Raw genomic sequence first — 72089 nt, 5'->3', positions numbered from 1 at the left:
ATTAGGATAATGATGTGATGGACAAGACCCAAACTATGGATGTAGCATATGATCGTGTCAGTTTATTGCTACTGTTTTCTGCATGTCAATGTATCTGTTCCTATGACCATGAGATCATGCAACTCCCGGACACCGGAGGTATACCTTGTGTGTATCAAACGTCGCAACGTAACTGGGTGACTATAAAGGTGCTCTACACGTATCTTCGAAGGTATCTGTTGGGTTGGCATGGATCAAGACTAGGATTTGTCACTCCGTGTGACGGAGAGGTATCTCGGGGCCCACTCGGTAATACAACATCACAATAAGCCTTGCAAGCAATGTGACTAAGGTGTTAGTCACAAGATCTTGTATTACGAACGAGTAAAGAGACTTGCCTGTAACGAGATTGAACTAGGTATGGAGATACCGATGGTCGAATCTCACGCAAGTAACATACCGAAGGACAAATGGAACATCATACGGGATTAACTGAATCCTTGACATAGAGGTTCAACCGATAGAGATCTTCGTAGAATATGTAAGAGCCAATATGGGCATCTAGGCCCCGCTATTGGTTATTGAACGGAGAGTGTCTGAGGTCATGTCTATATTGTTCTCGAAACCGCAGGGTCTGCACACTTCAGGTTCGACGACGTTTCAGTATTATTGAGTTATGTGTGTTGGTAACCGAAAGTTATTAGGAGTCCCGAATGAGATCGCGGACGCCACAAGGAGCTCTGGAATGGTTCAGAAGTAAAGATTGATACATAGGAAGTCCGGTTTTGGTCACCGGAAAAGTCTCGGGGTACTTCGATAGTGTATCGGGAGTGCCGGGAGGGTACCGGGGACCATCGGGAGGGGTGTCATGTTGGAGAACGTTGCATGGGAAACAAAAAAATGCCTAGGCACACGAAGACCTATCATGGTTATGTTCATCTATGAGAGGATATTAGATCCACATACCCTTGTAGATCGCTCATCGGAAGCATTAAGAAACGTGGTTGATGTAGTGGTACAGCTTCGTGATTCATATCACCGTCGTCCCACGATTCGTTCTGATCTAGCACCGAACGGACTGCACCTCTGCGTTCAGCACACGTATAGCTCGATGACGATCTTGGCCTTCTTGATCCAACAAGAGAGACGAAGAAGTAGATGATTTCTCCGGCAGCGTGACGGCGCGCCGGTGTTGGTGATGATCTATTCCTGCAAGGCCCCGCCCGAGCTCCCCGGAAATCTAATCTAGAGGAAGAACTACGAGGTGTAGGTTTGAGTTGCACGTGGAAAAGTTGTGTCTCAAAAGCCCTAAACCTCTAGTATATATAGGAGGAGGGGAGAGGCAGCCTTGGGCAGCCTTGGCGCACCAAGGAAACCCTCCTTGGGTCGGCCGAAGTGGGAGGGAGGAGTCCTTCTCCAATCCCACTTGGATTAGGACTCCTTCCTTATTTTCCCACCTCTTTTGGTTTTTCCACTTTTTCCTCATGGGATTTCCTTGGATGGATTTTTCAGCCCATTATACCTTATTGTACATCCAATAAACCCACGCGGACCACTTGGGGGCGTGGTGGGCCCACCCAGTGGGCCCCCGAAACCCATTCGTTACTCCCGGTACACTGCCGGCAATGCCCGAAAACTATCTAGAATCCAAACACCAACTTCCTATATATCAATCTTCGTTTCCGGACCATTCCGGAAACCCTCATGACGTCCGTGATCTCTTTCGGGACTCCGAACAACCTTCGGTCACCAACACATATAACTCAACTATACTAAAACATCATCGAACCTTAAGTGTGCAGACCCTGCGGGTTTGAGAACTATGTAGACATGACCCAAGACACTTCTTGCTCAATATCAAATAGCGGGACCTGGATGCCCATATTGGATCCTACATATTCTACGAAGATCTTACCGGTTGAACCTCTGTGCCAAGGATTCATATAATCCCGTATAACATTCCCTTTGTCCTTCGGTATGTTACTTGCCCGAGATTTGATCGTCGGTATCCCTATACCTATTTCAATCTCGTTACCGGCAAGTCTCTTTACTCATTCTGTAATACAAGATCCCGCGACTCACACTTGAGTCACATTGCTTGCAAGGCTTATATGTGATGTTGTATTACAGAGTGGGCCCCGAGATACCTCTCCGTCACACGGAGTGACAAATCCCAGTCTTGATGCATGCTAACTCAACGAACACCTTTGGAGATACCTGTAGAGCACCTTTATAGTCACCCAGTAACATTGTGACGATAGATACACACAAGGTATTCCTCCAGTGTCAGTAAGTTACATGACCTCATGGTCATAGGAATGAATACTTGACACGCAGAAAACAATAGCAACAAAATGACACGATCACATGCTATGTTTATAATTTGGGTCTTGTCCATCACATGATTCTCCTAATGATGTGATCCCATTATCAAGTGACAACACTTTCCTATGGCCAGGAAACCTTGACCATCTTTGATCAACGAACTAGTCAACTAGAGGCTCAATAGGGAGAGTGTGTTGTTTATGTATCCACACATGTATTTCAGTTTCCAATCAATACAATTCTAGCATGGATAATAAACGATTATTATGAACAAGGAAATATAATAATAACTAATTTATTATTGCCTCTAGGTCATATTTCCAACAGTCTCCCACTTGTACTAGAGTCAATGATCTAGTTCACCTCACTTTGTGATTTTAACGAACCCAACACCCATACAGTTCTGGGGTTTGATCACGTCTTGCGTGTGAGAGAGGTTTTAGTCAACGATTCTGAACCTTTCAGATCTGTGTGCGGTTTACAAATCTTTATGTCATCTTATAGATGCTGCTACTACGTGCTATTCAGAAATATTGCAAATATCTACTCTACTATACGAATCTGTTTTATTACTTAGAGTTATTCGGATTAGTGTCAAAGCTTGCATCGACGTAACCCTTTACGACGAACTCTTTAACCACCTCCATAATCGAGAAAATTCCTTAGTTCATTAGTTACCAAGGATAACTTTGACCGCTGTTTAGTGATTCAATCCTGGATCACTCCTTGTACCCCTTGACAAACTCATGGCAAGGCACACATCAGGTGCGGTACACAGCATGGCATACTTTAGAGTCTACGGCTAAGGCATAGAAGACGACCTTCGTCCATTCTCTTTATTTTGCCGTGGTCAGGCCTTGAGTCTTACTCAAATTCACACCTTACAACACAGCCAAGAACTCCTTCTTTGTTGATCTATTTTGAACTCCTTCAAAAAACTTGTCAAGGCATGCATTTCATTGAAAGTTCTATTTAGCGTTTTGATCTATCTCTATAGATCTTGATGATCAATCTTTCAAGTAGCTCTATCCAGGTCTTCCTTTGAAAAATTCCTTCCAAACAACCTTTTATGCTTCACAGAAATTCTACATTACTTCTGATCAACAATATGTCAACCACATATAGTTATCAGAAATTCTATAGTGCTCCCACTCACTTCTTTGGAAATACAAGTTTGTCATAAACCTTGTACAAACCCAAAAGCTTTGATCATATCATCAAAGCATATATTCCAACTCTGAGATGCTTTCACCAGTCCATAGAAGGATCACTGGAGCTTGCATATTTGTTAGCATCCTTAGGATCGATAAAACCTTCTGGTTGTATCACATACAACCTTTCCTCAAGGAAACCGTCGAGGAAACTATGTTTTGTCATCCTATGTGCAATATTTCATAAATAATGCAGCAACTGCTAACTCAATTCGAACAGACTTTTAGCATCGCTATGACTAGGAAAGTCTCATCATAGTCAACTCTTTGAACTTGTCGGAAACATCTTTGCGATAAGTCGAGCTTTTCTTAATGGTGACTTTTCACCATCATCGTGTGTCTTCCCTTTTAAGATCCATATTTACTTAATAGTCCTACGACCATCAAGTAGTTCTTCCAAAGTCTACACTTTGTTTTCATACATGGATCCTCTCTCAGATTTTATGGCCTCCAACCATTTGTCGGAATTCGGGCCCACCATTGCTTCTCCATAGCTCGTAGGTTCATTGTTGTTCAACAACATAACCTCCAAGACAGGGTTACCGTACCACTCTGTAGTAGTACACGACCTTGTGGACCTACGAGGTTTGTAGTAACTTGATCCGAAGCTTAATGATCACCATCATCAGTTTCCACTTCAATTGGTGTACGCGCCACAGGAACATCTTCCTGCGCCCTGCTATACACTGGTTGAAGTGACAGTTCACTAACCTCATCAAGTTCCACCACCCTCCCAGTCAACTCTTTCTAGACAAACCTTCTCAAGAAAGGACCCGTTTTAGAAACAAACACTTCGCTTCCGGATCTGAGATAGCGATGTACCCAACTGTTTTGGATATCCTATGAAGATGCATTTATCCGCTTTGGGTTCGAGCTTATCAGACTGAAAACTTTTCACATAAGCCTAGCAGCCCCAAACTTTTAAGAAACTATAGCTTAGGTTTCTCCAAACTGTGCCATCTCAACGGAAATACGCGGTGCCCTATTCAAAGTGAATGCGGTTGTCTCTAATGCATAACCCATAAACGATAGTGGTAATTCTATAAGAGACATCATAGTATGCACCATATCAAATAGGGCGTGGCTATGATGTTTGGACACACCATCACACTATGGTGTTTTAGGTGGCATGAACTGCAAAACAATTTCCACATTGTCTTAACCGTGTACCAAAAGTCGCAACTCAGATATTCATCTCTATGATCATATCGTAGATAGTTTATCCTCTTGTCACGATGATCTTCACTCTGAAATAGCTTTGAACTTTTCAATATTTCAGACTTGTGATTCATCAAGTAAATACTCCTGTATCTACTCAAATCATCATTGAAGTAAGAACATAACAATATCCACTGCGTGCCTCAGCACTCATTCGACTGCACACAAAAAAATGTATTGCATCCAACAAGTTACTTTCTTGTTCCATATGGTATGATTTTGCATGTCTCAAGTGATTCAAAATCAAGTGAGTCCAAACGATCCATCTACATGGCGTTTCTTCATGTGTTTATACCAACAGGTATGGTTTGCATGTCTCAAACTTTTCAAAAATGAGTGAGTGCAAAGATTCATCAGCATGGAGCTTCTTCATGCATTTTACACCAACATGATTCAAGTGGCAGTGCCACAAGTAAGTGGTACTATCATTATTACTTTGTATGTTTTGGCACCAATATTATGAACATGTGTAACACTACGATCGAGATTCAATAAACCATTGAGGGTAATTATTCAAGCAAATATAATAACCATTATTCTCTTTAAATGAATAATCGTATTGCAATAAACACGATCCAATCATGTTCATGCTCAACGCAAACACCAAATAACAATTATTTAGGTTTAACACCAATCCCTATGGTAGAGGGAGCGTGTGATGTTTTTGATCATATCAACCTTGGAAACACTTCCAACACGTATCGTCACCTCGCCATTAGCTAGTCTTCGTTTATTCCGTAGCTTTCATTTCGAGTTACTAATCACTTAGTAACCGAACCGTATCCAATACCCTCGTGCTACTAGGAGTACTAGTAAATTACACATCAATATCATGTATATCAAATATACTTCTCTCGACTTTGCCAGCCTTCTTATCTATGAAGTATCTAGGGTAGCTCCGCCTCAGTGACCGTTCCCCTCATAACAGAAGCACTTCGTCTTGGGTTTGGGTTCAATCTTGGGTTTCTTCATTAGAGCAGCAAATGGTTTGTCGTTTCATGAATTATCCCTTCTAGCCTTTGCCTTTCTTGAAACTAGTGGTTTTACTAACCATCAACAATTGATGCTCCTTCTTGACTTCTACTTTCGCAGTGTCAAACATTGTGAATCGCTCAAGGATCATCATATCTATCCTTGATATGTTATAGTTCATCACGAAGCTCTAGCAGCTTGGTGGCAGTGACTTTGGAATACCATCACTATCTCATCTGGAAGATTAACTCCCACTTGATTCAAGCGATTGTTTTACTCACACAATCTGAGCACATGCTCAACGATTGAGCTTTTTTCCTTTACTTTGTAGACAAAGAATCTTGTTGGAGGTCTCATACCTCTCAACAAGGGCACGAGCATGAAATCTCAATTTCATTTCTTAGAACATCTGTTATGTTCTGTGAAGTTTCAAAAACGTCTTCGGCGCGTTGCTTCTAAGCCACTAAGTATTACACACTGAACTATCACGTAGTCATAAAAAACGTGTATGTCAGATGTTCGCAACATCCGCATATGACACTCGAGGAGCAGCACACCGAGTGGTGCATTAAGGACATAAGTCTTCTGCGCAGCAATGAGGACAATCCTCAGTTTTACAGACTCAATCCGCAAAGTAGCTACTATCATCTTTCTACTAAATTTTCTGTAGGAACATATAAAAACGGTAGAGCTATAGCGCAAGCTACATTATAATTCGCAAAGACCTTTTGACTATGTTGATGATAATTAGTTCAATTGATCATATTACTTAAGAACTCCCACTCAAAAAATACATCCCTCTAGTCATTTGAGTGGTGCATGATCAAAATCCACTAACTCAAGTGAGATCATCACGTGAGTTGAGTATAGTTTCAGTGGTAAACATCTCTATGCTAATCATATCAACTATACGATTCATGGTCGACCTTTCGGTCTCTTGTTTTCTGAGGCCATGTCTGCACATGCTAGGCTCCTTAAGTTTAAACTGAGTGTTCCGCGTGTGCAACTGTTTTGCACCCGTTGTATGTGATCGTTGAGTCTATCATACCCGATCATCACGTGGTGTCTCGAAATGACAAACTATCGCAACGGTGCATAGTCGGGGAGAACACAGTTTTATCTTGATATTTTAGTGAGGGATCACCTTATAATTCTACCGTCGTTCTAAGCAAGATAAGGTGCATAAAAGGATTAACATCATATGCAATTCATAAGTGACATGATATGGCCATGATCTAGTGCTTCTTGATCTCCATCACCAAAGCACCGGCATGATCTTCATCGTCACCGGCACCACACCATCATCATGATATCCATCATCGTGCCGCCATTGAGGTTGATGTGCTATCTATGCTATTACTACTAAAGCTACAACCTATCAATATAGTAAACACATTTGCAAACACAAACGTTAGTTTAAAGACAACCCTATGGCTTCTGCCGGTTGCCGTAGCATTGACGTGCAAGTCGATATTAACTATTACAACATGATCATCTCATACATCCAATATATCACATCATGTCTTTGGCCATATCACATCACAACCATACCCTGCAAAAACAAGTTAGACGTCCTCTAATTTGTTGTTGCATGTTTTACATGGCTGCTATGGGTATCTAGTATGATCGCATCTTACTTACGCAAACACCACAACGGTGATGTGCAAATTTCTATTTAACCTCTCTCCAAGGACCACCTCGGTCAAATCCAATTCAACTAAGGTTGAAGAAATAGACACCAGCTAGTCATCTTTATGCGACGAGTTGCATGTTAGTCGATGAAACCAGTATCTCGTAAGCGAACGAGTAATGTTGGTCCGGGCTGCTTCAATCCAACAATACCACCGAATCAAGAAAAGACTTAGGAGAGCAGCAAATTCGAACATCAACGCCCACAAAACCTTTTTTGTTCTACTCGAGATAACATCTACGCATGAACCTAGCTCATGATGCCACTGTTGGAGAACGTTGCATGGGAAACAAAATTTTTCCTACGCACACGAAGACCTATCATGGTGATGTTCATCTACGAGAGGAGATTAGATCCACATACCCTTGTAGATCGCTCAGCAGGAAGCGTTAAGAAACGCGGTTGATGTAGTGGTACAGCTTCGTGATTCAAATCACCATTCTCCAATGATCCGTCCCATGATCCGTTCCGATCTAGCGCCGAACGGACGACACCTCCGCGTTCAACACACGTACAGCTCGATGACGATCTTGGCCTTCTTGATCCAGCAAGAGAGACATAGAATTAGATGAGTTTTCGGCAGCATGATGGCACACCGGTGTTGGTGATGATCTATTCCTGCAGGGCTTCGCCCGAGCTCCGCAGAAATCTAATCTAGAGGAAGAACTACGAGGTGTAGGTTTGAGTTGCACGTGGCAAAGATGTGTCTCAAAAGCCCTAAACCTCTAGTATATATAGGAGGAGGGGAGAGGAAGCCTTGGGAAGCCTTGCCGCACCAAGGAAACCATCCTTGGGTCGGCCGAACTAGGAGGGAGGAGTCCTTCTCCAATCCCACTTGGACTAGGACTCCTTCCTTTTTTTCCCACCTCTTTTGTTTTTTCCACTTTTTCCTCATGGGCTTTCCTTGGCTGACTTTGTCAGACCACTATACCTTATTGTACATCGAATAAACCCATGTGGACCCCTTGGGGCGTGGTGGGCACACCCAGTGGGCCCTCGGAACCTATTCGTCACTCCCGGTACACTTCAGGCAATGCCCGAAAACTGTCCGGAATCCAAACACCAACTTCCTATATATCAATCTTCGTTTCAGGACCATTCCGGAAACCCTCATGACGTCCGTGATCTCTTTCGGGACTCCGAACAACCTTCGGTGACCAACACATATACCTCAACTCTACTAAAACATCATCGAACCTTAAGTGTGCAGAACCTGCGGGTTCGAGAACTATGTAGACATGACCTGAGACACTTCTCAGTCAATATCCAATAGCGGGACCTGGATGCCCATATTGGATCCTACATATTCTATGAAGATCTTATTGGTTGAACCTCTGTGCCAAGGATTCATATAATCCCGTATAACATTCCTTTGTCCTTCGGTATGTTACTTGCCCGAGATTTGATCGTTGGTATCCCTATACCTATTTCAATCTCGTTACCGGCAAGACTCTTTACTCGTTCCGTAATACAAGATCCCGCGACTCACACTTGAGTCACATTGCTTGCAAGGCTTATATGTGATGTTGTATTACGAGTGGGCCCCGAGATAACTCTCCGTCACACGGAGTGACAAATCCCAGTCTTGATCCATACTAACTCAACGGACACCTTTGGAGATACCCGTAGAGCACCTTTATAGTCACCCAGTAATGTTGTGAAGTTTGATACACACAAGGTATTCCTCCGGTGTTAGTAAGTTACATGATCTCACGGTCATAGGAATGAATACTTGACACGCAGAAAACAATAGCAACAAAATGGCACGATCACATGCTACATTTATAATTTGGGTCTTGTCCATCACATGATTCTCCTAATGATGTGATCCCGTTATCAAGTGACAACACTTGCCTATGGCTAGGAAACCTTGACCATCTTTGATCAACGAAGTAGTCAACTAGAGGCTCACTAGGGATAGTGTGTTGTCTATGTATCCACACATGTATTTCAGTTTGCAATCAATACAATTCTAGCATGGATAATAAACAATTATTATGAACAAGGAAATATAATAATAACTAATTTATTATTGCCTCTAGGGCATATTTCCAACATGTCATGCCTTGAGGGGCCTCATGGGCTGTGGGAGGAGACAAACCAGTCCCTAGTGGGCTGGCCTAAGCCCCCACTAAGGCCCATGAGGTTTGAGAAGGAAAAAACCCAAAGGTGGAAGAGGAGGAAAGGGTTTCCAAGTGGAGAGGAGGAATCCTACTCCTAGTAGGATTGGAGTAGGACTCGTCCACCTCCAATTTAGGCCAAACCTTGAGGGTTTGAGGCTTCCTCCTCCCCTCCCTCCCTCCTATATATACTAGAGAAATTAGAGGTAGCCCTAACCCTAATTGCCACGTGCTCCCTCTACTTCTATCTCGATCTGTTTCTCCTCTAGTCTAGTTCGGCGGTGCTTAGGCGAAGCCCTGCTGGATTGGTTCACCACCACCACCACCATGCCGCCGTGCTGGAGAACTCATCTACATCGGGATCTTCATCGATCTGTACGTGTGCTGAACGCGGAGGTGCCGTCCGTTCGACACTAGATCAGGATGGATCGTGATGGGATCGCGGGACGGATCGTGATGAGATCGTGAGACGGGCTGAGATTTGGATCGCAAAGATGTTCCACTTCATCAACCACATTATATACAATTCTGCTTAGTGATCTACAAGGGTGTGTAGATTCAATATCCTGTCTCGTAGATGATCATCACCATGGATAGGTATTGCGTGTGTGTAGGAAATTTTTGTTTCCCATGCAACGTTCCCCAACAGTGGCATCATGAGATAGGTTCATGCGTAGATGATATCTCGAGTGGAACACAAAAGAGTTTGTGGGAGTTGATGTTCAATTTGCTTCCCTCCTTAGTCTTTTTTTTGATTCGGCGGTATTGTCGGATTGAAGCGGCCCGGACCAACTTTACTTGTACGCTTACGAGTGACTGGTTTCATCGACTGACATGCAACTTGTTGCATAAAGATGACTGGCGGGTGTCTGTTTCTTCAACTTTAGTTGAATTGGATTTGACCGAGGCGGTCCTTGGAGCAGGTTAAGTAGCAAATTGCATATGACCGTTGTGGCTTTGCATAAGTAAGATGCAATCATACTAGATACCCATAGCAGCCACGTAAAACATGCAACAACAAATAAAAGGACGTCTAACTTGTTTTTGCAGGGTATGCATGTGATGTGATATGGCCAAAGACATGATATGATATATTGGATGTATGAGATGATCATGTTTTAATAGTTAAATATCGACTTGCACGTCGATGCTACGGCAACTGAAAAGAGCCATAGGGTTGTCCTTAAACTAACGTTTGTGCTTGCAGATGCTTTTACTTTATTGCTAGGTTGTAGCTTTAGTAGTAATAGCATAGATAGAGTGACAACCTCGATGGCGGCACAATGATGGAGACCATGATGATGGAGATCATGGTGCAGCGCCGGTGACGATGGAGATCATGCCGGTACTTTGGTTATGGAGATCAAGAAGCACAAGTTCATGGCCATATCATGTCACTTATGATTTGCATGTGATGTTAATACTTTTATTCACCTTATTTTGCTTAGAACGACGATAGAATTATAAGGTGACCCCTTGATGACCCACAATTATAGGGGATCAATCGTAGTCCTTTTGATAAGTAAGAGTGTCGAACCCAATGAGGAGCAGAAGGCTCTGATAAATAGTGTTCAACAAGGTAATAACTATAAGCACTGAAAGTAACGGTAACAAGTGATGGTGTAGCAAGGTGGAACGTAGCAAGTGAAAAGTAACAAGTAACAAGTAGTAACAACGGTGCAGCAAAGTGGCTCAATTGCTTTTGTAGCAAGGGACAAGCCTGAACAAAGTCTTATAGGAGGAAAAACGCTCCCGAGGACACACGGGAATTTCTGTCATGCTAGTTTCATCATGTTCATGTGATTCGGGTTCGTAACTTTGATAGTTTGATATGTGGGTGGACTAGCGCTTGGGTACTGTCCTTACTTGGACAAGCATCCCACTTATGATTAACCCCTCTCGCAAGCATACGCAACTACGAAAGAAGAATTAAGACAACATCTAACCATAGCATTAAACTAGTGGATCCAAATCAGCCCCTTACGAAGCAACGCATAGACTGGGGTTTAAGCTTGTGTCACTCTAGCAACCCATCATCTACTTACTACTCCCCAATGCCTTCCTCTAGGCCCAAACATTGTGAAGTGTTATGTAGTCGACGTTCACATAACACCACTAGAGGAAAAGATAACATACATCATATCAAAATACCGAACGAATACAAAATTCACATGACTATTATCAGCATGACTTATCCCGTGTCCTCAGGAACAAAAGTAACTACTCACAAAGCATAATCACAATCATGATCAGAGGTGTAATGAGTAGCATCAAGGATCTGAACATAAACTCTTCCACCAAGTAATCCAACTAGCATCAACTACAAAGAGTAATCCACACTACTAGCAACCTTACAAGTGCCAATCGGAGTCGCGAGACGGAGATTGGTTACAAGAGATGAACTAGGGTTTGGAGAGGATATGGTGGTGATCAAGATGTTGATGGAGATGACTCCCCTCCTATGAGAGGAGTGTTGGTGATGACGATGGTGACGATTTCCCCCTCCGGGAGGGAAGTTTCCCCGGCAGGATCGTCCTGCCGGAACTGTAGATTGGATCTACTCAAGTTCCGCCTCGTGGCGGCGGAGAATCCACGAAAAAGCTCCGCCTTGATTTTTTCTGGAACGAAACCCTTCACATAGCAAAAGAGGGGGCCAGTGGGCGTCAGCGTACCCACAAGCCCTGTAGCCGCCACCAGGGGGGCGGCGGCTACCAGGCTTGTGGGGCCCTGGTAGCTCCCCTCTGGTACTTCTTTCGCCCAGTATTTTTTATATATTCCCAAAAAATTCCATGTTGATTTTCTGGGCATTTGGAGTTGTGTAGAATAGAGGACTCAGACTTGCTCCTTTTCCAGTCCAGAATTCCAGCTGCCGGTATTCTCCCTCTTCAAATAAACCTTGCAAAATAAGAGAGAAAAGGCATAAGTATGATACCACAAGGTAATATAACAGCCCACAAAGTGATAAATATCAACATGAAAGCATGATGCAAAATGGACGTATCACCCCTCACTAAAAATTTCAAGATAAATTGTGTTCTCCGTGACTGTGCACCATTGTGACAGTTCGTCGTTTCGAGACACCACGTGATGATCGACTGTGATAGACTCAACGTTCACATATAGCGGGTGTAAAATAGTTGCACACGCAGAACACTCAGGTTCAACTTGACAAGCCTAGCATATACAGACATGGCCTCGGAACACAAGAGACCGAAAGGTTGAGCATGAATCATATAGTTGATATGATCAACATGGAGATGTTCAGCACTGAAACTATACTCTACTCACGTGATGATCGGACTTGAGTTAGGGAATTTGGATCATGCGACACTCGAATGACTAGAGGGATGTCTATTTGAGTGGGAGTTTATTAGTAATATGATTAGCTAAACTCAATTATCATGAACATAGTCAAAATGGCTTTGCAAATTATGTTGTAGCTTGCACTGTAGGTCTACTATTTTTGATATGTTCCTATCGAAAACCTAGTTGAAAGATGATAGTAGCAATTATGCGGAATGGGTTCGTAAACTGAGGATTGTCCTCATGGCTGCACAGAAGGCTAATGTCCTTAATGCACCGCTCGGTGTGCTGAACCCCGAACGTCGTCTGTGGATGTTGCGAACATCTGACACACAAGTTTTTGATGACTACGTGATAGTTCAGTGCGTAATACTTAACGGCTTGGAATTGAGACGCCGAAGATGTTTTGAGCGTCACAGAACATATGAGATGTTCCAAGGGATGAAATTGGGATTTCAGGCTCGTGCCCTTGTTGAGAGGTTTGAGACCTCTGTCAAGATTCTTTCTCTACAAAGTAAGGGAGAAAAGCTCAATCGTTGAGCATGTGCTGAGATTGTCTGAGTGCTACAATCTCTTGAATCGAGTGGGAGTTGATCTTCGAGATGAGATAGTGATGGTTCTCCAAAGTCACTGCCACCAAGCTACTAGAGCTTCGTGATGAACTATAACATATCACAGACATATATGATTATCCTTGAGCTATTCGTGATGTTTGACACCGCGAAAGTAGAAATCAAATCGGAGCATCAATTCTTGATGGTTAGTAAAACCACTAGTTTCAAGAAAGGCAAGGGCAAGAAGGGATACTTCATGAAATGACAAACCAGTTGCTGCTCTAGTGAAGAGACCCAAGGTTGAACCCAAACCCGAGACCAAGTGCTTCTGTAATGAGGAGAACAGTCACTGAATAGGAACTACCCTAGATATTTGGTAGATGAGAAGGCTGGCAAAGTCGACAAAAGTATATTGGATATACATGATATTGATGTGTACTTTACTAGTACTCCTAGTAGCACCTGGGTATTATATACCGGTTCGGTTGCTAAGTGTTAGTAACTTGAAATAAAAGCTACGGAATGAATGGAGACTAGCTAAAGGTGAGGTGAAGATATGTGTTGGAAGTGTTTCCAAGGTTGATGTGATCAAACATCGTGCGCTCCCTCTACCATCGTGATTAGTGTTAAATCTAAATAATTGTTATTTGGTGTTTGCATTGGGCGTAGACATGATAAGATTGTGTTTATCGCAATACTGATATTCATTTAAAGAGAATAATGGTTACTCTGTTTATTTGAATAATACCTTCAATGGTTTTGCACCTAAAATGAATGGTTTATTGAATCTCGATCGTAGTGATACACATGTTCATAATATTGATGCCAAAAGATACAAAGTAGTAATGATAGTACCACTTACTTGTGGCACTGCCACTTGAGTCATATTGGTATAAAACGCATGAAGAGGCTCCATGCTGATGGACCTTTGGGCTCACTTGTTTTGAAATGTTTGTGACATGCGAACCATGTCTGTTGGTGTAAATTCATGAAGAAACTCCATGCAGATGGATCGTTTGGACTCACTTGATTTTGAATCACTTGAGACATGCAAATCATGCCACATGGGCAAGATGACTAAAGGCCTCGTTTTCAGTGAGATGGAACAAGATAGTAATTTATTGGAAGTAATACATTTTGATGTATGCAGTCCAATGAGTGCTGAGGCACGCAGTGGATATCGTTATGTTCTCACTTCACAAATGATTTGAGTAGATACTGGTATATTTACTTGATGAAACACAAGTCTGAATTATTGAAAGGTTCAAGTAATTTCAGAGTGAAGTTGTAGATCGTCGTGACAAGAGGATAAAATATCTACGATATGATCATAGAGATTAATATCTGAGTTGCGAGTTTGGTACACATTTAAGACAATGTGGAAATTGTTTCACAACTCATGCCACCTGGAACACCATAGTGTGATGGTGTGTCCGAATGTCATAGGCGCACCCTATTGGATATGGTGCATACTATGATGTCTCTTACCACTATCGTTTTAGGTTAGGCATTAGAGACAACTGCATTCACTTTAAATAGGGCACCACGTAATTCCATTGAGATGACACCATATGCACTATGGTTTGGAGAAACCTAAGCTGTGTTCTTAAAAGTTTGAGGCTGTGATGCTTATGTGAAAAAGTTTCAGCATGATAAGCTCGAACCCAAAGCGGATAAATGCATGTTCACAGGACACCCAAAATAGTTGGGTATACCTCCTATCTCAGATCCAGAAGCAAAGTGTTTGTTTCTAGAAACGGGTCCTTTCTCAAGAAAAGGCTTCTCTCAAAAGAATTGAGTGGGAGGATGGTGGTACTTGATGAGGTTATTTAACCGTCACTTCAACCAGTGTGTAGCAGGGCACAGGAAGTTGTTCCTGTAGTACCTACACCAATTGAAGTGGAAGCTAATGATAGTGATCATGAAACTTTGGATGAAGTTACTACAAACCTCGTAGGTCGACAAGGTCACGTACTGCTGCAGAGTGGTACGGTTACCCTGTCTTGGAGGTCATATTGTTGGACAACAATGAACCTACGAACTATGGGGAAATGATAGTGGGCCCGGATTTCGATTAATGGATGGAGGCCATGAAATACGAGAGAGGATCTATGTATGGAAACAAAGTGTAGACTTTGGGAGAACTACTTGAAGGTCGTACGACTGTTAAGTACAGATGGATCTTTATAAGGAAGACACACGATGATGGTGAAATTCACCATTAAAAAATCTTGACTTGTCGCAAAGATGTTTCCGACAAGGAGTTGACTACGAAGAGAGTTTCTCACTCATAGCAATGTTAAGAGTCTGTTGGAATTATGTTAGCAGTTGCTGCATTATTTATGAAATCTTGCAGATAGGATGTCAAAACATTGTTTCCTCGATGGTTTCCTTGAGGGAAGGTTGTATGGGATAGAACCAGAAGGTTTTGTCGATTCTAAGGATGCTAAGAGGTATGCAACCTCTAGCGATCCTTCTATGGACTAGAGCAAGCATCTTGGAGTTGGAATACACGCTTTGATGAGATGATCAAAGTTTTTGGTTTTATACAAAGTTTATGAGAAACTTGTATTTCCAAAGAAGTGAGTGGGAGCACTATAGAATTTCTGATGAGTATATGTGGATGACAGATTGTTGATCGGAAATAATGTAGAATTTTTGCAAAGCATAAAGAGTTGTTTGAAAAAGAGTTTTTAATAGTAAAGCCTGGATTAAGCTACTTGAACATTGACCATGTAGATCTATAGAGATAGATTAAGACGCTTAATAAAACTTTCAATGAAATGCATGCCTTGACAAGGTTTTGAAGGAATTCAAAATAGATCGGCAAACAAGGAGTTCTTGGCTGTGTTGTAAGGTGTGAATTTGAGTAAGACTGAAAATCTCGACCACGACAGAAGAAAGAGAAAGGACGAAGTCGTCCCCTATGTCTTAGCCATAGGCTTTATAGTATGCTATGCGGTGTACCGCATCTGATGTGTGCCTTGCCATGAATCTTTCAAGGGGTACAAAAGTAATCGAGTAGTGGATTACTGGACAACAGTCAAAAGTTATCCTTAGTAACTGGTGGACTAAGGAATTTTTCTCGATTATGTAGGTGATAAAGAGTTCATCGTAAAGGGTTACGTTGATGGAAGCTTTGACACTAATCCAGATGACTCTGAGTAGTAAACCTGATTCCTATAGTGGAGCAATCATTTGGAATAGTTCCAAATGGCGCGTGGTATCAACATCTATAGGATGAAATATAGATTTGTAAAGCACACTTGAATCTGAAAGGTTCAGACCCGTTGACTAAAACCTCTCTCACAAGCAAGACATGATCAAGCCCTAGAACTGTATGGGTGTTAGATTCATTACAATCACATAGTGATGTGAACTAGATTATTGACTCTAGTGCAAGTGGGAGACTGTTGGAAATATGCCCTAGAGGCAATAATAAATTGGTTATTATTATATTTCCTTGTTCATGATAATCGTTTATTATCCATGCTAGAATTCTATTGAATCGAAACTCAGATACATGTGTGGATACATAGAAAACACACTGTCCCTAGTGAGCCTCTAGTTGACTAGCTCGTTGATCAAAGATGGTCAAGGTTTCCTGGCCATAGACAAGGGTTGTCACTTGATAACAGGATCACATCATTAGGAGAATGATGTGATGGACAAGACCCAAACTATGAATGGAGCATATGATCGTGTGAGTTTATTGCTACTCTTTTCTGCATGTCAATGTATCCGTTCCTATGACCATGAGATCATGCAACTCACAGACACCAGAGGAATACCTTGTGTGTATCAAACGTCGCAACGTAACTGGGTGACTATAAAGGTGCTCTACAGGTATCTCCGAAGGGGTCTGTTGGGTTGGCATGAATCAAGACTTGGATTTCTCACTCCGTGTGACACAGAGGTATCTCGGAGCCCACACGGTAATACAACATCACAATAAGCCTTGCAAGCAATGTGACTAAGGTGTTAGTCACAAGATCTTGTATTACGGAACGAGTAAAGAGACTTGCCGGTAACGATATTGAACTAGGTATGGAGATACCGACGATCGAATCTCGGGCAAGTAACACACCGAAGGACAAAGGGAAGAGCATACGAGATTAACTAAATCCTTGACATAGAGGTTCAAATGATAGAGATCTTCGTAGAATATGTAGGAGCCAATATGGGCATCCAGGCCCCACAGTTGGTTATTGACCGGAGAGTGTCTCAGGTCATGTCTACATAGTTCTCGAACTCGCAGGATCTGCACACTTAAGGTTCGACTATGTTTCGGTATTATTGAGTTATGTGTGTTGGTAACCGAAAGTTATTAGGAGTCCCGACTGAGAACCCGGACGTCATGAGGAGCTCTAGAATGGTCTAGAGGTAAAGATTGATATATAGGAAGTCCCGTTTTGGTCACTGGAAAAGTTTCAGGTACTTCATGCTGGGAGGGTACCGGGGACCATCAGGAGGGGTGTCACGCCCCGAGGGGCCTCATGGGCTGTGCGAGGAGACAAAACAGTCCCTAGTGGGATGGCCTAGGCCCCTACTAAGGCCCATGAGGTTAGAGAAGGAAAAAACCCAAAGGTGGAGGATGAGCAAAGGGTTTCCAAGTGGAGAGGAGGAATCCTACTCCTAGTAGGATTGGAGTAGGACTCCTCAACCTCCAATTTCGGCCAAACCTTGAGGGTTTGAGGATGCCTCCTCCCCTCCCTCCCTCCTATATATACTAGAGGAATTAGAGGCAACCCTCACCCTAATTGCCACGTGCTCCCTCTACTTGTCTCTAGATCTGTTTCTCCTCTAGTCTAGTTCGGCGGTGCTTAGGCGAAGCCCTGCTGGATTAATTCACCACCACCACCACCACGCCGCCGTGCTGGAGTACTCATCTACCTCTCCGCCCCTCTTGCTGGATCAAGAAGGTGGGTATCGTCATCAGGCTGTAGGTGTGCTGAAGGCAGAGGTGCCGTCCGTTTGGCACTAGATCGGGATGGATCATGATGGGATGGCCGGACGGATCGTGATGAGATCGCGGGACGGGCTGCGATTTGGATCACGAAGTATCCACTACATCAACCGCGTTATATACGCTTCCGGTTAGTGATCTACAAGGGTATGTAGATTCACTGTCCCCTCTCGTAGATGATCATCACTATGGATAGGTATTGCTCGTGCGTAGGAAAATATTTGTTTCCCATGCAACGTTCCCCAACAAGGAGCCCCTCCAGCTCAGTTCCGTCCGTTGTCAGAGGTGACTTGTCACAAGTGTGGTCACAAGGGTCACTACTCCAACAATTGTATCAACCAGTGGTGTCTTCCGCCCACTCCTCTAATCAGGCCCCTGACAATGCAATGGTGAAGCATAATCCCAAGCTAGCAAGAGTGAACATGGTGAATGTAGCTGAAGAAGAGGATTCCTTAGAAGCCATCATGGGTAATCTCCTCATTAATTCTATTCCTGCAAAAGTATTTTGATTCTGGTGCATCTCATTCATTCATGTCTAGACCTTTTGCATGGAAGCATGATTTTCTTTCGGAAACTTTGGAGAAATCTTTGCATGTGGTTCCCCCATGTATGTTGATGATTTCTCATATGGTGGTTCCAGATGTATCTATCAAGATGGGCAATTATTCCTTTCTAGCCTCTACAATTGTTCTCGACAATTCAGATATTGGTCTAATTCTTGGCATGGATTTTCTAGCAATGAACAATGCATACATTGATTATGCAGCCAAAGAAGTCAAATTGACTCATCCTTCAAAATATGTGATCATTTTCACTACTTGCTATGACACGATTCGTCTATTTTCTCTCAATGTGAAGGGTGAGATCTCACCCATTTCTCAAGTTCCTGTTGTATGTGGGTATGAACATGTCTTTCTAGAAGAACCACCAGGAATGCCTCCTCACCAGCCAGTAGAGTTTGTGGTCGAACTCGAGCCTAGACCTGAACTGATTTGCAAGCATCCTTATAAACTTGTTACCGAAAAGTTGAAAGAGTTGAGGAAGGAGCTTGATGAAGAAGAACTTCTGGGTTTGATCATACCAAATTCTTCTCCTTGGGGTTGTGGTGTTCTTTTTGTCAAGAAGAAGGATGGCACAAAATGACTTCGCATTGATTACCACCCATTTAATATGAAGACAGTCAAAAACAAGTATCCACTTCCCAACATCAATGAATTGTTTGAGCAATTGAAAGGGGCCAAGGTTTTCTACAATCTTGATCCTTGGATGGGCTATCATCAAATCCGCATTCGCGAAGAAGATATTCCCATGACTGCTTTTAGGGCAAGCTTTGGATCTTATGAGTACAGAGTGATGTCTTTTGGTCTCGCAAATGCTCCTCCAACTTTCTCTCGTGTGATGAATTATGTCTTCTCGCCCTTCAAGAATGAATTCGTCTTGGTGTATCTTAATGACATTCTAGTCTTCTGAGAGACTGAGGAAGAACATGCAGAACATCTCCGGCTTGTGCTTGATAATCTAAGGGAGCATAAGTTCTATGCTAAGTTCTCAAAATGTGAATTTTGGCTCAATGAAGTGGTGTACCTTGGGCATATCATCTTCGCCTAGGGCATCAAGGTGGATCCTAAAAAGTTTCAAGCCGTTGTAAAGTGGGAGCCTCGTGAGAATGTCAAGAAGCTGTGAAGCTTTCTCGGGCTTGCAGGCTATTGCAGAAGATTCGTTGAGAACTTCTCCAAGATTGAGAAGCCTCTGTCCAACCTTCTTCAGAAGAGCGTAAAATATGTCTAGACTGCCGAGTGTGATGGCTTTCAATACACTCAATGAGAAGCTCACCTCAGCTCCGGTTCTAAATCCTCCTGATGATTCCAAGCCATTCCAAGTTTTCTATGATGCATCTTTGCAACGTCTTGGTGGTGTTCTTATGCAAGGCAATAAAGTGGTAGCTTATACCTCTCGACAATTGAAGCCAAGTGAGAAAAACTACCCCACTGCTACTTCTCAAACAACAACGCCAGAAATTGACACGTTGACGGAGACTGGGCTTGCGTTGGTTTTTTCCCTTGAAGAGGAAAGGGTGATGCAGCACAGGAGCAGTAAGTATTTCCCTCAGTTTGAGAACCAAGGTATCAATCCAGAAGGAGGGTCTCGTCAAGTCCAGAGTACATGCGCAAACACAAACAAGCTTGCACCCAACGCTTCAAAGGGGTTGTCAATCCCTTCAAGATTGTTTGCAAAGTGAGATCTGAAGGCAGAAAATGCAACGAAGTAAAAAGTGTAAGGCTGAAAATATGGTGTGGAGTAGACCCTGGGGGCCATAGTGTTCATTAGAGGCTTCTCTCAAAATAGCAAGTATTACGGTGGGTGAACAAATTACTGTCGATCATTTGATAGAACCGCGCAAATTCATGACGATATCTAAGGCAATGATCATACATATAGGCATCACGTCCGAGACAAGTAGACCGACACTTTCTGCATCTACTACTATTACTCCAGACATCGACCACTATCCAGCATGCATCTAGTGTATTGAGTTCATGACGAACAGAGTAACGCCTTAAGCAAGATGACATGATGTAGAGGGATAATCTCAAACCAATGATGAAAATGCCATCTTTTTACCCTTGATGGAAACAACACGATGCGTGCCTAGCTACCCCTTCTGTCATTGGGTGAGGTCACCGCACGGTATGAACCCAAAACCAAGCACTTCTCCCATTGCAAGAATCATAGATCTAGTTGGCGAGAGAAAACCCACAACTCGAAGAGAATTACAAGGATATGAAATCCTGTATAAGAGAGATCAGAAGAAACTCAAATAAGATTCATAGATAATCTGATCATAAATCCACAATTCATCGGATCACGACAAACACACCGCAAAAGAAGATTACATCAGATAGATCTACATGAAGATCATGGAGAACTTTGTATTGAAGATCCAAGAGAGAGAAGAAGCCATCTAGTTATTAGCTATGGACCCGTAGGTCTATGGTGAACTACTCACGCATCATCGGAGAGGTCTTGGTGTTGATGAAGAAGCCCTCCGCATCCGAATCCCCCCCTCCGGCAGGGCACCAGAACGTGCCCCAGATGGGATCTTGCGGACACAGAAGCTTGCGGCGGCGGAAAAGTACTTTCGATGATCTCCTGATTTTTTTTGGGCTTTTTAGGGAATATATAGGCGCAACCCCTAGGGCAGAGGGCGTCTAGGGGGGCCACAAGCCATTGTGCCGCGGCCTCCCCTTGGCCGCGGGGTGAGGGCTTGTGGGGCCCCTAGGGCCCCCTGCCTTGGTTCTCACGTCTCCTGATCTTCTTCCGTTACGAAAAAATTCTTTTCGGGGGTTTTATTCCGTTTGGACTCCATTTCAAAATCTCCTCTAAAAGGGGTCAAAAACATGGAAAAAACAGGAACTGGCACTTGGTACTGAGTTAATAAGTTATTCCCAAAAAATATATAAAAGGCATGCAAAACATCCAAAGTTTGACAAGATAATAGCATGAAACCATCAAAAATTATAGATACGTTGGAGACATATCACCCACTCACGATCTTGAGTTGGTGGCAGTTGTCCGTGCTTTGGTTACTTGGAGACACCTCTTGTTGGGAAGACAGGTTGAAGTCTACACCGACCACAAGAGTCTGAAATATATCTTCACTCAACCGAATCTCAATCTTCACCACACGTTGGGTGGAGATGATCCAAGGTTACAATCCAAGCATTGACCATACTCCAGACAAACAAAATGTGATCGTAGATGCTTTCAACACAAAGGCTTTCTGCAATAATCTCATTCTCAAGCCATTCGAGCGTGATCTTTGTGAGTCTTTCAGGAAGCTCGACCTTCAAGTAGTTCCTCAAGGGTTTATTGCCAACCTTCAGATTTCTCCTACCTTGGAAGACCAAGTCTGCCACACTCAACTTCTTGATGCTATGGTGAAGAAAATGAAGATAGGCTTGGCAAAGAGCATTCCAAAGTATAATTGATTCCCTGTTGATGACAAAGCACTTTGTTCTTTGAGAATTGACTTGTGGTTCCAAAAGGAGACCTTAGAAAAGTTATCATGGATGAATCCCACAACTCTCTCCTCTCGATACATCGAGACAGTTCTAAGATGTATCAGGATCTTAAGAAAACCTTTTGGTGGACTCGTATGAAACATGAGATTGCTCAGTTTGTGAACGGGTGTGATGTGTGTCGCTGAGTGAAGGCAGGACATCAACATCCAACAGGTCTTGTTCATCCTTTGCTTATACCCGAATGGAAATTCGGTCACGTTGAGATGGATTTTGCCACTGGGTTTCCTAATTCCAAGACAGGAAACCATGCCATCTTTGTGGTCATCGACAAGCTGACTAAAGTTGCCCAGTTTCTTCCGGTCAAAGAATCTTTTTCGGCAGCTCATCTGGTAGAGCTGTACACTACAAGGATAGTTTCTTTGCACGGTGTTCCTATGATTATATCTTCAGACCGAGGAAGCATCTTTACTTCCAAGTTATGGGATTCCTTCCGAACTACAATGGGCGGTAAGGTCCATTTTAGTAGAGCCATCCATCCTCACACAAGTGGTCAAGTGGAGAGGGTCAATCAAATTCTTGAAGACATGCTCCGAGCGTGTGTTATGTTTTTCGGCATGAAGTGGGAAGACTTCCTCCCGTTTGCTAAATTCTCCTAGAACAATAGTTTTCAAGCAAGTTCAAGCAAAGTCCCCATTCAAGATTCTCTATGGCAGGAAGTGTCAAACCCCGCTCAATTTGTCTCAAACTGGTGAGCGTCAAATTCTTGGGAATGACATGATCACTGAAGCAAAAGAAATGTGTCGTGTCATTTGGGATAATCTCAAAGCTGCCCAGTCCAGTCAGAAGAGTTACTATGATAGCAGGCATCGTGACTTGGCATTCCAGATTGATGATTTTGTCTATCTTCGGGTATCTCCCATGAAGGGTACTCAACACTTTGGCATCAAAGGAAAGCTTGCTCCATGATCTGTGGGTCCTTTCAAGATTGTTGGAAAAAGAGGTGACCTTGCTTATCAATTAGAGCTTCCTTCAAATTTCTCCAATGTGCATGATGTCTTTCATGTATCTCAACTCCAGAAGTGTTTCAAGACTCCTGAGCGCACCGTTGACTTCCAAGACATTGATCTTCAAGCATACCTTTCTTATCACGAGCATCCATTTTCTATTCTCGAAGAGACGAGGCGCAAGATTCACAACAAGTCCAACAAATTCTTAAAAGTTAATTGGTCCCACCTTTATGATAAACAAGCCACTTGGGAACGTGAGGACCTTCTCCGTTTTGAATATCCTCAGTGTTGGAAATATGCCCTAGAGGCAATAATAAAATGGTTATTATCATATTTCCTTGTTCATGATAATCGTCTATCGTTCATGCTATAATTGTATTAACAGGAAACACTAATACATGTGTGAATGGATAGATCACAATGTGTCCCTAGCAAGCCTCTAGTTAGCTAGCTCGTTAGTCAATAGATGATCATGGTTTCCTGATCATGGACATTGGATGTCATTGATAACGGGATCACATCATTGGGAGAATGATGTGGTGGACAAGACCCAATCCTAAGCCTAGCACTAGATCGTATTGTTCGTATGCTAATGCTTTTCTAATGTCAAGTAGCTTTTCCTTCGACCGTGAGATTGTGCAACTCCCGGATACCGTAGGAGTGCTTTGGGTGTATCAAACGTCACAACGTAACTGGGTGACTATAAAGGTGCACTACGGGTACCTCCGAAAGTGTCTGTTGGGTTGGCACGAATCAAGATCGGGATTTGTCACTCCGTGTGACGGAGAGGTATCTCTGGGCCCACTCGGTAGAACATCATCATGAGCTCAATGTGACTAAGGAGTTAGTCACACGATGACGTGCTACGGAACGAGTAAAGAGACTTACCGGCAACGAGATTGAACAAGGTATAGGTATACCGACGATCGAATCTCGGGCAAGTTCTATACCGACAGACAAAGGGAATCGTATACGGGATTGATTGAATCCTTGACATCGTGGTTCATCCGATGAGATCATCGTGGAGCTAGTGGGAGCCACCATGGGTATCCAGACCCCGCTGATGGTTATTGGCCAGAGAGGTGTCTCGGTCATGTCTGCCTGTCTCCCGAACCCGTAGGGTCTACACACTTAAGGTTCGATGACGCTAGGGTTATAGGGAATTGTTATACGAGATTACCGAAAGTTGTTCGGAGTCCCGGATGATATCCCGGACGTCACGAGGAGCTCCGGAATGGTCCGGAGGTAAAGATTGATATATAGGACGGATGGTTTAGGACACCGGAAGTGTTTCGGGCATCACCGGTAACGTACCGGGACCAGCGGGACCACCGGAGGTGGTCCCAGGGGACCACCGAAGGGGGGCTGCGACCCCAAGAGGTAAGATGGGCTAAGTGGGGGTGGGAACCAGCCCCTAGTTGGGCTGGTGCGCCTCCCCACTCAGCCCATGGCGCAGGGGAAAGAAAAAGAGGGGGGAACCCTAACTTAGGTGGGCCTTAGGCCCACCAGAGGGGTGCGCCACCCCTCCCCCTTGCCCTGGCCGCCACCCCTCTCCCATCTAAGGGCTGCCGCACCCCTTAGGGGTGGGAACCCTAAGGGCTGCGCCCCCTCCCCCTCCCCCTATATATAGATGAGGTTCGGGGCTGTTTGAGACACGGTTTAATCTCTCTCTCTCGGCGCAGCCCTGCTCCTCTCCCTCCTCCTCTCTGCCGGCGCTTGGCGAAGCCCTGCCGGGAGACCTCGTCTCTCCACCAACACCACGCTGTCGTGTTGCTGGTCTTCTTCCCCAACCTCTCCCTCCTCCTTGCTGGATCAAGGTGCGGGAGACGTCACCGGGCTGCACGTGTGTTGAACGCGGAGGTGCCGTTGTTCGGCACTAGATCAGAATCGCTGCGAGTACGACTCCATCAACCGCGTTCTAGCAACGCTTCCGCTTAGCGATCTTCAAAGGTACGAAGATGCTCTTACCCCTCTCTCGTTGCTGGTCTCTCCATAGGAAGATCTGAACATGCGTAGGAAATTTTTTGAATTTATGCTACGTTACCCAACAGTGGCATCAGAGCCAGGTTTTCTATGCGTAGATTCCATGCATGATTAGAACACAAAAGTTGTGGGCGATGGTTTGTCAATTTGCTTGCCGTTACTAGTCTTATTCTTTTCCGGCGGTATTGTGGGATGAAGCGGCCCGGACCGACCTTACACGTACGCTTACGTGAGACTGGTTCCACCGACAAACATGCACATCGTGCATAAAGGTGGCTAGCGGGTGTCTGTCTCTCCTACTCTAGTCGGATTGGATTTGATGAAAAGGGTCCTTATGAAGGGTAAATAGCTTTGGCATATCATTGTTGTGGCTGTCACGTAGGTAAGAAGGCGTTCTTGCTAGAAACCCAAATCAGCCACGTAAAACTTGCAACAACAATTAGAGGTCGTCTAACTTGTTTTTGCAGGGTTTGACATGTGATGTGATATGGCCAAAGTTGTGATGTTGCATGTATGATGTATGAGATGATCATGTTATTGTAATAGGTTTCACGACTTGCATGTCGATGAGTATGACAACCGGCAGGAGCCATAGGAGTTGTCTTAATTTATTGTATGAGATGCAACGCCATGTGCTTGCTACTTTTACTTCATTGCTAACGGTTAGGCATAATAGTAGTGATAGTAGTAGTTGGGGTGATGACTTCACGGAGACACGATGATGGAGATCATGATGATGGAGATCATGGTGTCACGCCGGTGATGATGATGATCATGCGATGCCTGAAGATGGAGATCAAATGAGCAAAGATGATAATGGCCATATCATGTCACTATATGATTGCATTGTGATGTTTATCATGTTTTACATCTTATTGCTTAAAACGACGGTAGCATAATAAGATGATCCCTCCTAAAATTTCGAGAACGTATTCCCCAAGTGTGCACCGTTGCGAAGGTTCGTTGTCTCGAAGCACCACGTGATGATCGGGTGTGATAGATTCTAACGTTCGCATACAACGGGTGTAAGCCAGATTTACACACGCAAAACACTTAGGTTGACTCGACGAGCTTAGCATGTGCAGACATGACCTCGAATACAAGAGACCGAAAGGACGAACATGAGTCGTATGGTTGAATACGATCAGCATGAAGTTGCTCACCATGGTGACTAGTCCGTCTCACGTGATGATCGGACACGGGTTAGTCAACATGGATCATGTATCACTTAGATGACTAGAGGGATGTCGATTTAAGTGGGAGTTCATACTTAATTTGATTAAATGAACTTAATTGTCATGAACTTAGTCTAAAAGTTGTCTTTATAAATATTGTAGATGTCCAACGTCAACCTCAACTTCAACGCATTCCTAGAGAAAAACAAGCTGAAAGATGATGGTAGCAACTATGCGGACTAGGTTCACAACCTGAAGCTCATCCTTGAAGCAGCTAAAAAGGCTTATGTCCTTAATGCGCCGCTAGGTGACCCTCCCGCTCCCGCAGCAGCGCAGGACGTTCTAAACGTCTGGCAAGCGCGGAGTGATGACTACTCTCTGGTCAGGTGTGGCATGTTATACAGTTTAGAAACGGGGCTCCAAAGACGTTTTGAGCAACACGGGGCATATGAGATGTTCCAAGAGCTGAAGCTAGTTTTTCAAGCTCATGCCCGTGTCGAGAGATATGAAGTCTCCGACAAGTTCTTCAGCTATAAGATGGAGGAGAACAGTTCTGTCAGTGAGCACATACTCAAAATGTCTGGGTTACACGGTCGTCTGACTTCACTTGGAGTCGAACTTCCGAATGATGCTATCATTGACAGAATCCTCCAGTCTCTCCCACCAAGCTACAAAGGCTTTGTGCTTAACTACAACATGCAAGGGATGGAGAAAACCATTCCCGAGTTGTACTCGATGCTCAAGTCTGCAGAAGTAGAAATCAAGAAGGAGCATCAAGTGTTGATGGTCAACAAGACCACTAGTTTCAAGAAAGGCAGGGGTAAGAAGGACTTCAAGAAAGACGGCCAAGCTGTTGCCGCGCCCGGTAAACCAGATACCGGGAAGAAGAAAAAGAACGGACCCAAGCCTGAGACTGAGTGCTTCTACTGCAAGGGAAAAGGTCACTGGAAGCGGAACTGCGCCAAATACTTAGCGGACAAGAAGGCCGGCAACGTTAAAGGTATATGTGATATACATGTTATTGATGTGTACCTTACCAGCGCTCGTAGTAGCTCCTGGGTATTTCATACCGGTGCTGTTGCTCACATTTGCAACTCAAAGCAGGAACTGCGGAATAAGCGGAGACTGGCCAAGGACGAGGTGACAGTGCGCGTCGGGAATGGTTCAAAGGTCGATGTGATCGCCGTTGGCACGCTACCTCTACATCTACCGTCGGGATTAGTTTTAAACCTTAATAATTGTTATTTAGTACCAGCTTTAAGCATGAACATTGTATCAGGGTCTTGCTTAATGCGAGACGGCTACTCATTTAAGTCAGAGAATAATGGTTGTTCTATTTATATGAGTGATATGTTTTATGGTCATGCTCCGCTGGTGAATGGTTTATTCTTGATGAATCTCGATCGTGATGTTACACATATTCATAGTGTGAGTACCAAAAGATGCAAAGTTGACAACGATTGTCCCACATACTTGTGGCACTGCCGCCTTGGTCATATCGGCGTTAAGCGCATGAAGAAGCTCCATACTGATGGACTGCTAGAGTCTCTTGACTTTGAATCATTTGAGACATGCGAACCGTGCCTCATGGGCAAGATGACTAAGACTCCATTCTCAGGAATAATGGAGAGAGCCACCGACTTATTGGAAATAATACATACTGATGTGTGTGGTCCAATGAACGTTGAAGCTCGCGGTGGTTATCGTTATGTTCTCACTCTCACCGATGATTTGAGTAGGTATGGGTATATCTACTTGATGAAGCACAAATCTGAGACGTTTGAAAAGTTCAAGGAATTTCAGAGTGAGGTTGAGAATCAACGTGACAGAAAAATTAAATGTCTACGATCTGATTGTGGAGGAGAATATTTGAGTCACGTGTTTGGCACACACCTAAGGAAGTATGGAATCGTTTCACAACTAACACCGCCTGGCACACCGCAGCGCAACGGAGTGTCTGAACGTCGTAATCGCACTTTATTAGATATGGTACGATCTATGATGTCTCTCACCGACTTACCGCTATCATTTTGGGGATACGCATTAGAAACTGCAGCATTCACTTTAAATAGGGCACCGTCTAAATCCGTTAAGACGACACTGTATGAACTGTGGTTTGGCAAGAAACCTAAGTTGTCGTTTCTTAAAGTTTGGGGCTGCGATGCTTATGTGAAGAAACTTCAACCAGAAAAGCTCGAACCCAAAGCGGAGAAATGCGTATTCATAGGATACCCTAAGGAAACTATTGGGTATACCTTCTATCTTAGATCCGAAGGTAAAACCTTTGTTGCCAAGAACGGATCCTTTCTGGAGAAAGAGTTTCTCTCGAAAGAAGTAAGTGGGAGGAAGGTAGAACTTGATGAGGTAATTACACCCCCTCTCGAACAGGAAAGTAGCGCAGCGCAAGAAGTTGTTCCTGTGGTGCCTACACCGACTGAAGAGGAAGTAAATGATGATGATCATGAAGCTTCGGATCAAGTTACTACTGAACCACGAAGGTCCACAAGGGTACGCTCCGGACCAGAGTGGTACGGCAACCCTGTGATGGAAATCATGTTGTTAGACAACGGTGAACCTTCGAACTATGAAGCAATGGCGGGCCCGGATTCCAACAAATGGCTTGAGGCCATGAAATCCGAGATAGGATCCATGTATGAGAACAAAGTATGGACTTTGGTGGACTTGCCCGATGAACGGCGAGCCATAGAAAATAAATGGATCTTCAAGAAGAAGACTGATGCAAACGGTAATGTAACCGTTTACAAAGCTCTACTTGTCGCAAAGGGTTTTCGACAAATTCAAGGAGTTGACTACGAAGAGACTTTCTCTCCCGTAGCGAAGCTAAAATCAGTCCGAATCATGTTAGCAATTGCCGCCTTTTATGATTATGAAATTTGGCAAATGGACGTCAAAACAGCATTCCTTAACGGGAATCTTAAGGAAGAGTTGTATATGATGCAACCAGAAGGTTCTGTCGATCCTAAAGGTGCTAACAAAGTATGCAAGCTCCAGCGCTCCATCTATGGGCTAGTGCAAGCATCTCGGAGTTGGAACATTCGCTTTAATGAGGTGATTAAAGCGTTTGGGTTCATACAGGTTTACGGAGAAGCCTGTCTGTACAAGAAAGTGAGTGGGAGCTGTGTAGCTTTCCTCGTGCTATATGTGGATGACATATTATTGATGGGGAATGATATAGAGATGTTGGAGAGCATAAAGGCCTATTTGAACAAAAGTTTTTCAATGAAGGACCTTGGAGAAGCTGCATACATATTAGGCATCAAGATCTATAGAGATAGATCAAGACGCCTCATAGGTCTTTCGCAAAGTACATACCTTGACAAGATACTGAAGAAGTTCAATATGGAAAACTCAAAGAAAGGGTTCTTGCCAGTTTTGCAAGGTATGAGATTGAGTAAGACTCAGTCGTCGACCACGGCAGCAGATAGAGAGAAGATGAGTTCTGTCCCCTACGCTTCAGCCGTGGGCTCTCTAATGTATGCCATGCTGTGTACCAGACCTGATATAAACCTTGCGATAAGCTTGGTAGGGAGGTACCAAAGTAATCCCGGTACGGAACACTGGACAGCGGTCAAGAATATCCTTAAGTACCTGAAAAGAACTAAGGAAATGTTTCTCGTTTATGGAGGTGACGAAGAGCTCGTCGTAAAGGGTTACGTCGATGCTAGCTTCGACACAGATCCGGATGACTCTAAGTCACAAACCGGATACGTATATGTGTTGAATGGTGGGGCAGTGAGCTGGTGCAGCAGCAAGCAAGAAGTCGTGGCAGCATCTACATGTGAAGCGGATTACATAGCTGCTTCAGAAGCGGCTCATGAAGGAATTTGGATGAAGGAGCTCATCACCGACCTTGGAGTGGTCCCAAGCGCGTCGGGTCCTATGACACTCTTCTGTGATAACACTGGAGCCATTGCCATAGCCAAAGAGCCCAGGTTTCACCGGAAGACGAACCACATCAAGCGCCGCTACAACTCCATCCAGGACCATGTCCAAACTGGAGTGATAGATATTTGTAAAGTACACACGGATCTGAATATTGCAGACCCGTTGACTAAACCTCTTCCACGAGCAAAACATGATCAACACCATAAGGCTATGGGTGTTCGATACATCACAATGTAACTAGATTATTGACTCTAGTGCAAGTGGGAGACTGTTGGAAATATGCCCTAGAGGCAATAATAAAATGGTTATTATCATATTTCCTTGTTCATGATAATCGTCTATCGTTCATGCTATAATTGTATTAACAGGAAACACTAATACATGTGTGAATGAATAGATCACAATGTGTCCCTAGCAAGCCTCTAGTTAGCTAGCTCGTTAGTCAATAGATGATCATGGTTTCCTGATCATGGACATTGGATGTCATTGATAACGGGATCACATCATTGGGAGAATGATGTGGTGGACAAGACCCAATCCTAAGCCTAGCACTAGATGGTATTGTTCGTATGCTAATGCTTTTCTAATGTCAAGTAGCTTTTCCTTCGACCGTGAGATTGTGCAACTCCCGATACCGTAGGAGTGCTTTGGGTGTATCAAACGTCACAACGTAACTGGGTGACTATAAAGGTGCACTACGGGTACCTCCGAAAGTGTCTGTTGGGTTGGCACGAATCGAGATCGGGATTTGTCACTCCGTGTGACGGAGAGGTATCTCTGGGCCCACTCGGTAGAACATCATCATGAGCTCAATGTGACTAAGGAGTTAGTCACACGATGACGTGCTACGGAACGAGTAAAGAGACTTACCGGCAACGAGATTGAACAAGGTATAGGTATACCGACGATCGAATCTCGGGCAAGTTCTATACCGACAGACAAAGGGAATCGTATACGGGATTGATTGAATCCTTGACATCGTGGTTCATCCGATGAGATCATCGTGGAGCTAGTGGGAGCCACCATGGGTATCCAGACCCCGCTGATGGTTATTGGCCAGAGAGGTGTCTCGGTCATGTCTGCCTGTCTCCCGAACCCGTAGGGTCTACACACTTAAGGTTCGATGACGCTAGGGTTATAGGGAATTGTTATACGAGATTACCGAAAGTTGTTCGGAGTCCCGGATGAGATCGCGGACGTCACGAGGAGCTCCGGAATGGTCCGGAGGTAAAGATTGATATATAGGACGGATGGTTTCGGACACCGGAAGTGTTTCGGGCATCACCGGTAACGTACCGGGAGCACCGGGACCATCGGAGGTGGTCCCGGGGGACCACCGAAGGGGGGCTGCGACCCCAAGAGGTAAGATGGGCTAAGTGGGGGTGGGAACCAGCCCCTAGTTGGGCTGGTGCGCCTCCCCACTCAGCCCATGGCGCAGGGGAAAGAAAAAGAGGGGGGAACCCTAACTTAGGTGGGCCTTAGGCCCACCAGAGGGGTGCGCCACCCCTCCCCCTTGCCCTGGCCGCCACCCCTCTCCCATCTAAGGGCTGCCGCACCCCTTAGGGGTGGGAACCCTAAGGGCTGCGCCCCCTCCCCCTCCCCCTATATATAGATGAGGTTCGGGGCTGTTTGAGACACGGTTTAATCTCTCTCTCTCGGCGCAGCCCTGCTCCTCTCCCTCCTCCTCTCTGCCGGCGCTTGGCGAAGCCCTGCCGGGAGACCTCGTCTCTCCACCAACACCACGCCGTCGTGTTGCTGGTCTTCTTCCCCAACCTCTCCCTCCTCCTTGCTGGATCAAGGTGCGGGAGACGTCACCGGGCTGCACGTGTGTTGAACGCGGAGGTGCCGTTGTTCGGCACTAGATCAGAATCGCTGCGAGTACGACTCCATCAACCGCGTTCTAGCAACGCTTCCGCTTAGCGATCTTCAAAGGTACGAAGATGCTCTTACCCCTCTCTCGTTGCTGGTCTCTCCATAGGAAGATCTGAACATGCGTAGGAATTTTTTTGAATTTATGCTACGTTACCCAACACTCAGTTCTTTCAATCCTAGATCTCGGAGAGAGATCTTCTTGTAGTGTGGCAGAGTTGTAACAACCCAAGTGTAACCCAAGCTTATAAGCATATTATTGAGACCATGATGTTGAGTGTATGCCATCTTTGTCTTCTGTGTTGCATCTTGCACTTCATCATCATGTCAACTCATGACCATACTTAGTTTCCTTCTGTTTGCAGCTTGCAAGCCTTCTAATATATTCCATGTGTGAACCTTCCATGTTATGCCATCATGTAATGCCCCAAGACTGTAACTTGCCATATTTGGAACACTCTCTATGTGGGTCCATCTTGTCATTGATATGAAAGATCAATGCATGTGTTATTTCATGTGTCACCTTGTTTTGTTTTTTCCTTTGCATGCATGCATTCCATTCATTCCATGTCTTTGTGTTTGTTGCCTTGTGTTTTTTGGTGTGATGACATGTGATGATGTGATGTTATGTTGTTAAGTGAGATGATGTGGAGTAGTGCACTTGAGAGTAGAAGCATCTATGTTGGTTTCTTATAGGATTCAAAACCTTCTTCCTCTCATTTATCTCAAACCCAATATTCACTTGCTCCATTCCTGATTCAAAAATTCCCATGATTTAGTATGTTTTGTGGTGGATGTGAAGATATGTATTTGCTGTTTTGAAATTTTGTTTGAGAGGTGCAAATATTCACAAAGCAGAGTATTAAACTTTGTTTTGTAAATATTTAGTTGCTCCAAATATTCCTTTTATATTTTATTCAAATCGGTCATAATTCCTTATGACGAGGGGTATTTTTGCTTTATTTTTAGCATCTACAGTGTAGCCTCTGTTTTTATTTCTTTGTCTGGTGTTGGTTTAAATAAGAAACCCCAGTGGGTTTCTTTTCTCTTACCTATCGCCAACATGGGCCTCTCACCCCCTCCCGAGGCCCATCTCTTCTCTTTGTTCCGCAGCGAGAGCCCACCTAGCGCGTCCATCCCCTTCCTCCTGACGCCGTCGTCCATGTGCACGCTTTCCGTCAGACTTCATAGAGAGACCGGGAGAGTTTGACGCCGTCCGTCGCATCCACGGCTCATATAGCCTCGGCGTGCGTGCCCCCTTGGCCTAGGGTTCTGCGTTTTCACCTCCTAGCGCCGCCACCTCCCTCCATCTCCTTCTTCCTCCCCAGGTAAGCTCTCTGTAGATCAGGTAACAGAGAGAGAGAGCAGAAGTTTGCCGCCGTCGTCCACCGTGCATCCCTTGCCTCTGGCGCCGGCCAGCATGTCAGGGAGCCCGGGGTATGCCTCCGCGCTCCATTCCCGTCCTTGGTGAGGCCGGGGAGCGACCACACCGATGAGCAGCTCATCGTCTCTGGCATGCTCCCGACGGCCCTGTTCCCCCTGCTTCGGTTATGCATTCAGTCTTCATGAGGTCGTCGACCGGTCGTCTCCAAGCTTCGCCCTCCGATCGGATTGACCTCTTCTTCTTCCCCTAAGTGAGCCTAGCTCTTCCTCCCTTCCTCCTCGTTAGTTGCAGAGTAGGAGCTCGTGGCCGACCTCTCTTAATGGAGATGTGTTCGGCATATCATGTGTGATGTATGTGTAGGTGCTCGGGCTCGTCGTGGCTCAGGGGCAAGGCGTCCCACGCAGCAGTAGTGGTAGAGTAGATGAACCCCGCGTAGAGCTGTGGTAGTGGTAGAAGGCATGCTCAGGTGGCGTTGGTGCCGTCATCGTCTCTGTGTGTAGGCAGAGCAGGGCGGCTCTTGGTAGTTTACCTTGTAGGATTCCTCCTCTCTGTCAAGTTCTTGTTCATAGCCTAGTGATTTGCAGTGTGGTGTGTTGATCAGTCGGTCGTGGGTTCGAGTCCCAGTGTTGCACCACCCCTTTTTAATACCTTTGTTTCTCACAGTAGCATCAGTAGCTGCAGGGAGACATCTTACCTTGTGAGCCTCCCCTATTCTGTCGAGCAGAGAAGCAGTAGTAGAGTGGTGTGCTGTTGTGTGTTGTTAGCAGGGGGGTCTTGGGTTCGAATCCCTCCCCATTCCTTTTATTTTTCTTTGCTATTTCTTTTTTTGTTGTCTTTTGATTGCTATGTAGTGCTGTGGTGTACTAGGTAACCTTGTGTGATATTTAATTTACCTCACCACCAGCATGCAGCATCTTGTTTATGTTGCTAGAAATGCATGTGTAGAGATTTGTATGGTGTGTCAATATGTGTGTTTTGCACTAGCCTAGTGATGCATGGGGTGGTTAGTATGTGGGTGTGTATGCACTAGGGATGTAGGTGTACATGCATATCATGATGTATATGTGGGGTGTAATTGATGTGTGTGAGAGTTGATCTTAAGCACTAGCTTGTGCAAGTGATGTGTATGTGTGTGTGTGGGTTTCCCCCCACATACCTTGTGTGTGTGTGATTGTGGTTCATGTGTTGTTGTGTGTGTTTGTGTGTGTGTGTCTCACACATGCCCAAGGTATGGAGTGCCTTGATGAGCACATGAGCAAGGTTGTATGTGTAGGATGCATGATGTGAGTGTAAGTAGAGTGTGTGTGATAACTAGCATATGTAGGTGCTTCTTATGCATGTGCTTGATGTATGTATGTGTGTGGTGGTGTGCTAAGGAACATGAACATCAGTTCTACCCCTCATGTGCACCATTGGACTTGTGAGAGTGTGCAAATGCATGTGTAGGTGGTGTTCTAGTGAGAAGCACATGTGATGATGCAGTATTCACCTCTTTGTGATTCCATGTTTATTTTCTTCTTAGCTTTGTGCTCATTTGTTCTAAGCAAGTGCATATGTATTATATATTATTTTGGGGTAGAATCATCCCAGGAATCCAATGGTGGGTTCAGATTCCACTTTGGAACACTTTCTGGGAATGTCATATTTATGTTTTGTTCAATGTTTAGAGCTTGGTTCCATGTGATGTGATAAGCCCAAGAGATTGATTCCTTGTTGTGGCAGTAGAGGGTGAATCCCTCTACAACATGTTGGTTTTGTTTCATGCTTAGTAGTTCACGTGTGCAAGTTGTGCCTAGTCAAAGTAGGCATGTGGCTTCCAGTTTAGTGAAAATCTGTGATTTTCACAAAGTTTGGGAAACTGCTGATATTTTCTTGCCTTGTAGTTGTGCTTGTAGAAGTTTATGTGTTGGGAATCAGCCCCTGCAATCAACTGTGAAGTTGTAGCTTTTGTGTTTTTCTAGCTCTCTGTCAATGTTCATTCCATTTGGATTCCTGTAGATATTGTATTGGGTGCTGTCAAAATGATTCAGAGCATAAACAGCTAGTGAGAATCTTAGATTTTCACTAAGTCCCTGAAAACTGATATTTTTTCCAAGTTAGTAGTTGTAGAACTTTCTGTGTGAAACTCCTTTGAATTATATTTTTGCTCATGCTTGTAGAGCCTTTGAATAGCTTCTGCCACATATCTTATTTGGCACATTTGGGTGGCTGTAGGTGCTTTGCATGTAGCTCTCAAACTGCTATGATGCTGTTTATGGTAGATTGTATAGTTTTGATGTTTTGATGCTTGTGAGTACATAGTTGATGGTGTGGTGATATTCCTTGCACCACCCCATCCATACTTGTTTTTTGTGATATGGCAACCTGGGAATACCAGAAGCATGCATTTGGAGTGTGTTGTGATGGATTTGATACGTAGGACTCCTTTTCTTGTTTCGTTGTTTCCAGTTGATCCGTAGCTCCGATCGTTACGTTCTTTATATGTTTTTGCATTGTTTTCGCGTGATGCATCTGTTCATGACATCTTCATGCATGTCAGGATAGCTTAGAGTGCAGTTCTGTCCAGAAGTTGTATTTACTTCTCATGCATGTGCAAGTGCCTAGAATAGAGTTGCATGTTCATTTTCATCTCATGCATCATGGGCTTGTTGCATCTTGTGGTGCTGTTGTTCTTTTGATACTATTTTTTTATGTTGGGTAGCACAGGGATCGGAAAACGAGTACGTGGATCCGGGAGAGTACGTGCAGGACGAACAAGAGCAGTTCCAAGCTGAGGACATCATAGGCAAGATGATATGACCTTGATTCCATCTCTAGACTTGTTATGCTAGATTCACGTATTCTTTAGTCATATGCTCGCTGCCTACCACTGAAATAATTGCCTCCTGATATTGCCATGAAACCCAAACACTTATCCCCTCCTAGCAAATACTGAATGGCTAAGTAGGCTTTGCTCAGCTTCTAATGTTAGCGTTGCTAGTTGCACGTGCATTTGTCTCATGTGATAACATGAGCTTGATATCATTATGTTAAATCTGATATTTAATTAATGCACCTATATACTTGGTAAATAACGAAAGGCCTAGCCTTTTGCCGGGTGTCTTGTACCGTTATTGCCGCCATAGTTTCCGGCTACCGGTGTTTGATTCCATAACAGATCGCTCCTAACACGTTCGGGGTTGTTATGGGGACCCCCTTAATAAATCGTGTAATGTTAAGACTTGTCCTGCAGGACCCAACATTGGTGTTAATTTGCTAATCACTTAATAATAATCTGCATAGGGAATAGCTACCTTGAGGAATTAATCAACAACCCGGGCCAGTGCTCCTCATGAGTGTTGGTCCAAACTAGAGTCGTGTGCGGGGCCAACCCGGGGCAACTCGGGAGATGTCTATCAGGCCACTGTACGCTGTGCTCATCCGGCGTGTCCTCAGACTGAGATACGCGGCTCTTATCGGGGTCGTTGACACGTCGGCAGGTCCTGCTAGTCTTGTCTTACCTTAGCGATATATCTTGCGTATAGGAATCCCGGTGAAGCTTCGGTTCTCCCCAGAGTTGAGGTTTTCCTCTGAGGAATCTGACGAGATCACGAGATTCGTGATAGAGGATTACTTGCGGTCCGTGACTGTTTGTGATGAACTAGTTGGAGCACCCCTGCAGGGTTTAATCTTTCGGAAAGGCGTGCCCCCGGTTATGTGGCAACTTGGAATATTTGTTAACATCCGGTTAGAGAAAACTTGAACCTAATCTAATAAAATTGCCAACTGTGTGCGTAACCGCGACTGTCCCCTTCGAAGACCTCTCTTCGATCAGGAACACGGTGGTGTTATGATTGACGTAAGTAGGTGTTCAGGATCACTTAGTGATCAGCTAGTCGTCGAACGCTAGTACAGACCACCTTCAATACATGTTCTACGTAAGTTAGCCACCATAAATGCTTAGGATGCTGCAACCTATACACTGAACCTTCCTTACCTAATAGCTTGACTAGTTCTGGCACCGAGGTCATAGATTGCTGAATCCCTGTGGCTCACAAATTACTTCAACACACCAACAGGTACAGGTACACCCGACACAGGTGATCCCGACAGCATGCAGCTGGCGTGGCAGTACGATGAGGAGAACGACCGCCTGTACGTGAACTATCCAGAAGACTGAGGCGTGGTCGTGATCGTGGGCAAGCATGCAGGGTAGCATAGCATTTTCTCATGTTATGTAGTCCGTAGCGGAACTACCTTGTTTGAATAATGCGTGATGTAAACTCTAATATTATTTATGAGATGGCAGATGAATCCCTATTTGTCATTCTATTATTATGTATGTGCTATGTTATCGTGCTTGCGAAACGCTTAGATGCGCTTTTGTCCATTTTGGGGCCTCGTTCCCTAAATCGGAAAGGACCACATCTTAGTCGTTACACATCATGTGGTTGGGGCTAATAAAGTTTACTTCATGTCATTTATTTTGCATCATGGCATCATTTCTTCCATTCCTTAATTTGTTGAATTATGATATGTTGAATGAGGTGTGGTATGGTGACTGTGTGCTTGCAACCAAATGGTGTTTTTGTGTGAATAACCCCCCTACTATTTCTTCTCAACTATATCTCCATCTCTCTCTTATTTCAAAATTCATGTTAGGTGGTGATTTTACTTGCCTAGTCCAATACATAAAATGTTGGGGAGCTGTCCAATATGCCGTGGGTTATTTTAAAACTACATTTTTGATCATGTGCTGGTCTCCACCATTTAATATTTTGTAAAAACCTTTAAAAAGCATTAAAAGGCATTTTATTTTTTTCTCTCTTAATATTCCCCAAACAATTTTATAATATTTTAGACATTTCCAGCTATCCAAAACTATTTTTATTCCCTCATATTCTTATCCAAAACAACCCTCGCATTTTTTCTTTTGCTTGTGTGTTATTTTTGCATCCACTTTAGCCACCTCCCTCGCATGTTCGATCCCAGTTACCCCCGTTTTGTTTTGATGTTATTTCTTCCCCCGCGCCAGCAGTTTCAGAGAGTTGCCCGTTGTTCTCTGAATTTCGTCCTTCAGTTTCGTCAGGTTCGGGTTATAGATAGTCTAACTAGCACGGCAGGTGCTTCTTGCAACTGAACCAAAGTGTAGCCACTTTTTCAGCTCGCTGGGGTCATCCAATACAGAGGTGAGAGGAAAAAGAGATAAAATAGGCAAGATGATGCATGTACATGGGTGGGCCTGTCGCATGAGGAAAGAGGAAGTGGGAGGCTTTGCATGCAAATAATAGCGTCGGCGCTCCTGTCGAGGCCAATTTCGGCTCTAATCGGTGAATAAGGGGCTCGGTGGGGGGGGGGGGGGGTGGCGACTGGTGCGTTTTTTCTCAGCCGGCGACAAAAAATCGCCTGGGAGGGGCGTGTTGGGGGCTTGGGCGCGCAGCTGGAGAAACTCTTAGTTCCTCATAGACCGCAGTTCCAGTCCCCCATTGGCCACCTTTTTTGCTCTTTTTCCTTTTGCTCGCATCGCATGGGCACAACTACACTATGTAATCTGCTACTCCCCTCAGTTGTTTGTTTTACAAGATTGACATGTTTTCCAAAGTGCATAACTTTTATTCAAAGCATCATATGAGTTTGTGGTCATCGACCACCTTTTTTGCTCCTTTTCCTTTTGCTCGAATTGCATGGGCACAACTGCACTCCGTAGTCTGCTAGTCCCCTCAGTTGTCTGTTTTAGAGCATTGACATATTTTCCAATGTGTATAACTTTTATTCAAAGCATCATATGAGTTTGTGGAGTATATGAATTTTGTGCTACATCCTATGAGCTATCTGCTGGTGTCAATGTCATCTATGTTGAATTTGTCAACATGTTTATATTGCTGTTTGAAAAGTGCATCATGATATAGATGGTCATAACCTATTAAAACATTGCAACTTTGCTCATGCTTAGTTTCTGTTACACACCTCCTTTGCAAATACTTTATATATGAAACTTGGCTAAAATGATATGTCATAATATGGCAGTCTCTCACATGCTAGGAATTTAATTTGTTGTTTGAATTTAATTTACATAAAGACATATTAAATGGTTTCTCCCATAACATAATAATCGTAGCTCCAAATTAAATGATCTATATATGTAACTTGCATGGAAAAATGTGTAGAATAATATGGTGACATTTGTTCTGCTATTTAAAAACTGTAAAATTGTGTCTAGGTAGAACAGTACCAAAATCTAATTTTACATATGGGGTGTTTCCGAAAGTGAGTGTCGGGCCCCTAGGACCGGGGTACCCAGGTCCGTCGGCCCGCGGCCCCAGGCGCAAGGCGTTGCACTGGTTCAATTTGGCCCATTGGTGTGCCCACCCAGCAAGACCCTCGCAAGGGCCCTCGCCTCTCGAGGCAGGCGTCGGGGAGTCGACGTCAAGGGCCGTGATACGTCTCCGTCGTGTCTATAACTTTCCTATACTTTTGGCAACTTTTTATATTATTTTTGGGACTAACATATTGATCCAGTGCCCAGTGCCAGTTTCTGTTTGTTGCATGTTTTTTTGTTTCGTAGAAAATCCATATCAAACAAAGTCCAAACGGGATAAAAACTTACGGATATTTTTTTTGGAATATATGTGAATTTTGGGAAGTGGAATCAACACAAGGCGGTGCCCGAGGGGCCCACAAGCAAGAGGGGCGCGCCCTGGGGGTAGGGCGCGCCAGGCTATCTTGTCGTCACCCCATAAGGCGGTTGGTGCCCTTCTTGCGCCGCAAGAAAGCTAATATCCGGATAAAAATTGTGTTAAAATTTCAGCCCAATCGGAGTTACGGTTCTTTCGGCATATAAGAAACGGTGAAAGGCCAGAATGTGGAAGGAGAAACAGAAAGAAACGGAGAGAGAGATCCAATCTCGGAGGGGCTCTCGCCCTTCCGCCGCCAAGGAGGCCATGGACCATAGGGGAAACCTTTCTCCCATCTAGGGGAAGGACAAGGAAGAAGAAGAAGGAGGGGGGCTCTCTCCCCCTCTCTACCGATGGCACCGGAATGCCGCTTGGGCCATCATCGTGACGACGATCTACAACAACAACTTCGCCGCCGTCATCACCAACTCCCCCCCTCTATGTAGCAGTGTAACACCCCTTCTCCCCGCTGTAATCTCTACTTAAACATGGTGCAAAATGCTGTATATTATTTCCCAATGATGTATGGCTATCCTATGATGTTTGAGTAGATCCGTTTTGTCCTATGGATTGATTGATGATCATGATTGGTTTGAGTTGCATGCTTTATTATTGGTGATGTCCTATGGTGCTCTCCATGTCGCGCAAGCGTGAGGGATCCCCGTTGTAGGGTTTCCAATATGTTTACGATTCGATTATGGTGGGTGGCGTGAGTGATAGAAGCACATACCCGAGTAAGTAGGTTGTTTACGTATGGGAATAATGAGAACTTGATACCTTATAATGCTATGGTTGGGCTTTACCTTAATGTTCTGTAGTAGTTGTGGATGCTTTCTAGAGTTCCAATCATAAGTGCATATGATCCAAGTAGAGAAAGTATGTTAGCTTATGCCTCCCCCTCATATAAAATTGCAATAATGATTACCGACCTAGTTATCGATTGCCTAGGGATAAATAACCTTCTTGTGACAAAAAGATCTCTACTAAGACTAACTTAGTTGTTTCTTTATCTAAGAAGCCCCTAGTTTTTAATTACATGTTCTTTATTTTTTTTGAAAACCTATCCTATCACACCTACAAAGTACTTATAGTTTCATACTTGTTCTAGGTAAAGCGAACGTTAAGCGTGCGTAGAGTTGTATCGGTGGTTGATAGAACTTGAGGGAATATTTGTTCTACCTTTAGCTCCTCGTTGGGTTCGACACTCTTACTTATCGACAAAGGCTACAATTAATCCCCTATACTTGTGGGTTATCAATACCATTTTCTGGTGCCGTTGCTGGGGAGCAATAGCGTTGGGTGAATATTCTCGTGTGTGCTTGTTTGCTTTATCACTAAGTAGATTTTATTTGCTGTTTATGTTGCTATCTATCTTTAGATATGGGTAGGAAATACAAAATACCAAAAAAAATTAGATGTACTTGCTGCTCCAAACGTTGATGAACCACTAGTGTTCCGTACCAGCGAAGAATATTACCTGGGTCATCTTCGATCCATTTGTGCTCGTGCTGAAACCCCAACTAGCTTAGTTAAGGGAAAATCATTAAATGAGCATGCTTATTATGTGCAACACCGCTTATCTCAAAAATGGAAACTTTTGTGGCATCATATTAATACTTTGCAATGCTATGCTTGGAATTTATGCAAAATTTATGATTTTACTTGTTGTTGTCAAGACCGTAAAAAACACCTTCCCTATCAATGTGAGTTTCAGGATAATGGAATCGTATCTTCTTATGCCAATGGTGTTTATAATTACTATGATATTGAGCTAATTGAAGAATTTGTTGCTTTTAAGGGTGCCTATGAAATTGCTTCTTTGATTGAAAAGTATGATGCTACTCTTTACAAATCTCAAAGTTTTGCCATACTTAAGTATTGCTATGAAAACTATGCTTCTAATGCTTATGTTAAGCCATATATTGAGGACTCCTCCGCTGTCCAAGAGTAGACTAATATTTTGCAAGAAATTATGGAAGAAGAAATTGATGTCATTGTGAGCTCATTGGATGAAAAATATGAGGAGGAGAGCGAAGAACAAAAGGAGGAAGAGCAGATTAGCTACCCATGCCCACCTTCTAATGAGAGTAACTTTTCAACTCATACATTGTTTAATTTCCTTTCATGCTTACCGAAGGATGGATGCTATGATAATTGCTATGACCCTTGGATTCATTTGAAATATCCCTTTTTGATGAACTTGATGCTTGCTATGCTTGTGGCCATGATGCCAACATGAATGATGCTTATGGAGATGAACTTGCAATAGTTCCTTATGTTAAGAATGAAATTGTTGCGCTTGCACCCACACATGATAGTCCTATTATCTTTTTGAATTCTCCCAACTACACTATATTTGAGAAGTTCGCACTTATTAAGGATTATATAGATGGGTTGCCTTTTACTATTACACATGATGATTTTGGCAGATATAATATGCATGTGCTCGCTGATCCTACTTCCAATTACTATGAGATAGGAACTACATCTCCGCCTCTCTATGTTTCCAATACGGTAAAATTGCAAGAAACTGCTTATACTATGCATTGGACTTTACTTTGTGTGCATGAATTGTTCTTTTATGACATGCCGATGCATAGGAAGAGAGTTAGACTTTGTTGTTGTGTGATATATGTTACTTTGTGCTCACTACTAAATTACAAATCATTTTTAATTAAAATTGGCTTTGATATACCTTGGGATCCGGGTGGATCCATTACTTGAGCACTTTATGCCTAGCTTAATGGCTTTAAAGAAAACGCTGCCAGGGACACAACCCGGAAGTTTTAGAGAGTCATTTTATTCTGTTGTGTGCTTTTATATAGTTTAAAAACAAAAAAATAAAGAGGTGAACCTAAAACTTTTTCAAAAAGGAAAGTGAAAGTGAGAGAGACGAGCATTGTTAAAATGGGAGCATGCCTTGAACTTTGTTCATGCCCATGGGAACCTTGTGAATTTTAGTTATATAAACTTTTCAACAAAAATAATAATCCCTTTGTATAAATCCATTGTATTATAAAAATAATGTGCCACGATTTGCCTTTAGGATGATTCGATTGCTTGTTTGGTGTGTGCAGTGCAAAAAGCATAAACTTTGGTTGTAGTGCGTGAATTTACATTTTTACTAGAATGTCAAAAGTTTCTAAATTTTTTACACAGTACAACTATGCAATTTTTTTATTTCGTCCTAATATTTCAGAATTGTTAGACTTACAGAAGTATGGTGAATGTACATATTACTACAGATTGTTCTGTTTTTGACAGATTTTGTTTTTGATGCATTGTTTTGCTCGTTTTGATCAAATTATCGATTGTATCGGTGGTATAGGCCATGGAAAAGTTATATTACATTACATACAATGCAAAAACAAAATATGAATTGGTTGGAAACAATACTAAAAGTTGTAATTTGCTTTATTATTACTAACAGATCTCATGAGGGTTTTGTTAAGTTTTGTGTGATTGAAGTTTTAAAGTTTTGGGCGAGATCACAATGGATGTTGGAATATGGAGTGGAAAGAGATTAAGCTTGGGGATGCCCAAGGCACCCCAAGGTAATATTGAAGGACTCCCAAGAAACTAAGCTTGGGGATGCCCCGGAAGGCATCCCCTCTTTCTTCTAACAACCATCGGTAATTTTACTTGGAGCTATATTTTTATTCATCACATGATATGCCTAAATGTTGGAGCGCCGTGTGCTTTTTATTTATTTTTATTTTAATAATGCACCATGCTGGTATGAGAAAGCCCTTGGTTGATTTATAGAATGCTTCATGCACTTCACTTATATCTTTCTAGTATGTCTTTGTAGAATGCTTCATGTTCTTCACTTATAACATTTGAAGTTTGGATTGCCTGTTTCTCTACACATAGAAAACCGCCATTTGTAGAATGCTCTTTTGCTTCAGTTATATTCGTTAGAGCGTGGGCATATATTTTGTAGAAATAATTAAACTCTCATGCTTCACTTATATCTATTTAGAAAGTTAACATGAGTTGGTCATTCACATGGTTAGTCATAAAATCCTACATAAACTTGTAGATCACTCAATATGATGTGTTTGATTCCTTGCAATAGTTTTGCGATATAAAGATGGTGATATTAGAGTCATGCGCGTATGGTGAACCATTATGTGAAGAAGTGGGAGTATTTATTTATTGATTGTCATCCTTTGTGTGGAGGACGGAATCACGCAATGGTTAACTCCTACCAACCCTTGCCCTAGGAGCATGCGTGTAGTACCTTGTTTCAATGACTAATAATTTTTTGCAATAAGTATGTGCATTCTTTATGACTAAAGTTGAGTCCATGGATTATACGCACTCTCACCCTTCCATCTTCGCTAGCCTCTCTAGTACCGTGAAACTTTCGCTGGTGCATTAAACCCACCTTCCACAAAACAACTACCATATACCGTCCTCAAAACAGCCACCGTACCTACCTATTATGGCATTTCCATAGCCATTCCGACATATATTTCCATGCAACTTCCACCGTTCCGTTTTTATGACACGCACCATCATTGTCATATTGCCTTGCATGATTGTAAGATAGCTAGTATGATGTTTTCATTTATGTCATTGCTATGCTAGATCATTGCGTATCCCGATACACCGCCGGAGGCATGCATATAGAGTCATATTTTGTTCTAGGAATTGACTTGTAATTTTCGAGTTGTAGGTAAATAAAAGTGTGATGATTTCCATTATTAGAGCATTGTCCCATGCGAGAGAAAAGGATGATGGAAGCCGTGACTCCCTCACAAGTTGGGATGAGTATGCGGACTTCACAGAAAAATAAAATAGGCCAGCGAGGCCCAAAAAAGAGGCCAATGATGCCCACATAAAAAATGATAAAATACAAAAAAATGAGAGAAAGAGAGAAGGGACAATGCTACTATATTTTTCCACACTTGTGCTTCAAAGTAGCACCATGATCTTCATAATACAGAGTCTCCTATTTTGTCACTTCCATATACTAGTGGGAATTTTTCATTATAGAAATCGGCTTGTATATTTAAGTGATGGGCTTCCTCAAGTTGCCCTAGGTCTTCGTGAGCAAGCGAGTTGTATGCACACCCACTTAGTTTCTTTTTGAGCTTTCATGCACTTATAGCTCTAGTGCATCCATTGCCTGGCAATCCCTACACACTCACATTGATATCTATTGATGGGCATATCCATAACCCGTTGATACGCCTAGTTGATGTGATACAATATTCTCCTTTTTTCTTTGCAACCTCCATCATATTCTATTCCACCTATAGTGCTATACCCATGGCTCACGCTCATGTATTGCGTGAGAGTTGAAAAGGTTTGAGAACATGAAAAGTGTGAAACAATTGTTGACTTTTATCGGGTTGTTCATGATTTGGGTACTTTGTAGGTGAAGATGGAACATATCCAGACTATATGATTTTGTAGGGATAACTTTCTAAGGCCATGTCATTTCAAAAGGACACAATTGCCTTGTTAGTATGCTTAAAATATTATTGTTGTTATGTCAATATTATACTTTTGTTCTGAATCTTATGGACCTGAGTATTCATGCCACAATAAAGAATATTACATGGATAAATATCTTAGGTAGCATTCCACATCAAAAAATTATGTTTTTATCATTTACCTACTCGAGGACGAGCAAGAATTAAGCTTGGGGATGCTTGATACGTCTCCAACGTATCTATAATTTTTGATTGTTCCATGCTATTATATTATCTGTTTTGGATGTTTTATATGCATTATTATGCTATTTTATATTATTTTTGGGACTAACCTATTAGTCTAGAGCCTAGTGTCAGTTTCTGTTTTTTCCTTGTTTTTGGATATTGCAGATAAGGAATATTAAACGGAGTCCAAACAGAATAAAATCTCCAGAATGATTTTTCTTGGACCAAAAGAAACCTGCCAGACTTGGAGAGGGGGTAAGGACACCTTCCGGGAGGCCACAAGCCTATAGGGCGCACCCTCGGGGGGTGCCCCTAGCTTGTGGGCCCCCTGCAGGTCTCCTAACCCTAATTCTTAGCCTATAAATTCCCAAATATTTACCCATTATCAGCGAGACACCAAAAAATACCATTTCGCCTCCGGAAGCCTCTGTTTGTGTGAGATCCAATTTGGGAGCCTTATCTAGTAATCTGTCAGAGGGGGATTCAATCATGGAGGGCATATACATCAACTCCATTCCTCCTCCGATGATGCGTGAGTAGTTTACCACAAACCTACGGGTCCATCGCTAGTAGCTAGATGGCTTCTTCTCTCTCTTTGCTCTTCAATACCATGTTCTTCATGATATTCATGAAGATCTATATGATGTAATACTCTTTTGCGGTGTGTTTGTCGAGATCCGATGAATTGTGGGTTTATGTTCAGATTATCTATGAATATTATTTGAATCTTCTCCGAATTCTTATATGCATGATTTCATGTCTTTGCAAGTCTCTTCGAGTTATTGGTTTGGTTTGGCCAACTAGATTAGTAATTCTTGCAATAGGAGAAGTGCTTAGTTTTGTGTTCAATCTTGCGGTGTCCTTACCAGATGAGAAAGTAGAGGTAGCGAGGAACGTATTGCATTGCTGCCATCGAGGATAAAAAGATGGGGTTTTCATCATATTGCTTGAGTTTATCCCTCTACATGATGTCATCTTACTTAATGCGGTACTCTGTTCTTCATGAACTTAATACTCTAGATGCACGCAGGATTCGATCGATGTGTGGAGTAATTGTAGTAGATGCCGAGTCATTTTGGTCTACTTGACATGGACGTGATGCCTATATGAATAATCATTGCCTTAGATATCTTCATAATTATTTGATTTTCTATCAATTGATCGATAATAATTTGTTCACCCATCGTATTATTTTCCTTCATGAGAGAATCCTCTAGTGAAACCTATGGCCCGCGGGTCTATTTTCCATATTATATTTTCAGAGATATAAACCTAAAATATCAAAAATATATTGCTGCCATTTATTTACTTTTGTTTTACTTTTAGATCTATCAATCTTTTATATCTATCTCTATCAGATCTCATCCTTGCAAATAACCGTGAAGGGATTGACAACCCCTTTGTTGCATTGGGTGCAAGTGTTTGATTGTTTGTGTAGGTACTAACATTGGGGCCTTTCTTGTACCTCCTACTGGATTGATACCTTGGTTCTCAACAAACTGAGGGAAATATTTATCTACTTTCCTATGTCACCCTTTCCTCTTCAAGGGAAAACCAACGCAAGCTCAAGAAGTAGCAGTCCACCTAGAGCCGTACTCCTGTTCCTCCGAGCCCCGATACCGGCTTTGGGACGCCGCCGGGCCTCTCCGGTTCTACGCCTACCAGAACATGCGCACTCACAACAGGACTGCCGAACGGTCGAGTCTTCCCCCAACGAGCACTCCATCCAGCACCGGGCCCGCGTCCGCGCCTATCGGATGGAAGGTGTCGCGGTAGGCGCCAGTACCACGGGCCTTGCGCCACCAGCCGGTGAGCGCCTCCCTCTGGCATTGGAGGCCACGCGCGACACCCGCGTTAGGCCGGGCTCGGCGGCTCCTGATGACCCACAAGTGTAGGGGATGTATCATAGTCCTTTCGATAAGTAAGAGTGTCAAACCCAACGAGGAGCAGAAGGATCTGGCAAGTGGTTTTCAGCAAGGTATTCTCTACAAGCACTGAAATTATTGGTAACAAAAATGTCACAGCCCTAGCTTTCATTTGTTTGCCAAGCATTCATGCATGCATTATAAAAACTTTGATGTTTAAATAGGAAGTGATCAAAGCCCCAAATGTTTTGATCAATTGACAAGAAGGCAATAAAATTTAATACCTTAAATGGAACGAGAAAAATGTTCCAAAAACTTGGCAAAATAGCGACATAAGGTAAAATTGTCAAACCAAAATTCTAGGTCACATGAACTTTTTGAAAAGGATTTTTGAGTTGACTAAATAGCTATTTGGTATGGAATTATTTTGATTCCTTCTATCTTCAAGTTTCAAAAATATTGAAACTTTTATGTGGCATTGGACATTATTGTCTCTGTCACCTAATAACATTTTTTTGGATTTTATATTTGGTCGAACTATTTATTTTAAATCCTAAAAGTAAATGCCACAAAGGAATAAAAGAGAAACGAAAAAAAACAGGAAAACTTACCTGTCGCCACCCTCCTCACCCAGCCCACCAGGAGGGCCTCTCCCTGTCGTCTTCCTCCTCCTGCCAGAAGGCAGGGGAGAAGGTGAGCACGGCAGCTCACCTCGCCACCTCCTGCTCGCGTGGAGCCCCCTCCTGCCTCCACCGCGCCAGCACGAGGCCCTCTCTCCTTTATCTTCTCCTCCCCCCTGCTCTCTTCTTTCCTCTCGCTCTCTGTCTTTCTCTCGCGCCGCCATTGCCGATCTGCTCAAGCTCATCTCTAGCCCGTCTCCGGCCACCTCTCGCCACCCTGACCGTCTCGTTAGCTCTGCCTCGGCAAGAAGCTCCTCACCGTCAACAAGCCCGAGCACCAGAGCCCCTGCAGCCTCGCATCGACTTCTTCTTCCTCCTCCGACAACCGAAAGCCGCCGCCGTCGATTCGGTCGGACCGTCGCCCCTTCTTTGCCGCCGATGCCAGAAACAGAATCACTGTGAGCCCTCGAGTGTTTTCCCTCTTTCTCGCGTGCGAATGAACCTCCAGAGCTACCTCCCCGTCGAGCTCCGCTTCCGGCCGCCGCTAGAGCTCGTCGCCGGCTCTTTCTCCGGCGATTCCAGCCCCTCCTGCTGCTCCTGCTCGATCGGCCGTTTCACCAGCGTCCCGTAGCCGCACACCGCATGCCAAATAGGGCCCTGTAGCCTCGGTTAGGCCATCTCCGGCGAGCCTCCGCAGCGGGTCTGGTCACCGGCGACCACCCTCCGGTGGGCGTCATCGTGGCCGACCATTAACATGCTAATTAACCCCCCATAGACACTGACAGAGGGCCCCACTAGTGAGTCAAACAACACTTAGTGCGGGTCAGCGCGGGTTTAGTCTATGGGTCACTGACCAGTGGACCCCATTGGTCAGGTTGACCTGGACCCGGCTGGTTGACGTGCTGAGCAGGGATGACATCAGCCTGACGCAGTAATAGTTCTGATTTAATTTAATTCCAGAAAATTGCTGAAACTTGTAAAAATCATAGAAATTAAAATATAACTCTGATGAAATTATTTATATATGAAAAAGTATCAGAAAAATGCAAGGAATCCATTGGTGGCATTTATACACATGTTTGGACATCTTAACCTTGCTGAATATGACAAATTCACAATGGGCTTATAAATGATATAATTGGATTTTGAAAATGACTTATATAGATCAAATAAACTTCTATCAACCTATGATCACTGGCATTAGATGAAATCAGCATCATGATAACTTGCCATGCTCATGCATCATTGTGAAGCATTTGCCGTGATTAATTTCTTTCGTTTGATCTGTTAGTAGACCTTGCAAGATGTAGTTATCACCGGCATCGAAGAATAGCTGAGTTCTTCCGATCAACAGGCAAGCAAAACCCCTTTGAACATTCCGACAAAATCCTATTCTCTCGCTCCTGCTCTCATTTCTATGCATTAGGACAAAATGATTCAATTGATAGTTGTATTACGATAGCTGCATCTATTCCTTTGCATGACCTGATTTTGATCACAGTAAATAGCTAAACCAATGCAACCTAGCATACCTGGTAGATGCTTGAGCCATATGTGCTTTACCCTGTTACGCTTGCTATGCTTAGGTTGAGTTTGGTCCGAGCATGGGAATGATGTAATGGAATGATCATGTCCTATTGATGAGAGTTAAAGAAGTGAAACTGTTCTGGTAAAGGTAGCGATGAGAGGCCATGTAGGAGTCCATGGTGGGTTGTCTCATTACCGCCGCATTTAGGACCCGAGATCTTGTGTTGGTGTTCCAAGACTAGCTACTACCGCACATTGGGTTTCGGTAACTCGACCCCTCTCGGCCTATTAACTACTCTGTTCTCAGTCCAGAAGTCGCAGTAGCTCGAAACGTTCATAGGTTGTGGCACGGCCTGCTAAGTGGATGAACGGCCCAGTCGGGACCGACTTGGGGCCCTGCTCACATCGTTTGAGGCCATGTTGGAAACCTCGGCCGGACTTCCATTATGGGTTCCAACTCAGATAGGCGACTGTCTTGGGCGTGAGTCTTAGTAGGTTAACGTCCGTGGCCAACTCCCTCGCCGGGATTCCGCTTGAAGGTTGCCGAGGTGCTGGTTTTTATGTGCACTTGGCGATAAGTGGCGGAAGCATGTGTGACGAAGTACACCCCTGTAGGGTATCTATCTATTCGAATAGCCGCGTCCTCGGTTATGGACTGCTTGGATACTTACATGGTTCATAGATAACTTTAATGGTTACTCTAAAATGGTCCAGATAAGTGTGAGTGCTATGGATGGCTATCTCGTAGGATGACGAGAGAGGATTCATGGTGGTGTATTGATGTGGTGGTTATGTGGACTCGTGTGCGCTCTCTCGTAAGGAGACGAGAGAGATAATAAAACTTTGTTGTAGAATAGGTTAGCCAAAGGTCAAAGCTGGCTTCTCTGCAACAAACCCCACAAATTCAATTCATTGATACTTGATGCATAGGTAGTTAGCACTGATGTAAGACTTGCTGAGTACCTTCGTACTCACTGTTGCTTATTCACATTTTTGCAGAATAGACGCCGCTCTCCTTATGTTATCTCTTGACGTTAACATCGATGGTTTAGCTTGGGAACCCAGACAGTGATCTCGCTCCTATGGTAGGGTCGTTGTAGCTTGTAGGCTCTTCCAGCCGCTTTTAGTAGATGTCTGTACCCAGACATGTAACTTCCGCTTGATGCTTGTATGCTCTGAATGTTGGGTCATGTGACCCCTTCTGTTTGTAACATTAAACTATGTTGGCTCTTCGGAGTCTATTAAATAAATGATGTGTTGTAGAGTTATGTTGTGATGCCATGTTGTATCTACACATATCGTGCATATTGTGTGTATGCTTGCAATGCATTGATATGTGTGGGATTCGACACCTAGTTGTGTGCCTTGAGTAGTACTCCATACCGGGAAATGCCTCTTTGGGTTTCCACCGAGCCTTGGTAGCTTGCTACTGCTCCGGACACATTGATTGACCGACATGTATCCTTGTTGGTTGCTGTGTCTGTCCCCATGGGGAAATGTCACGCGGTGTAATGGAGTCCCTGTAGCTCGCTACGACTCGTCTACACTCGCTGATGACCGACACCTGCCTTGTTGGGTTATGTATGCATGTCCCAGTACGGATGTGCCACTTAGGTTCATAACTAGCCATGTCGACCCAGGTTCTTTGACATATGATTGCTGGCAACACAGTCGTATACGTGATCCAAAAGACGCAAACGGTCCCGACCAAGGTAAGGTGGCAACCGGGGTGATTACCGTGCGTGAGGCCACAAAGTGATATGACGTGTACATGCTGGAGTTGTATGGCTCAGGATCGGGGTCCCGACAAGAAAGTTGTGTGGTAACATGATTCGTAGCAAGTAGCAAGTAACAATAGTAACAACGGTGCAGCAAAGTGGCCCAATCCCTTTTGCCGCAAGGGATAAGCCTGGACAAACTCTTATAGGAGGTAAAGCGCTCCCGAGGACACATGGGAATTTCTGTCAAGCTAGTTTTCATCATGTTCATATGATTCACGTTTGCTACTTTGATAGTTTGATATGTGGGTGGACTGGTGCTTGGGTGCTGCCCTTACTTGGACAAACATCCCACTTATGATTAACCCCTCTCGCAAGCATCCGCAACTACGAAAGAAGAATTAAGACAAAGTCTAACCATAGCATTAAACTAGTGGATCCAAATCAGCCCCTTATGAAGCAACGCATAAACTAGGGTTTAAGCTTCTATCACTCTAGCAACCCATCATCTACTTATTACTTCCCAATGCCTTCCCCCAGGCCCAAATAATGGTGAAGTGTTATGTAGTCGACGTTCACATAACACCACTAGAGGAGAAACAACATACAATGCATCAAAATATCAAACGAATACCAAATTCACATGACTACTTATAGCAAGACTTATCCCATGTCCTCAGGAACAAAAGTGACTACTCACAAAGCATAATTATATTCATGACCACAGAGGTACTGAATAGCATCAAGGACCTGAACATATAATCTTCCACCGAGTAATCCAACTAGCATCAACTACAAAGAGTAATTAACACTACTAGTAACCTTACAAGTACCAATCGGAGTCGCGAGACGGAGATTGGTTACAAGAGATGAACTAGGGTTTGGAGATGAGATGGTGCTGATGAAGATGTTGATGGTGATGAGTCCCCTCCGGTGAGAGGAGTGTTGGTGATGATGATGGCGACGATTTCCTCCTCCGGGAGGGAAGTTTCCCCGACAGGACGACCCTCCGGAGCTCTAGATTGATTCTGCTCAAGTTCCGCTTCGTGGTGGCGGCGATTCCTCCCGAAAGCCTCCTCTTGATTTTTTCTGGAACGAAACCCTCCTTATAGAAAAAAGAGGGGAGCCAGAGGGCCAACAGGGAGCCCACAAGCCCCCTAGGCGCGGCTAGGGGGGTAGGCCGCGCCTGGCAGGCTTATGGCCTCCTGGTGGCTCCTCTCTGGTACTTCTTTTGCCCAGTATTTTTTATAAATTCCAAAATAATTCCTCGTTGATTTTCACGACTTTTGGAGTTGCGAAGAATAGGTATCTCAAACTTGCTCCTTTTTCAGGCCTGAATTCCAGCTGCCGGCGTTCTCCCTCTTCATGTAAACATTGCAAAATAAGATAGAAAATGCATAAGTATTGTACCGTGAAGTGTCATAACAGCCCATAAAGTGATAAGTATCAACATAAAAGCATGATGCAAAATGGACGTATCAACTCCCCCAAGCTTAGACTTCGCTTGTCCTCAAGTGGAAACCGAGATCAATAAATATGCCCACATGTTTAGAGAGAGAGGTGCCGACTAAACAAGATACGGACATGCATGCATCATGATCATAGTTAGAACAACAATATCATCATATAATGTAGCGACCCGACTCAAGACGAGTCAAGCCTCTGGTGTTTCCGTACCATCCCAAGATCATGCTGGTACACACTCAGTACATCAATGTATATATCAAGAGTTCAATCACACAGCTTTATTAATCGAAATCTCATAACGAGTACTTTATTACAATAATGGATTACAATAAAGTGACTGAAGGCCATGTCATGAGATATCTAACGAAGACTAGCGGAAGCATCAGGTAGACGAGTCCATCCGACTCCAGGGCATGTCGCTGAGCGTAGATCGTAGCCTCACTCCTGGTCGGAAAAGTACTCTGCAACATGATACGTTGCAGCCGTGTAGGTCAGCATATGGAATATGCCGGCAAGTCATCAAAAGAGGGGTAAAAATAATAATCAACTATCTCTACATGCATATTTGGCAGGTGGTGCTATAAGTTTTGCATAAAGCCAATTTTATCCTACAACCAGAGGGGCTGGAAGCAAAATATTACTACATTGTTTGTTGTTAAAGAGATGGTTCCGCCAACCAATTCTCGTACCCGAATTGTTGTTAACACCCACATCATTATTAAGTTGTGTCGAGAGTTCAGGGGAATTTCAATGCCTTCGGCTCAAGTTGTCCATGACCGTGGACACGTCTAATCGATTAGGTTGGGCACTCTGCAGAGTTTTCCACACGTTCCCCACAAGATTTGATTGCCTCCGAGTATGTCCTCGCACTTCAGGGTGTTTGAATACCGGATGATCAAAACATGGTCTTTCAACGGGTCCCTCAGAATCCCTATCGGTGCCCATCCATTCCTACCGTTCTTCTACATCTGCTAGCACCGCCTGTCCAGAGTCGCCGCGTTGTTCAACCAAGCCAGAGCCCATAATGACTTGTGGCTGTGCAGGTAAGCCTTGGGTCTTGAAACCTCCGTCCGTCTCTTCGAGCCTGGGTGAAGCTTTCCGCAAGATGTCATGGCCTTCTCCAGCATCACGGGTCATCCACTGGTTTCTCCAGGGAGCCGATCAACCGTCCTTCACCCAGAGTTGCATTGCATCCGAGGTCTTGAAAATCTCGTCTTTACCGGTCTTGGTTATTTAATCAACCTCGCCTCACTCGTGTTATGCACTCAATCGAAAATCCCGTCTACTCAAGCATAGTAATATGAAACTTGTCATCCCGGGGCCAAGTATCGGGGTTGTTGTGTGCCTACCACATGATACTACAACCTATACTAAAGTTTCCAAGTACCTAAGCAGCATGCAATTGGGCAAAGAAAGGTGAAACTACCATGCATTGAAAAACATAGGAGATAGTATGATCAAAGTGACTTGCCTTGATGATAGTTGTCTTGATCGAGCGCTTCTAAGTAACAAGCTTCGCACTCCGGGTGATCTACCGATACAAACAAATACACACCATAAGAACTACAATCAAACAAGAAGTAAAAATGACATCACAAGTAAATAGTTGCTATGGCCTAAGTGAAAGAATTCACTATACGTCACTAATGCAGAAACTTGTTTCTGTTAAAACCCCAAGTAAAAGTATTAAAAAAAATTTGAAACTTCTACCACAGTAAGATAGAATCACTAGGAAGCAGTAGCAAAAAGAATCAAATCAAAATCATTTTTTAAACTCCTGGAATAAGCAAAACAAGGTTTAAACTAAATCTGATGTAATTCAACTTTGAAAATGTCAAACATAGACAAATTATATGTTTTTAAAAACTACAGAACAATTGTAATCTACTGGAGAAGGAATAAACCTCATTGGATCTCTAGATCAAAAGTTATGATCAAAACAGTATTGGAACTATCTCTGATTTCTAATCTAAAACAGAAAAAAGGAAAAACTGATTTGTGGACAGGGGGTCCACGTGGCATCTTCTGATTGGTCAGGGTGTGTGTGCTGCGGTGAAATCTAACAAACGGCCGAAGCTTAATGGATTCCTCTCAGCTAAAATATAAGGGGAGGAAAAACCAATCGGTTTTTGTCTGAAAACCAAAGGGGTATTGCGCTTCTAATCTATAGCGTTGAAAGCAGATCGGATGGCTCAGGGAGGAGGAGGGTGCTCACAGTGAGGTTGGTGCTCCGGCGAGGCTTCTCCGGCGAGGACGAAGTGAAACGGCGATGGGGAGGCGGCTCCGGCGGTCGGGGACAGTAGCGGAGAGGACCAGGCGATGGCGGCGGGGTTCCTCCGACAAATGGAGGTGACGGCGAGGCACCTCGGGGGCCGAGGGGAGAGCAGCAGGGCGCCGGGGCGTCGGGTGGAGCTCGGCTCCGGTGAGCGTGGTGGGCGGAGGTGGCAGGGCTCGGGCAGGGGGCGGCGAGGGTGGAACGGGGCGAGGGGAGGCAGGGCTGCGGGGCTTATATAGGCGGCCTCGGGGGGCTCTCAGGCGGCAGGGGATCGGGGCAAGGATCGGATCCCGAGTCTGCCGGCGTGGAAGGAAAGGGCGAGGAGGGAGAGAAGGAAGGAGGAAGAAGGGGCCGGCTCGGGCTGGGGTCGGTCAGGGGGGTCCCACGCGGCAGTGAGGGAGAGAGAGGGGACTCGGAAAACGGTAGCCTATCCGAAAGGATTTCGGCTCCTAGACTTGAGGGATCTGGGCCGATCCTAATCCACGTCCGCTGGCGCTTTCCAAAAGAAAAGAGACTTTTTCCTTTTTTTTTCAAAAACAGGAAATAAAACAATTAAATGGGAGGTAAATAAAATCCAAAAATAGGGGTATTATATACCAAAATGATCAGAAAAATATTCTTTACTCGATTAACATTTTTCCAAGGCAAAAATAAAAACTTTAAAAAAATGTTTTTTCAGAAGAAATCCATTATGCTATATTTTCCTTTTGCAATTATTTTCGCGATAAAACTTTGGCTTTCTTGGCTCAAAAATGTTGCAAAAAAATGCCTCACACTTTGGAGGGTCATTTTCCTCCGCTCTCTCTTGCGTGCAAGAGATTATTTCCCGACACCTCTCATGTGAAGAAAAAAAATAGAAATGCAAAAGCAAAAGTCGAAAGAATTCAAATGCAAACTTTATTTAAATCGATATGCATAGACGCTTAGCTACAATGTAAAACATTCCCAATTAGGAAAATAGGGATGTTACAAACCTACCCACCTTAAGATGAATCTGGCCCTCGAGATTCGGGTTGGCTAGAAAATAGGTGCGGGTGGTCTCGACGAAGATCCTCTTCTCGTTCCCAGGTGGCTTCTTCCTCGGTGTGGTGGCTCCACAACACCTTGCAGAACTTGATGATCTTGTTGCGGGTAACACTGTTGGCAGCCTCGAGAATCCTGACGGGTTTCTCCTCATACGTCAGATCACTGTCAAGCTGTATGGCCTCTAGGGGCACTGTATCTCTCAACGGAACATCGGCCATCTCAGCGTGGCATTTCTTCAAATGGGAAACATGGAAGACATCATGAACTCCGGACAATCCTTCTGGCAGTTCCAGTTTATATGCAACTTCGCCTCTACGTTCAAGAATTTTGTAGGGGCCAATGAATCGAGGTGCTAACTTTCCTTTCACACCAAATCTCTTGATTCCTCGGAGTGGAGACACCCGAACATATGCTCGGTCTCCCACTTCGTAGGTTACTTCCTTGCGTTTGCTGTCGGCATAACTTTTCTGCCTAGACTGAGCTATCTTGAGTTGGTCACAAATTAGCTTGACCTTCTCTTCAGAATCTCGGATAAGGTCAGGACCAAAAAGTTGTCGGTCTCCAACTCCATCCCACATCAACGGTGTCCTGCACCTCCTTCCGTATAGAGCTTCGAAAGGGGCCATCTTCAGACTGGTCTGGTAGCTGTTGTTGTATGAGAACTCGGCATAAGGCAAATTGTCATCCCAACTAGACCCATAGTCTAGTGCGCAAGCTCTCAACATGTCCTGCAGAATCTGATTGACTCTCTCGGTCTGTCCATTTGTCTGTGGGTGAAAAGTTGTACTGAACTCCAATCTCGTACCCAAGGTTTCATGCAGTTGGTGCCAAAATTTTGATGTGAACTGAGTCCCTCTATCTGACACAATGCTCTTCGGTACTCCGTGCAGACATACGATCCTGGTCATATATATCTTGGCCAGCTTGGCACTCGTGTAAGTAGTCTTCACAAGAATGAAGTGAGCTACCTTGGTCAAATGATCGACCACAACCCAAATAGAATCATAGCCTGAACGGGTCCTGGGTAATCCTGTGATGAAGTTCATACCAAGATTTTCCCATTTCCACTCGGGTATCGGCAGAGGTTGGAGCAAACCTGCTGGCTTCTGATGCTCGGCTTTTACTCGCTGACAAATATCGCATATTGCTACGAACTCGGCAATGTCTTTCTTCATTCCTGTCCACCAGAAACTTTCTTTCAGATCCAGATACATCTTGGTGTTGCCGGGGTGTATCGAGTACGGGGAATCATGGGCCTCCTGAATATCAACTTCCTGAGTTTGGGATCATTGGGCACATAAATGTGATCCTCAAACCATAAAGTTCTGTGTTCATCCTCACGAAAACCTTTAGCCTTCCCGTCTTTCATTTTCTGCTTAATCTCACCTATCTCCTTGTCTGATTTCTGTGCTTCGCGGGTCTTTTCTGTCAAAGTGGACTGAATTTCCAGTGTGGCAACAAATCCTCTTGGAACTATTTCTAATTTGAGCTCTCGGAGATCATCGGCTAACTCCTGGGGTAACCCTCCTGCTATGAGTGTGTTCACATAACTCTTGCGGCTCAACGCATCGGCTACAACATTTGCCTTGCCTGGGTGATAATGCAATCTCATGTCATAGTCCTTGATCAATTCTAGCCATCGCCTCTGTTTGAGGTTCAACTCCTTCTGTGTGAAGATATATTTCAGGCTCTTGTGATCAGTGTAAACATCACAACTATTTCCGATCAGGAAATGTCTCCAGGTCTTGAGAGCGTGCACTACGGCTGCTAGTTCCAAGTCATGCGTGACGTAATTCAACTCATGGGGTCTGAGCTGTCTGGATGCATAGGCTACAACTTTACCTTCTTGCATGAGCACTCGTCCAAGTCCTTAACGAGAAGCGTCACAGTAAACCTGGAAATCCTTCCGAATGTTCGGCAATATCAGCACTGGGGCTGTAACCAGATGTTTCTTCAACTCTTGAAAACTAGTTTCACATTCCTCAGTCCAAACATACTTGGACTCCTTCTTCAACAACTCTGTCATGGGCTTGGCGATCTTTGAGAAATTCTCAATGAACCTATGGTAATATCCGGCAAGTCCGAGGAAACTGCGGATCTCCTTGACTGAAGTGGGTGCTACCCATTCGGTGACTGCTAGGTCCTTGGCAGGGTCCACTGCCATTCCTTCTCCTAAGATGACGTGTCCGAGGAATCCGACTTCCTTCAACCAAAACTCACATTTGCTAAACTTTGCATACAACTTATGCTCTCGAAGTTTCTCCAGAACTAGACGCAGATGTTCCTTGTGTTCCTCTTTGTTCTTGGAGAATATCAGTATGTCATCGATGAACACCACGACAAACTTGTCCAAGTATTCCATAAATACCTTGTTCATCAGATTCATAAAATATGCCGGAGCATTAGTCAGTCCAAATGACATGACCGTGTACTCAGACAAGCCGTACCGAGTGGTGAAGGCTGTCTTGGGTATATCCTGTTCACGAATCTTCAACTGATGATACCCGGATCGAAGATCGATCTTGGAGAATATTCGGGCTCCAACTAACTGATCAAACAAATCATTGATCATCGGCAATGGGTACTTGTTCTTGATGTTCACCTCGTTCAATGCACGATAATCGACAACCATTCTCAAAGACTTATCCTTCTTTTCAACCAAGAGCACTGGGGCTCCCCAAGGTGAAGAACTTGGGCGAATATACCCTCTGTCCAACAACTCCTTAATTTGCTTCTTGATTTCTACCAAGTCATTTGCGGGCATCCGATAGGGTCTCTTGGATATCGGGGTTGTTCCGGGTAATAGCTCAATCAGGAACTCAATCTCTCTATCAGGTGGCATGCCCGGCAATTCCTCCAGAAATACATCTGGGTATTCCTGTACAATCGGTACTTCCTCCTGGACTACTCCCATGAGAGAGTTTACTCGTTTACTCCGTGTCGGGCGCTGAGACACGTACTTAATCCGCTTCTGCTCGGGGGTGGTGAGCAAAATATACTTAAGGGCACAATCAATATTCCCTTCATACTTGGCCAACCAATCCATGCCTAGGATTACATCCAATCCCTGGGACTCTAATACGATGAGGTCGGTCGGAAAATTATGGTTCCCGATGTTGAGACTCAAAGCATGGCATCCTATCCCCACTGTCATCATGCCTCCTGGGGAATTGACCTTAATAGGCTGGCTGAGGGTTCTAGTTGGCAAACTATACTTTTCCACAACTACCCTTGATATGAATGAATGCGTTGCACCAGAATCAAAAAGTACCAATACTGGACGTGAATTTAGCAAAAACTTACCAACCACAGTATCGGGGTAATCATAGACCTCTTCAACATCAATGTGATTCACCTGAGCTCGAGGAAAAGGATTGGGCTTCTTTGCTGCAGAGTTGCCGTTGCCGTTTCCATTTCCCTGCTTTTTCTGGGGACATTCAGTGGCATAGTGTCCCGTCTTCTGACACTTGAAGCAGGTGATGTGATTCAGATCCTTCTGAGCTGGAGCTGAATGATGCTGAGTGCCAGTACCGCCATTCTTGAAGTTGTTGTTGTTGCGGTGGTTCCCATTTCCTCCATGGTTATGGCCTCCATGGTTGTGCACTGGGTGGTTATGCTGGACGTGTCCTCCAAACTTACCGGATCCAGTCCCGGTATTCCCTGAATAGGGGCTGTAGCGAGGCTTCTGCTGAGTGCCGGAGTTGAACTTTCCATTCCCATACTTCCGCTTGCGGTTCTCCATCTGCTGGTGTTTCCCCTCGAAGATGAGGGCCTTATCTACCAGCTCCTGGTAGTAGTTGAACGTGGCAACAGTCAGCTGAATGCTCAGCTCATCATTGAGTCCCTCCAAGAACTTTTCCTGCTTGGCCGCATCATCGGCCACATCTCTAGGTGCATAACGGGCGAGCATGCTGAATTCATCGACATACTGAGCCACAGAGCGATTTCCCTGGCGTAAGTTGCGAAACTCACGCTTCTTCAGACTCATTGCACCAGCTGAGACATGTGCGGTACGGAAGGCTTGCTTGAACTTCTCCCGAGTGACTCCAGCAATGGGATATGTGGTGGTGTAGTTCTCCCACCATGCAGTTGCACGGCCTTCAAGTTGATGCGCGGCAAAGCGCACCTTTTCAGCTTCAGTACAACCAGCAGTGATAAGTTCCCGCTCCATCTTGCGGAGCCAATCATCTGCCACAATGGGCTCAATGCTACTGGAGAAAGTCGGATGGTTCAACCTCAGGAAACGGGTGAGATTGTCGGCCTGGGGTGGATCATGGTTGTTGTTATTGTTTTGGTTCTGGATGATCAGCTGCATCAGGGTATTCTGCTGCTGAATCAACTGGGTGAGTTCCGGCGGAAATTTGGAAGTAGGGGCACGTCTCGGAGGCATCTGATGTCTGTAGAGGGGTGAGATTAGCATAGAACAATGGTCTAAGAGTAATTACACTACCAATATGGAATGCAACAAACAAGTATCACACCACACATTTTATTCAATACCATCACAAAGGTTCACACGGGGATACAAAATTCGATAACCTAAACATCGGCCTAAGCGTTTAACGATAAAATAAATTTGGTGGTCTAGTCTAAGTGTCCTCCTCAGAAAAGCATGGTGGTGGGTCCTTCGGTGGAGCTTTCTTCATAATCCTCGTCATTGCTGATCAAGGGGGCTACGTCACCTTCGGGATGAAGGTTCTCGCCCATGTCCAGTTCCTCCTCCAGGTATGCAACTCGAGTCTTCAGCTTCTCGATCCTCTCCAGAAAGTCCTTCACCTCCAGTTCGTGCTCATAGTGGGCTTCCCGGGCTGCTTCTTCAAGTTCGAGTTCGCGGAGCGACAGTTGCTTGATCTTCCTGGCGTCCTTGATCACACGTGCTCCAGAGTCCCGCTGTGCTTCTCCAAGGTCTGGGCATAGGACAGGAGAGCGTCCTTGGTCTTGCTTGAGATGATTTCTCCATCTTCTCTTCTCCGGGATACCGTGAATAGGTCCGGTGACATAGGGCAGCCTCTGTACACTTCCTTGATACGTCCGAGTGCACAATGGACCGCCATGTCCCTTCCGAGAATCCAGTTGGGTGCGATGAACTTGAAATCCACCGGCTCAGTGCGCGGCTCGAATGTCCTTCCGGGAACATGCACCTCGATCCTGTAGCGTGAATCCTCCGGGTAAGACGAAGTCGGCGTCCCTGTGATAGTCGGTAGAGCAATCCTCAAGTCCTTGGTGATCTGTATCAGCTCCTTTCCGAAAGGCATAGTGGCGTCGGGCTGGCAAAACTCCGTGAACTTCACGGGGCTGAAGGTGGCCATCTAAAACATTGGAAAATCGGAGAGAAGTCAGAAATGATCAGAAGAGGAAATAGAGGATTTATAGACATAAGAAAATAGTTTTCTTCCTAAGGCTTTTCCATTCCTAGAGGTTACGTCCTACGGTCAGCGTGTGCCCTGAATACCATTTCTGTAGCGACCCGACTCAAGACGAGTCAAGCCTCTGGTGTTTCCGTACCATCCCAAGATCATGCTGGTACACACTCAGTACATCAATGTATATATCAAGAGTTCAATCACACAGCTTTATTAATCGAAATCTCATAACGAGTACTTTATTACAATAATGGATTACAATAAAGTGACTGAAGGCCATGTCATGAGATATCTAACGAAGACTAGCGGAAGCATCACGTAGACGAGTCCATCCGACTCCAGGGCATGTCGCTGAGCGTAGATCGTAGACTCACTCCTGGTCGGAAAAGTACTCTGCAACATGATACATTGCAGCCGTGTAGGTCAGCATATGGAATATGCCGGCAAGTCATCAAGAGAGGGGTAAAAATAATAATCAACCATCTCTACATGCATATTTGGCAAGTGGGGCTATAAGTTTTGCATAAAGCCAATTTTATCCTCAACAAGAGGGGCTGGAAGCAAAATATTACTACATTGTTTGTTATTAACGAGATGGTTCCGCCAACCAATTCTCGTACCCGAATTGTTGTTAACACCCACATCATTATTAAGTTGTGTCGAGAGTTCAGGGGAATTTCAATGCCTTCGGCTCAAGTTGTCCATGACCGTGGACACGGCTAATCGATTAGGTTGGGCACTCTGAAGAGTTTTGCACACGTTCCCCACAAGATTTGATCGCCTCCGAGTATGTCCTCGCACTTCAGGGTGTTTAAAGACCGGATGATCAAAACATGGTCTTTCAACGGGTCCCTCTGAATCCCTGTCGGTGCCCATCCATTCCTACCGTTCTTCTACATCTGCTAGCACCGCCAGTCCAGAGTCGCCGCATTGTCCAACCAAGCCAGAGCCCATAATGACTTGTGGCTGTGCAGGTAAGCCTTGGGTCTTGGAGCCTTCGTCCGTCTCTTCGAGCCTGGGTGAAGCTTTCCACAAGATGTCATGGCCGTCTCCAGCATCCCGGGTCATCCACTGGTTTCTCCGGGGAGCCGATCAACCGTCCTTCACCCAAAGTTGCATTGCATCCGAGGTCTTGAAAATCTTGTATTAACCGGTCCTGGTTATTTAATCAACCTCGCATCACTCGTGTTATGCACTCAACCGAAAATCCCGTCTACTCAAGCATAGCAATATGAAATTTGTCGTCCCGGGGCCAAGTATCGGGGTTGTTGTGTGCCTACCACATGATACTACAACCTATACTAAAATTTCCAAGTACCTAAGCAGCATGCAATTGGGCAAAGAAAGGTGAAACTACCATGCATCGAAAAACATAGGAGATAGTATGATCAAAATGACTTGCCTTGATGATAGTTGTCTTGATCGAGCGCATCTAAGTAACAAGCTTCGCACTCTGGGTGATCTACCGATACAAACAAATACACACCATAAGCACTACAATCAAACAACAAGTAAAAATAACATCACAAGTAAATAGTTGCTATGGCCTAAGTGAAAGAATTCACTATACGTCACTAAGGCAGAAACTTGTTTCTGTTAAAACCCCAAGTAAAAATATTAAACAAATTTTGAAACTTCCACCACAGTAAGATATAATCACTAGGAAGCAGTAGCAAAAATAATCAAATCAAAATCATTTTTTAAACTCCTGGAATAAGCAAAACAAGGTTTAAACTAAATCTGATGTAATTCAAATTTGAAAATTTCAAACATAGACAAATTATATGTTTTTAAAAACTACAGAAAAATTGTGATCTACTGGAAAAGGAATAAACCTCATTGGATCTCTAGATCAGAATTTATGATCAAAATAGTATTGGAACTATCTCTGATTTCTAATCTAAAACAAAAAAAGGAAAACTGATTTGTGGACACAGGGTCCATGTGGCATCTTCTGATTGGTCAGGGTGTGTGTGCTGCTGTGAAATCTAACAAACGGTCGAAGCTTAATGGATTCCTCTCGGCAAAAATATAAGGGGAGGAAAAACCAATCGGTTTTTGTCAGAAAACCAAGGGGTATTGCGCTTCTAATCTATAGCGTTGAAAGCAGATCGGATGGCTCAGGGAGGAGGAGGGTGCTCACAGTGAGGTTGGTGCTCCGGCGAGGCTTCTCCGGCGAGACCGAAGTGAAACGACGATGGGGAGGCAGCTCCGGCGGTCGGGGACAGTAGCGGAGAGGACCAGGTGATGGCGGCGGGGTTCCTCCGACGAATGGAGGTGACGGCGAGGCAGCTCGGGGGCCGAGGGGAGAGCAGCAGGGCGCCGGGGCTTCGGGTGGAGCTCGGCTCCGGTGAGGGTGGCGGGCAGAGGTGGCGGGGCTCGGGCAGGGGGCGGCGAGGGTGGAACGGGGTGAGGAGAGGCAGGGCTGCGGGGCTTATATAGGCGGCCTCGGGGGGCTCTCAGGCGGCAGGGGATCGGGGCAGGGATCGGATCCCGAGTCTGCCGGCGTGGAAGGAAAGGGCGAGGAGGGAGAGAAGGAAGGAGGAAGAAGGGGCCGGCTCGGGCTGGGGTCGGTCAGGGGGGTCCCACGCGGCAGTGAGGGAGAGAAAGGGGATTGGGGAAACGGTAGCCTATCCGAAAGGATTTCGGCTCCTGGACTTGAGGGATCTGGGCCAATCCTAATCCACGCCGGCTGGCGCTTTCCAAAAGAAAAGAGACTTTTTCCTTCTTCTTTTTTCAAAAACAGGAAATAAAACAATTAAATGGGCAGGTAAATAAAATCCAAAAATAGGGGTATTATATACCAAAATGATCAGAAAAATATTATTTACTCGATTAACATTTTTCCAAGGCAAAAATAAAAACTTGAAAAAAATGTTTTTTCAGAAGAAATCCATTATGCTATATTTTCTTTTTGCAATTATTTTCCCGATAAAACTTTGGCTTTCTTGGCTCAAAAATGTTTTAAAAAAATGCCTCACACTTTGGACGGTCATTTTCCTCCGCTCTCTCTTGCGTCTAAGAGATTATTTCCCGGCACCTCTCGTGTGAAGAAAAAATAGAAATGCAAAAGCAAAAGTCGAAAGAATTCAAATGCAAACTTTATTTAAATCGATATGCATAGATGCTTAGCTACAATGTAAAACATTCCCAATTAGGAAAACTGGGATGTTACATATAATCTCTTATGCTAAAGTGATAATTCCTTCACAAAGTAAAGTATGGATCAAGAACCTTATTGAGAATTAACAACCGATAGCCTTTAGTCATTGAAGCAATTGCGATTTATCATAACATCGGAAAGAGTCAAATAAGAGCTTGGAAAGAAAATCCACATACTCAATCGTCCTTTTGTCTTCTACAATTGCTACAACTCACGTGGTACTCATGAGATCAAAGTTTCAGTCGGACACAGAGAAAGATAGGGGCTTATAGTTTCGCCTCCCAACCATTTACCTCAAGGGTAATGTCAACAATAATAATTCATGAATACTTACTTCCAAGTTGACATATGAATATAGATCTTTCCCTAGCATATGACGTTAGCCAAGATAAAGGCGAAATAAGGAATTGGTGTAGATCACCATGAATCTTTCAAGGGCAAAAGTAAAGGTACAAGATAGGCCCTTCTGAGAGGGAAGCAGAGGTTCTCTTGCGCTTTTGAGGTTTGGATGTGTGACCTCTTAGTGTGAAGGAACGTCACTTTATATTTCCTCCTGTGATAAAGAACTTTATTATCTAGTCTGTCGCTTTTATGTCTTCCTCATCACAGGTTCGTACAAAGCTTATTTTCCACACACTGATAGATCATACATAATTAGGGAGCAAATTTTATTGCTTGCACCGATGACAACTTACTTTAGGGTTCTTATTCAATCCATAGGTAGGTATGGTGGACTCTCATGGCAAAACTGGGTTGAAGGTTTGTGGATGCACAAGTAGTATCTCTACTTGGTGCGGGAGTTTTGGCTGATATGGGGTGGAAGAAATAGTCAGATGCTAAGGGAACTATAGTCATGTAATCATTGTTCGGAACCAAGCAAACATAATTCATTATGTGGTCTTCCTTGTCCAACATCTACTTCTAAGCATGTAACAGTTTAGTGAGTGTTCACAATCATAGATGGTGCCCAAGATGATATATTTATATGTGAACCTCTCTTTCTTTATTACTTCCTATTAATTGCAACCAAGACCAAGGTCTACGTTTGTCCACCCACAACAAGTTTCAATCAACATTGTTTTTTATATGTGAAGCCATCACTTCCCATAAGATCATTACATGATCTTTCATGATTTTGTTCTTTTATCGTTCTTTTCTTTCAGATCATGGCATGAAGCAAGGCCCTTAACTAAAACACTCTTTATTATATGACTCACGAACTCGAATACATTGGGGGTGACACAAAGCAAAACTCAAGCCTAAAACACTAAGGACTTTATTGTACTAGAGAAAGATGAAACCAAAAAGGTTCGAACTAAGAAAAGGTAAAGGCAAAAGATGTGATGGTGATACGATACCGGGGCAACCCCCCAAGCTTGGCACAAGCCAAGGGGATTGCCCATACCCGTGCTTAGTTGTCTTCCTTTGGAGGTGATGGTGGTGGACTTGTTGCAACATGGGTTTGATCCTCCGTCTTCCAAGGCATAGGTGCTCCATCATGGAAAGATGATCGAGTTTGTGGAATCCTCAAATCTGCAGCCATCCGTATTGATTTAAATCTATACTCATACTCAATGTTTTGGTTCTGCACGTCATAGATCTGGGCTTGGAGGTGACCAATTCTGTCATAGAGCCTGGAGAGGTGTTTCCCGATGTCATTGGCATCGATCTTGTGCTTGTTGATGAACTTCGTGATCATCATGTGGTTGGCGTTGAGTCCGCGTTCCACCATCCCTTGGCACTTGAAGACTTGTTGCTCCATTGCTTCGAGCCTCGCCTCCATGCTTCCGGTCTTCTTGGGCCCCTCAACATCACGGATGTGCAGCACCCCCTCACGCATCTCGATAGATTGAGGGTGTTGCAGCACTCCCACGAGGTAGGGATTGATGACCTTCTCGAAGATCTTGTTCTTCAGAGCTTTTGGGGACGCCATAGCGATCTAGATCTGTGTGCACAACAGCTCGAAATGAAAACAGAGGAAATTTGCATGATACGAGGGTCAGACCTTTCGGGAGAATATATAATGATTTTTTCCCGACCAGAAGGAGTATTCTGCAAGAAAACGGAGTTCGGGAGGCACAGGAGGTGGTCACAAGCCCCCCAGGCGTGGCCAGGGGGTGGCCCGCGCCTGGCAGGCTTGTCTCCTCCTCGTGCGGTTTCCACAGTACTTTAAATTTTTTTCTGTTTTTCTAAAAATTCCAAAACGGAGAAAAATTCCTACTGGAAAAGTTTTGGAGTCGGTTTACTTACCGAATCACATACCTCTTCGTTTTCGGAGTCTGAAACAGGTTGATAAATATCCCTTATGTACTCCTCCGGGTTATGGTATTAATAACATTGCTTTCAACATTTATGGGAGTACCTGAGATATAATGCTTGATTCTTTGCCAATTTACCACTCTCGGAAAATTACCTTCCGTGTTGTTGATCTTGATGGCACCGAAACGATATACTTCCTCAACAATGTAAGGACCTTCCCATTTAGAGAGAAGCTTGCTTGCAAAAAATCTTAAACGAGAATTATATAGCAAGACATAATCACCTACATTGAACTCACGTTTTTGTATCCTTTTATCATGCCACCTCTTAACGTTTTCTTTGAACAACTTGGCATTTTCATATGCCTGAGCTCTCCATTCATCAAGCTCGCTAATATCAAATAACCTCTTCCCACCAGCAAGTTTGAAATGAAAGTTGAGATTTTTGATTGCCCAATAAGCCTTATGCTCTAGCTCAAGAGGTAAATGACATGCTTTATCGTAAACCATTTTGTACGGAGACATGCCCATGGGATTCTTATAAGCAGTTCTATAAGCCCACAGTGCATCATCGAGCTTCTTAGACCAATTCTTTCTAGACCTATTAATAGTCTTTTGCAGAATGAGTTTAATCTCTGTATTACTTAGCTCTACTTGACCACTGGACTGAGGGTGATAGGGAGATGCAATTATATGGTTGACATCATACTTAGCAAGCGTTTTACGGAAAGCACCATGAATAAAATGTGAACCACCATCAGTCATTAGATATGTAGGGACTCCAAATCTAGGGAAATAACTTCTTTAAGCATCTTGATAGAAGTGTTGTGATCAGCACTACTAGTTGGGATAGCTTCTACCCACTTAGTAACGTAATCAATAGCAACTAGGATATGAGTATACCCGTTGGATTTAGGAAAAGGTCCCATATAATCGAAGCCCCAAACATCAAATGGTTCAATGACAAGTGAATAGTTCATAGGCATTTCCTGACGTTTACCGATATTACCTATTCTTTGACATTCCTCACAAGACAAGACAAAATTACGGGCATCCTTGAAGAGAGTGGGCCAATAGAAACCTGATTGCAATACCTTGTGTGCAGTTCTATCTCCCGCATGGTGTCCTTCATAAGCCTCGGAGTGGCACTTCTGTAGGATCTGTCCATGTTCATGTTCAGGTACACAACGTCTAATAACACCATCTACTCCTTCCTTAAAAAGGTGAGGATCATCCCAAAAGTAATGTCTCAAATCAAAGAAGAATTTCTTATTTTGCTGGTATGTGAAACTAGGTGGTATATATTTGGTAACGATATAATTTGCATAATCAGCATACGACGGTGTACTACGTGAAGTATTGATGACATTCAATTGCTCATCAGGAAAGCTATCATCAATAGGTTGTGGGTCATCAAGAACATTCTCCAACCTAGACAAGTTATCTTCTACGGGGTTCTCAGCATCCTTCCTGTCAACAACATGCAAATCAAATTCTTGTAGCAAGAGAACCCATCTGATAAGTCTAGGTTTAGCATCTTTCTTTTCCATGAGGTATTTAATAGCAGTGTGATCAGTGTGAATAGTGACTTTAGAATCAACTATGTAAGATCTGAACTTTTCACATGCAAACACGACTGCTAAAATTTCCTTTTCAGTAGTAGCATAGTTCCTTTGGGCATTGTCTAGAGTTTTACTAGCATAGTGAATAACATTCAACTTCTTATCAACTCTTTGTCCTAGAACAACGCCAACAGCATAATCACTAGCACCACACATGATCTCAAAAGGTAAGTTGCAATCTGGTGGTTGAACAATAGGTGCAGTTATCAAGGCCTTCTTAAGTATTTCGATGGCTTCCTCACAATCATCGTCAAAAACAGAAGGAATATCCTTTTGCAAGAGATTGGTAAGAGGCCTAGAAATCTTAGAAAAGTCCTTAATGAACCTTCTATAGAAACCAGCATGACCAAGGAAACTTCTTATACCTTTGATATCTGTAGGGCATGGCATTTTTTCGATCGCATCAACGTTTTCCTTATCGACTTCAATACCTCTTTCAGAAATTTTGTGTCGTAAGACGATGCCTTCATTAATCATAAAGTGGCACTTATCCCAATTCAAGACAAGGTTGGTATCTTTACATCTCTGCAAGGCTCGATCAAGGTTGTTGAGGCAATCATCGAAAGAAGAACCGTAAACGGAGAAGTCATCCATGAAAACCGCAACAATCTTTTCACAAAAGTTAGAGAATATAGCCATCATACATCTTTGAAAGCTAGCAGGTGCATTACATAAGCCAATAGGCATACGTCTGTAAGCAAAGGTACCAAAAGGGCAGGTGAAAGTGGTTTTCTCCTGATCAGATTGTGCAACACGTATTTGGGAGAAACCAGAATAAACATCTAGAAAGAAGAAGTGTGTGTGTTTGGACAGTCTTTTTAGCATTTGGTCGATAAAAGGCAAAGGGTAATGATCTTTCCTAGTGGCTTTATTCAATTTCCTAAAGTCGATCACCATCCTATAGCCAGTAATAATCCTCTGTGGGATCAATTCATCCTTATCATTTGGGACAACGGTAATACCTCCCTTCTTAGGGACGCAATGCACCGGACTCACCCAATCACTATGAGCAACAGGATAGATAATACCTGCTTCCAGGAGCTTTAGTATTTCTTTTATTACTACCTCTTTCATCTTAGGATTTAATCTCTGTTGATGATCGGCAAATGGTTTGGAATCACGATCAGTTTTAATCTTGTGCTAGCATAGAGTGGGACTAATGCCCGTAAGATCATCAAGAGTATATCCAATAGCAGCACGGTGCTTCCTTAGAGTTTTTAGTAACTTGTTTTCTTCATGCTCTGAGAGGCTAGCACTAATAATAACATGATATATCTCTTTTTCGTCAAGATAAGAAACTTAAGAGTATCAGGCAACCGTTTAAGCTCTAACACAGGATCACCCTTTGGTGGGGGTGGATCTCCAAGCAGTTCAACAGGCAAATTATTCTGAAGGATAGGATGTTGTTCAAAGATAACTCTATCTATCTCATTCCTTTCATCCATATGCATATCATTTTCATGCTCAAGCAAGTATTGCTCCAAAGGATCAGTAGGAGGCACAACAATAGAAGCTAGGGCAATAATTTCATCCTTACTAGACAATTCTTTTTCATGAGGTTCTCTACCAAACTTGGAGAAATTGAACTCATGTGACACTCCTTCAAAGCCAACAGTGACAATTTGGTTCTCACAGTTAATATGAGCATTGACAGTATTGAGGAAAGGTCTGCCAAATATGATGGGACAAAAGCTATCTTGTGTGGTAGTAAGAACGAGAAAATCAGCAGGATACTTTGTTTTACCACACAAAACTTCAACATCTCTAACAATTCCCAAAGGGCAGATAGTATCTCTATTGGCAAGCTGAATAGTAACATCAATAGGTTCAATCTCAACAGGTGCAATCTCGTCTTTAATTTCGTCATATAAAGATTGAGGTATTGCACTAACACTAGCACCCACGTCACATAAACCATGATAACAATGGTCTCCTATCTTAACAGAAACAACAAGCGTGCCAACACCAGGCCTATGTTTGTCTCTAGCATGTGGTTTAGCAAATCTAGCATCATCTTCACAGAAGTGAATAATATGGCCATCAACATTGTCAGACAGGAGATCTTTGATAATAGCAATGCTAGGTTAAACTCTAATTTGCTCAGGGGGTGTAGGTGTTCTAATGTAGCCCCTACGTATCACAGTTGAAACTTTAGAATGCTCCTTTATCCTAACAGGGAAAGGTGGTTTCTCAATGTAAGCGCTGGGAACAATATGATCATTATAAGCGATGAATTTCTTTTCAAATGGATTGGGTTTAACTACATTGACTTCTAAAGGAGAATGATATTTAAACCACTTATCTTTAGGGAGATCAATATGAGCAGCAAATGATTCACACAATGAAGCAACTATCTTAGTGTCAAGTCCAAATTTAGCACTAAAATCACAAAAACGTATTTGTTTCAACAAAGGATTTAACGCAATCAAACTTGAAATTCATGCCTGACTCCTTACCTTCATCAAACTCCCAATCTTCAGAGTTGCGTTTAATTCTTTCCAATAAATTCCATTTGAAGTCAATATCTCTCTTCATAAAAGAACCGGTACCAGAAGTGTCAAGCATGGTGCGATTATCATGAGAAAGCTGAGCATAGAAGTTATGAATGATAATTTCTCTCGAGAGCTCATGGTTGGGGCATGAATATAACATTGATTTAAGCCTCCCCTCAGCTTGAGCTATACTTTCTCTATCACGAGGCCAAAAAATATAAATATAATTCTGATCACGATGTACCAAATGCATAGGATAAAACCTTTGATGAAATTCCAATTTCAATCGGTTGTAGTTACATGATCCAATATCATCACATAGCCTAAACCATGTCAATGCTTTATCCCTCAAATATAAGGGAAAGACCTTCTTCTTGACCTCATCCTAGGGCAAACCTGCAAGCTTAAATAAACCACAAACTTCATATACATAGATTAGATGCAAGTCGGGATGTGATGTTCCATCTCCTGTAAAAGGATTAGCCAGCAGTTTCTCAAGCATACCCGAAGGAAATTCATAGAAAATATTTTCAGTAGGTCCAGAAGGTTGAGGAGCAACTCCTTGTGCTTCCGTTTGAGGTGAAGATACCCCGAACAAGCTCCTCAAAGGATTAGTTTCCATAGTAACAAGGAAAAATAAATTTCAGCACACTATATAAATCTCTCCTTACCAAATTCCACTTACCA

Source organism: Hordeum vulgare, chromosome 3H (assembly GCF_904849725.1).
Source record: "Hordeum vulgare subsp. vulgare chromosome 3H, MorexV3_pseudomolecules_assembly, whole genome shotgun sequence".
NCBI lineage: Eukaryota > Viridiplantae > Streptophyta > Magnoliopsida > Poales > Poaceae > Hordeum > Hordeum vulgare.
Note: the sequence above shows the minus strand (reverse complement) of the source record.